General features: G+C 38.5%; 2 protein-coding genes across 4 annotated transcripts; one reads left to right on the top strand and one right to left on the bottom strand.

Moving 5' to 3' along the window:
- The first annotated feature begins 33,749 nt into the window (after positions 1-33,749).
- On the top strand, positions 33,750-36,005 carry LOC131679264 (protein transport protein Sec61 subunit alpha). Its single transcript, XM_058959971.1, has 2 exons — positions 33,750-33,943; positions 34,200-36,005. Exons 1-2 carry the CDS (start codon positions 33,937-33,939, stop codon positions 35,621-35,623), a joined length of 1,431 nt encoding a protein of 476 aa, XP_058815954.1. The 5' UTR covers positions 33,750-33,936; the 3' UTR covers positions 35,624-36,005.
- Positions 36,006-44,294: 8,289 nt separating this feature from the next.
- Positions 44,295-68,339, bottom strand: LOC131679263 (uncharacterized). 3 transcript variants are annotated; one of them, XM_058959967.1, is made up of 9 exons: positions 68,133-68,339; positions 67,910-68,068; positions 55,719-55,910; positions 55,451-55,638; positions 55,267-55,362; positions 54,116-54,343; positions 46,549-46,715; positions 46,059-46,487; positions 44,295-45,987 (listed from the first exon to the last, which is right to left on the bottom strand). In XM_058959967.1, exons 3-9 carry the CDS (start codon positions 55,891-55,893, stop codon positions 45,666-45,668), a joined length of 1,605 nt encoding a protein of 534 aa, XP_058815950.1. In that variant the 5' UTR covers positions 55,894-55,910; positions 67,910-68,068; positions 68,133-68,339; the 3' UTR covers positions 44,295-45,665. The 3 variants fall into 3 exon arrangements, with proteins under 3 accessions (XP_058815950.1, XP_058815952.1, XP_058815953.1); XM_058959969.1 differs by having other exon boundaries at positions 67,910-68,008; XM_058959970.1 differs by lacking the exon at positions 67,910-68,068.
- Between the last annotated feature and the right edge of the window lie 3,750 nt (positions 68,340-72,089).

The following is a 72,089-nucleotide window of genomic DNA, read 5'->3' as shown; positions in this document are numbered from 1 at the left end:
TTCGGTTTTTATGAAGCCATTTTCCGAAACTCGAACTTTTTTCCATTTTTTGTGGTTCATCGACTAACTACAAGTCTAAGCTTTACAAAACTTATTGAACTTCCCATATCGGACAATTTTATCGAGAGTTATCGTGTTCGCCACGGCGCTCCTCGACTTGGAAATGGTTGGACGACTACTCTTGGAACGCTCCTATGTGTGACTGAAAATATTTTTTTTGTGCACAATGAATGCACAGAGCGATCCTAACATTACACAAAAGATCCATTGTTGCCTTGCCTTCAAAATCGTAAAACAAAATAACTTTCGTTTTGAGCACTTTACACCAGACCCTCCTCTTAAATGTGGTTGTTACGTATTACGCATTGTATTTTTTTTTTTTTTGAATTTTCTGGATCCGCTCCTGATTTTCAAATTTCAAGTGAATTGGGTCATTAAAAATAAAACAAGACCATGTGGAAAACACGGAACCGGTGGCAGAGAGCACTTTAATTTGTGAATCATAGAGCACGTTTCAAATAAATTAAAAATGTTTCGATTTTCAACAGTGGCGGATCCAGGAAGGGGGTCCGGACCCCCTCCCCCAATAAATTTTTAACTTGGTGAGGAATTTTAAATAAGTTCCAATGTTAAATTCATCCTAAACTCAAAATCGTTCCAAACCAAAGTAGACCAACAAAACTACCGTCGTGCGGGGTATCTTTGCGCACTTTTTTTTAAAAAAAAAATTTAATTTTGACGAATTATAACTCCTTTAATTGATGGATTTGTATCATATCAGCACAGATTTATCGTCATCGTGTATGTATTATTTATGCTAAATATGAGAAGAATTGGTTCACCCATAAAAAAGTTGTTCATATAGCGTTCAAAAATATTTTTTGTAGACTATCTGGGGGCTACTTTGCACACTTATTAAATTCGATATAAAATAAAAATTAACCAGTTTTATTTACTTTCATTGAAATATCATTAATTTATACTGATATCAGAGGCTTTTTCAACAATAAAGCATCACGCATTTATCGCATTTTTTAAAATAAGGGATACATTTTAATTTAACATTTACAACGTTACTTGTCAGAAAAACTTGAGTGGGTTGATACTGCATATTGTTTTTCGTATAGAAAAAAAGGAAAATGATGAAAAATGGCAATATCAGTTTATTTCTAGTATGTCAGAATAGGTCTTTAAGAGCATTTAAAGATTTTTCGAATCATCAATTTTAAAAATAGCCACACGGTGGGATTGAAAATTTCGCAAAATAAAAAAAGGGAAATAAGTGGCTATTTATGGCATATATTTGAGTGCTAAATTGATGGCGTAATTAGTACACAAGACTACGTTCTCAAGGTTCGAAACCAGTTTTTTCACGACCAAGATCACATTATTTCACAACCACAGACTTTGGAAGTTCAATGTCTTCAAAGAAATTATAAACAATAATACAGAGCATCTCTTGAAAAAAAAACAATTTTGGTAATTAATTCTCTTGGACACAATTACGGAGAATAAACTCAAAACATTATTTAGAGGCTTGGTGTATTCGGTAAAGTTGTTGATAATTATATTAAAAACAACTTTTTAAAGACACAAAAATCTTCAAATGCTCATAAAAACCGATCCTGACTCATAAAAATTGGAAAACGCCATTTTTCATCTTTTTTCTTCTTTCCGAAAAACAGCATGTGATCTCGGTACACTTAAAATTTTCTGTTTTGTTGAGCAGTCTTATTTTACGAGCCTCCAATCACTTTTATCGAGCCTTGAAGTGTTTTGTTTGTTTTGGTAAACAGTGTTAAGAAAAATGACAAAAGGCATATGCAACATGTTTAAAAGACATGGCTCTACAAATGTCAAAGGTACAATAAAACTAATAAAAGCGCGCCTATTAGTAAATATGGAAAAAGTAAAGTGTACAAAATAGGCCCACATATCCAAAGGGTAATTTTCTCAATCTACTTTCTACTTCTGCCCAAGTCAAACGTACAATCGATCCAAGTGAACAACAACTAGCAACCTCTTGATCTAGTGTGCATTGTCTCGAGAACAAAGGAAACTTATAATTTTTTCTTACCATCATGAGTAAAGTTGACGAAAAATCTCTGCTCCGACCCAACACAGCGGTTGTTGACTTTAAATTCTGTTCAATACGATTGAGTGTTTGTGAAGTGAGTTCAATACGATTGAGTTTACCTGCTGAAGGTGAAGATGCAGCTTACGCTTAAGGAGGTTATGTATCTTCAGTATCATCATCTTCGCAACTCGTATCATTCAACGCGTTAGCATAAGCCGAACGTTTCGTTTTGCAGAACAACTTGAAACACGTGGCTGAAAGTGATAAAGTTAAAACTAAAAACCCACGAAGCCATCATTAATCAAACTACGTTATGCACCCATGAGGGGCAAACTCCTACGAGCATGTATTGTAATCAGACTGCGCACCACGGACAACCTTGCGCGAAAGATACAGAGGAGAATGCATCTCTACCGATTATCGACGCATCCACGGCAATCCAGCCCAAAAAAGAGTTTTCAGTACCAATACCTGAAGCACAAACGGTTGCTAAATTTGTGGCAGCTTTTCAATCCATATTGACATCTGCAAAAGCAGCATCAGCACTCCAAAAACCAATGTAAGCAACATCAGTGAAAAAAATAATAACAACGACGACGGATTTACATTGATCACCCGTAAGTGCAAGAAGCAGGAAAGAACATCTGATCGCGAGCACCAAGACACTTTTAACGGTGATAACCTTGATGTGAAGGACAGGAGAGAATTAAATGGGGATCACAGATAACACAGTAGGCGAGCCGCGAAAGAAAATCTCCGCTCACAATAAAAAGTTGCGCGCACGAGATCCAACGGATAATTAATAATATTTGTTTTTTTATATATTTATATAGTTTTTTTATACATATTGTAAACACATGAAACACATGGCTCCGTTAAGCTACCGCTATGAGCCGTGTCAAATAAACGAAATAAAAAAAAAACTAATTTTGTTTAAATAAGGTTGTTACGTATTACGTATTGTACAATGAACATTTTAAAATCAAAATTTCAGACCCTTTTTTTCTGGATTCGCCCATGATTTCACCTGCTGATTTCATGAGCTATTTAGCTCCTATTTTCGTGAGTCATTCGACCTTATCACCTTATCTACTCGGATAGTCCTCGGCGATGATCTCACCCTACTCCGACTGAGAGCTCACTTCGCCAAGCGCTCTGTTCACCCCCAACGACAGGTATGGAATTAATCAATCTACCATTTACAGTGTTATCCCAATGACCGTACCACTTGCATAAGGTGTCAGCTAGGACTCGTTTATTTATTTATTTTATTTATGCATTCATTTGGCGTAAAATACCACACAGACATTTTCTTATTTTAATTCTTAGTGGTATTCCTCCTGATGAAGCTAATGACGGGGAATGCTTTCGCAATAGTCAATGCTATGTGGTCGTTGAGCCTCAATTTACTATCGATCGTCACTCCTAGATCGCGGATAATATCGACACGTTCCAAAGACTCGTTCATCATTGAATATTCGATGACGAGTGAATGAAATGGTTTTGCATTTTGATACGTTGATTTCCATGCCGTTTTCTTCGCACCAACGGATCAATGCACTTATGTCTTCCTGGAGTACAAAACAATAAGCCACAGTTGAGATCACCTTGAAGATTTTTAAATCATCTGCAAACATCAGCTTTTCGCATTTCAACGATAAACAAACGTCATTCATGAAGAGCATAAATATGAGCGGTCCAAGTGTACTACCTTGCGGTACTCCGGAAGTTATGTCGAACAACCTTGAGTGGGAACCATTGAGCTTGACAAAAGCTTTTCGGTTTGCAAGATACGATTGGAACCATTTCGGGATCCATGTCGGAAATGACGGAAAACATCATGCAGTAATCTATTTACATACCACATAAGGATTGTTGTCATTGAGCGGTTTTTAACAAAACCATGTTGGAACATAGAAATGATCGGTTGGGATGCATAATGAACGACTTTGTGCACAATCTTTACGAACACTTTTCCGAAACAGTTCAAATGGATATGCCGCGATAGTTTTCCACACAATTTGTAATGCCAGACTTGTGTATCGGCACATTAAAAGCTGTTTTTCTAACTTTTGGGAAGGTTTCCTCCTTTATAGATAGATTAAAGATTAATGCAAGCGGACGAGCCAGCGAGCGAGCGCAGTATTTGGCAAAAGTAGGTGATAGATTGTAGATCGGTGAAAAAATGTTTGCAAGGTTTTCGTACACGATTCCGTAGGTGTCGAAGTTCAGTTGTCCACCAAGGTTGATTCCGAGTCAAATTACTATGCACGCTCATTCAAAACTACTCAAAATTTTAGTTTAGAGCACTCAATTTCAAAAATAGAAGCAATATGTCAAAAATAAGTTGTTATTTGTGTAGAATGAACTCAACTGGTGAGTAACCATTCATTTTTTCAAAATTTTAAGTGAAAAAATAGTTAACCAGAAAATGATGAAAGAACAAGCCGCGGACTTTTTGCGGACATTTAGCATATGTATAATCGACTCGGATCATTCACAAAATAAAAGGAATGTTTCACTGAATTTTTCTTTTATTCAAAGCAAACATTATTTCGTGTTTTTGTAGTTTCTGCCATTACGACGAGGCGCCGATGGACATCCAATAGGTGTAGAGAAACGTGTCCACTAGAAAACAGACAAAGAAAGAATGACTGGAACGGTGAGAATGAAGAAACGGTGAAAATTCACCTTTTTTATTGGAAACACCGAGAAAAGATATGCCCTCAAGCAGGAATCGAACCTGCGATCTCCCTGTCTCTAGTTGGGTGCGTTAACCACTCCGCCATCGAAGAACTGTGATGATTTCATCACACATTCCCAATAGTATCGTGATCACCGCTGCAGCCTCCAATTCCTCCTAATTGACCTATCGACCACCAATGTCTCCTATAAGTAGATCGTCACCTCTCCCTCTCATCGATCGGGCCAAATCTCTCTCGTTATCTATTTTTAGGTCCAGTCGACTGCGCTCAAGGCTTGAGATATTTATTACCAGTCGATAGGCTGGTAGACATCAACATGCCCTCTCCATAGCTTCTGCCCAGCTTGTCTGCCTCAAAGCCTATCGACTGATAATAAATATCTCAAGCCTTGAGCGCAGTCCACTGGACCTAAAAATAGATAACGAGAGAGATTTGGCCCGATCGATAAGAGAGAGAGGTGACGATCTGCTTCTAGGAGACATTGAGGGCCGATAGGTCAATTGGGAGGAATTGGAGGCTACAGCGGTGATCACGAGACTATTGGGAATATGTGATGAAATCATCACAGTTCTTCGATAGCGGAGTGGTTAACGCACCCAACTAGAGACAGGGAGATCGCAGGTTCGATTCCTGCTTGAGGGCATATCTTTTCTCGGTGTTTCCAATAAAAAGGTGAATTTTCACCGTTTCTTCATTCTCACCGTTCCAGTCATCCTTTCTCTGTCTGTTTTCCAGTGGACACGTTCATAAAAATCCTCAAGAAAGGAAAAAACAAAGACTCACGTCAAAACAAGGAATATGTAGAGAAACGTTCTAGGATTATATTTCCAGGCAGCGCTAGCGCCTGGAGGTTCAGGTAAATGATATTTGAAGTGCCGTTGAGTTTCTCTGTCGTTATTTAAAAATATAGGGTGATGTGCCTATTATGGCAGTAGAGCCTATTGTGACCCTATTTCGTACCCCTTGGTTTCGAATCAAGCATATGAGATAATGACACTATCGATTTGGCTAAAGCAGGTGAGAAAAAATAAGCTCAAGTTATATTCTTTATTTGTTGTGCACATATGTATTTAGAACTATCCTCTAAATCCAACTTTTAATTAAAACAAAATCACCTTATTGAAATATCTACTATTCCGCCTCACTCACGTAGTGGACCGAAACTGGATGCAACGGCGCTTAGCAAAATAAACACTTACGAGCCAGCATTTACCGACTCATATCTCGTTATTCCGGCACAAATATACTAAACATTGCATTGATACATACCTTTATTTTAGCTGGAGAAGCTTTTTATGATAATTTCACTTTAAAATCACTCGTCAAACACTAGAATAGGCCTAGTGTTATAATAGGATAAAACTAAATACGGGGGTTCCTATTATTGGCATGTTTTGCTGATACAATACCACAATCAAAACCAACTTTTTGTATCCATCATACAGAAAAGAATCACCAGTGCGGCCAAACCAAAACATGAACTTGTAAATATAATGTAATGCAATTTCAGGTATAAGTAATCAATTACTTCAAGTTATTCAACTAATTGTTGATTGCAGATATTTTATTTTCATCTGCACATACAATTCGGATCGGGAGAAAGCAATGTGATGTGAAACTTGTCATTGCAGTTGCTAACCTTCGAATGGTTTTTTTCTGCGTGCGCAATTCTGGGCGCTCTTCTACTAACAGCTGATGAGTTTCATTGATGTGCGTGATGTTTACGTTTGTTTTGATCGGCTGAAAAAAGCAGAATGATTCGTTTTACAAATCACACGTTGGCGTCCATGATCTGGATACCTAGTTAGAATCGACGCAAATGGCATATGAGGCATTGCGTTTCAACTAGATTGTTTTTCGATGAGGTGGAAATTGGCACACCCATGAGGCGATAATTGGATCGTTGAGGTGGGAATAGATGCACAGAATGGAACATTTATTTTCATTTATGCTGAAAATTGAGGCAATTCTGCTAAATAAGCATTATATAGATGTTTAAGAAACAGTACACTGATACTTTATGCTGAGAAAGGTTATAGATAATATGGCTTCTTTTAAAATTGTTCAAAAAATAGTGCGACCCTCTCCCTAATGGTGCCAAAATAGGCTCATCACCCTATATAAAAGATTATTTTCCGCTTCCGTTTGCTTTTTAAGCAAAATCTATTCAAATTTGACATTTTCGCCCCAACTCAAAACTGAGTAAACGAGGCAAACTCATTTTTGGCTACGTACACCTTTCATGTAATTAAGTGGCTGGCCACTCAAATTTGAGTTTTTATGTTTGAGCGTGTGGCAACTACGGCGGGGAGCGCTCAGATTTAAAATGTCAAACCACTTATCGTAGAAAATGGTCGCTGCTGCGTCTGTTATAGATTCGTGAAATAGTACACCCCAGTCGACGGAGAGCAGATCAGTATTCAGCATGTCAAAGTCGCAGCAATCAAAATTGAATTCCGTTCGGTTATCGTTAAGTGGGTGAATCGTTTCAAAGCGTTTTTAAATCAAATAGTTTGTGGTGATTGTCAATTTTTAGAATAGATTATGGCGGGTCAATCAACTCGATGCTAGGTCGAGGAGGCGCGTGTTAACATTTTGCAAAATATTTACAAAATATACATGGTCTCCATAACACCGTTTGTTACACTAACATTCCTTTCCTTCCCCGAAGACTATAAGGACGTGGCCGATGCTGTTATTGACTTTCAAAGCATAGAACTCTTGAAAGGTGCACATTGAGAATGGATAGCTACTTCCTGGCCGCATTCGTTGATTCTGTATGCAATTTCGCTGGTTCTGGTCAATCACGGAGCAGCAACTACAATTGTCCGGTCATCATGCTCATGCTCATGCTCCAATTAGCAGCACGAAAACATGGAAAAGTAATAATTTCGGGAGGTCCACTTCTGTCTGTTGCCCACTTCTATCAACAGCACTCTATCTCATCGTCTTCTTCAGTGGCTGTTCACGTCTGATTTCAGAATTGAAAATGCGCTGAAAAAATCAGCAAGAAGTCGACGAAATACCTCAGATATCTGATTTCATGCAGTGAATAAATGAAATCAACAATAAATACCACGTGGTGGAGTTTAAAGAAAATCTACTATTTTTATTTTTTATCTCTTTCAGCATTCTAAAAAAACACTTACTAAGAAGAAACGCCAAAATATTTGACAATTAAAGGTGATACTATGAGTCCAAGTCCACGTGGTTAAAGATAAAGTTTTACCTAAATTTAAATTAGATAGCCTCTTGGAACATTCTTGTTTGGAGTTAATTTTATTCCATTCTGTCAGCGGAAGTCGGTGATGAAAAATAGTTTTTACTTAGCATAATTGTTGGTACAGAAATTTATCATCAGTGCACAGTGGCATTGTTCACCGGTAAACCCAGCGCGAAATGAAGAATTTTGAAACAAAGGAGATCCGGGTGTTAATTGAAAAACATAAAAAAGATGACGCTACCTTTAGCCACATCTCCGGCGCCGAAAAGAGACTGGTGCTGAGATGATTTTTGATGCCGGAAAGGTTTCTTGTCATTCGTGAGCAGTGACAAAAGTAGGTCACGGGGAAATGAAAAAAAAGAAGGGATTCGTGAATTGTACCTGTCACCAGTTTTCACTCACTGGTGTCAGCTGTTAGCACCCGGTTCCTGTCAACCCGTTAACCTAGTTCGAAAGAAAATCTACTCCAACTTCACAGTGACGTGTTAGGCAATACTCTGTTGTTTAAAAAATGTTTAAAAATTATATAACAAGTTTTCGTGCTCGCTTTAAAACCTCTTAATCTGGTCACGGTATGCCATTTGAACCAGTAGAATATGCTATTTGGATTAACGACCTATTCCTAGAAATACGATACTATTTACCATGGCGATGAATACATTGAATGGAACTATTGGTAGGAAAAGGATGATCGCCTTAAAAAGCACTGCATAAAAAGGAACGATGGGACGTAGTATTATTCAGCAAATAAGATGGTCAATTTTCGTAGAGGCTTACAAATAAAAGAATTTAACAATATATTTTGAATGTTACCTACTAACGATGCCAAACTGTCCGACTCAGATTATTCAGATTACAAAAATAGCCCGGGCTTGTTTCCATCGTTTCGCATTTATGAAGGTAAATACATATGTAATGATTTCGTCTTTCATGGAAAGACCGTCAACTAGAGTTGGATAAACAGAAACTGCCATGACGAGGCTTATCCCCTTGGCAGTATCCTGTCCGTCCATGGCTCGGAAAGTTGCCATGCTACATCGTAGACTCGTCTGATGGTGTGAAGGTGTTTTGCATAGGTACCTCTCACTGCTACGAGGTGGAAACGAGGGAAGACTTGTGGTTAACGTTTGAGTGCAAAACTGGGCTGAAGGATATCACAAGAGATTTTCATTTTCTGGCTTCTTGTCAAATACCCAGTTTAGCACCGCTGGAATAAGCTTGTGTCTGATGCGGACTGAAGAGGTTGCCCACACCGCTATGACCAGAGATAGCTAGAAAATGGGTTGAGGCAGCAGAAATAAGTTGGGGAAAGACTGACGATAATGCGACAATAATTTGTTGATGCTCGTATTTTTTCTGTGGAAAGAAATGTGGGACAGGAAAGTGCAAACGAGTTGGACGTGATTTCGTTAAGGTTAAATTACTGTTGACGTTTTCTGTTCCTCCTATCCATTTTTTTTTGTTGTACGGATTTGGATTGTTTTGAAAGATATTTAAAGCAGTGACCAGGTCAGAAATTTGGAAGAGGTGTTGGTTAGACGATTTCTAAAATAATCTCACAATTAATGTATGTTTATTTATTTATGCATTAACTGATCATTTTTACGTCTGCCTACGGTGATCTCGATGGGGTGTTCGATGAGGAAAAATCCATTCAAGATTGTTGATTGTAAAAAGCCTCAAATGCGAGAAAAATTTTTTTTTGCCTTTCTCATATAGGATAGACGCGCCCTTATTCATCCCATTAGTCAGGATTAGGCTTAAGAGTTGAATGGAGATAGTAGACACTGCTCTAACTAATGTGTTTGAATGAAGATGATAAGATGAATTAGGGCCCTAGAAAGGTTATGCCAACACTCTTAAAATCTTCAGCCTAATCCTGACCCGAAGAGCCGAGTGTCGTATAACATTCGACTCAGTTCGTTGAGTTCGAAAAATGCCTGTGTTTGAAATGTATTCACAAAGTTAGTCTCAAATGAAAGGTACCTTCCTAAAGGCTGCTATTGAATTTTTTGTCGATCGGAGTTCCCCCAGTCTGATGAACAAATCGTTTCAAATAAAACTGCTATCTTAGGTTTGCAGCATAATCAAATGGCAAAAGATGGATGGCGCACACTTGGTTCAAAAAGAATGTGGACTTCTGACTGGACAGATTATGACTTACGTAAACAGTGTCGTATTCGACAACAAAAGGAGAAAGATAAAGCTACAAAGAGCATGAGCATGATAACCGTACAATTCGTAGTTGCTACTACGTGATTGACCTGAACAAGCAAAATTGCACAGAGAATCAACGAATGGAGCCCGGGAGTTGCTATCCATGCTCAATGTGCAAGTTTCGCGAGTTCCATACTTTAAAATGCCAATAACGACACCGGCCACGCCCTTACAGTCATCGGGAAGGGAAGGAATGTTAGTGTAACAAAAACCATTGTTATGGAGGCCGTGTATATCTCTGCATCTCCATGTTTGCCACAGGAAGGAGTTTTTATTAGTAGGATGGGTAAAGAGTTACACAAAATCTGAATTTACCTTGATGAGTGATACGATCTATGCAACTCTCAGTAGTGGTATCATGTATTTATTGCTCTGGGCAGCCGACTTGTGAATTTATGATAGAATTATCATTTATTGAATTAATTTTTAAATGCTCGGTTTGTGAACAAAGCTACTTCTGCTCCGGAAAGCTGACAGTCGGGAGTGTTGCATATGTTTAATTGAATCAAACGGCATGTGAATGATTGTATTATTCCTTGCTCCTTCATTCTAGTGAAACAAATCATTTCAAAAACAATACACTGAGAAGCGATTACCTTTAGTATCTCGAGACATTTATCGATATATCTATGTAATTAAAGATTTCTTAATACATGCGTTATTTATGCGTATATAAATTTTGGTATTATTATTAATGACAATTAATTGGCTTCTTTCTCCGCAGACGATTGATTCTTATGTTATAACTAGCTGTAACCCGGTGCACTTCGCTACACCCATCAGGACTAAACGAAATATTTTAAAAATACTAAAAATAACAAATATTTTTGTTACAAAGAAGAAACTTATTGTAATTCTCGCGGATAGACAATGTTCTTAGTTTGACCACCTGGAGCACAATTAAATTAATTGCTTTGTTTTCCTACACACAATTGTTTGAAATCCCTTGGTATCATTCGAATTCGAGGTAACAGTACATCTGCTTCTTTATATTTTTTAGTTACAATGGTCGCTTAAATGAAATATTTTTCAACCAAAGCACAGTTGTGGTGGGTCAATGTTGCGCAGTAACTAATATAATAGGCACACAAAGTTTCAATTGCAACACATGCGGTGCGCAGTGTTGCAAAACGACGTTTTCACGATCAAAATTCAATAACTCCTGAACCATTGGTTTTGGAGAATGGATTTTTTCAAAGAAGTTTATGGATATAAATATATGCATCTTTTGATATAATGAATTGAGTTATTAATCCCCTAAAAGTGAGATAGAAACTTTATTTCCCCGAATAATTCAGCTAGAAACTCGCTGTCTTCAGTAAAGTTCTAGAAAATATTATTGTGAAAATCTTTACTGAAGTTACTAAAGCTCAATATAGTAACAGTAGCGAGATATGTAGGTTTGCTTGGGATAGACCCATTCAAAACAGTTTTTCGAATATAACTTTTTACGATTACTTTTTATTATGAAAAGTGTCCTCTACAAAATTGTTAAAAGCGATAAAATACACATTTTTTAAACAACGAAGAATCTGTAGCTCTCGAAACAACAAAGTTATTGTCAATTTTCGAATATTTTTTGATCAATTTACACCTTAAGCAACTTCCTTAATAGCAAAAATTCGTACTATGCTATAAAAAAAATTCGTAGAAAGAAACTTTATTCTTTCGATTAAATATAAAAACCTTCGTCTGACGGAGACTGCTGGGTAGGTTACGTATAAAACCAATACTTCTGAAAGCATGGTGGATCGACTGAATTAAATAATTCAACACGTAAATCCATAGATTTATGTGCGTAACAGAATTACCATCGATTTTATTTTGGATGGAGTAGTGTATGAAATTGAAGTCAATATACGCAATCGATTGATTCTTTAACAGAGTGTATTATTTTACAAAATCATGTGGAAATGTGGTGCAATTTATTGTTGCATCGATTAACATTTTCCCAATCCATATATCTCACTTTTTTGGCGAATTGACCTACGAAGGTGACTATAAGAATCATTCAATAAAAGTATGCACGTATAGTGAAAAGTTCTGTTTTCGAAACATATTTACAATGATACGAAGACATAACGGAGTGTTGATGGACGTGGGTAAAGTTAATTCATAAAAAATGGCACATTTAAAAAAAATATTTTGGCGATACAGAGAATGTTAGTATATTCATTCACTTTCCATATAATCACTGCACAATTGAACAATATTTCTTCGAATATCATAGCAGAATACTGAAAAATGAGCCAGTGACAGAAAATCTCTGGAGGTATCTCGTTGAAAACTTGCTTTGTGGTGTACATCATAAATCAAAATATATTGGACCAATCGTTTTCAACGTTTGTACAGTTCTTCTACATATCCCCAGGTATTGATCGAAGCCTTTATTTTTTTTTTCTTAATATTTGAATTTTTCGTAGCATTCTGCAGCTAAAAATGCAATTTTCGTTTAAAAAATCATGAAACTTATTTTTGTGAACAAAGTTATGATCTTTAATGATGTTATGATATGAAGGAGAACTGTGCAAAATCAAACAATTTGGTTCAGTAGATTTTGAGTTATGCTGTACATCGGATTTATGCGAGGTGTCTCCTAAAGATTCACTGTAACTCACCCAATTTTCAATATTTTACGGTGAACATTTAGGAAAATATTGCTTAAATGTTGCATTATTGACTGAATAGACTAACACTCTCGGTATCGCCATTGTTTTTTTGAGTACGATATTTTTTCAACAATAATCCTACCCCCTTAAGCAAGAACTGATTTCATCAGTAGGTGTCGACTAACGGGTCAAATTTGACGAAGATCGCCGACCACGCCACCAACTATTCGATTGGTTGCTTTTATAGGTCATCGTGAATTCGTCCTATATAACAATGTTGCATTCTTCCAGAATTTTGCTTATACCCGAATTTTGATTGATATTGTAAGTAACGTTTTCCGCAAGCGCAAGATTTAGTAGCTATTTTAGGGCAGAGCTGTTCGTCCATCATCCAGCAATGTTGATTTAACTTCAGATGAAGCGATCGCAAGTGCAATTTTCAATTTAATTTTCGACAAATTCATGCAATTCATCTGTATTATATTGTCATTCGCGTAATAGATCTCTATCAAATAAATTTTTTCCATTCCATTTACGTTCTGGTAAACATACATGCAACAAAATTTTAAATTTTTGAAGTAATTTATAGATATTGCATCAGAAACCCTCCCTCTACTTCAGATTCCGAAACCAACAATCATGTCCACTGTCTTGGTGGAAGAAATACTTATGCCAAATCATATATAATATATATATAGCTAAAAAGGGTTCTTCAGTACACCCCCCCCCCCCCCTCTTCCTTTCCTCGGCTTAGGTACTTCTCACCCTCCCCATCGAGCACAAAAACCACCCCATGACCATCTCCTTAGTGGAAGGAATACTTATGTTAAAATTGAATCCATCGCTAATAATCACATTGAATGAATATATAAGGATTATTACATTCTTCGCCCCCCCCCCATTTCGTGGCCTCATGCGTACTTCCCACGCGCTTTAAATACCGAGGAATAGTTTCCTAGTTGATCAAATAAACACTAAACAAACAAAGAAATTAGTTTGCTCAATATAAACAAATGTCAGCTCCATTGGTATCAACCGTATTCCATTACAATGCCATCAAATCAAAGAACATTTAAACTTACATAGGCTTACTGTGCCCTAATTAATCATTATTAAATAATTAATTAATTAATCCTCTATTCATCCCACCGATTTGAACATATTATTCAACACATTCTCTATTCAACGCTTTAACTCTAATGATTGGACGAATAAGGGCACATTGAACTCGACTTTTCGCTTCGCTCAAACGCGAGCATTTTGCATTTTCCAAGCAAAAATGTTAACTGTGCTACTTCTTAGGAACGAAGCAAAGGTGTTTATACATATTTAAGCGCAATCCACTCAGTCTAAGTCGAGTTATCAACGAAATAGTGTGACCTACTGACTAATGAGATAAATAAGGGCTCTTGTACACTACGACAAAATATGTGCAATTCTGAATACATATAACGAATGGAAGACTGCTTCATTATATGCATTAAAATAAGATCGGAAAAATAGTTGCACAATCGAGGCGGTTGATTCCCAAAGATAGCACTGCTAATGGATCACTTTATAAAAATATGTGATAAGGGACGTGGACGAAAATAGCTGACCACCGCCTTTCTTGGACATGGTTTGAGCTATTTGCACAAACTTAGTCTCAAATGAAAGATACAACCTTCCCATTGCACAGTGTTTTAAAACGTCGTTATAGAACATTTTATATAGATGACCCCTTAAAATTAGTTTTTTTCGTGATAACTTATGTAATCATTTCCCTACGTCCTTGGAATCTTCCACAAAGTTTGTTTTTAGTATAGAGGTTTTAAACTTAGGGTCATTCGTCTCTTTGCACAAAGTTGTTTATGGTAACAAAACGAATATTTTTGCGGAACAATGAAACTTGATATCTGTTGTATTCAAAAAGATATTCCAGATTTTGCAATATTATAAGGAGGAAGTTCCTTAAATAACACGTTAAGGAGCAAACAACGTCATAAGACACAGAAAGTATTAGATTTTTGCTTTCATATAGTGACTGAATTCTTTGTCGAACCGAAACCGAATCTTTCCAAGTGTTATGTTATGTTCATTAGACCGGCAACAATTTTGACTTTTTTCGGAACACTGTTAAATCAAACGGTAATTTGCATCACATACCACTTGTCAAATATGAGCATTTTTCGAAAACTCCAATTCACTCACAAAAATTTTCAAGTTTGTATGTAAAAATATATGAAAAATAGGCAATTCGAACAATAAATTCATTACAAAGTGCCAGTATCATCTTGTGCATCCCAGAATCTGCAGATATATAGCTCAAGGATCAACATTTCCGAAGACTGCAAATTGATCCGATTTTGCAGTAAAAAGATATTCTCATATAAAGTAATGTATTGCCTCCCTTTCTCACACATGCTTAGAATAGGAAATTTCAAAAAAATTGGTTGGTCTTCAAAGTTAAATAACTTTTTAGGGGAACCTCCAATCAATATGCCGTCTTCAACAAAGCTATTCGTTATAAAATAAAATACGCGACAGTAAGTGTTAAGGGTACACAGAGTTACTGTGAATTTTTTTATTTGAATTTAAGTTTTTATTTCCGAGTTTTCATATATAGAAATTTGAAACCTCTTGTGGGTAAACTAGAGCTATCGGAAAAAGCTCATATTTTGCATATGATTATCATTATCAATTACCATTCGAATTAGCAGTGTTCCGAAAAAAGTCAAAATTATTGCCGGTGTAATGTTCATACAAGCAATTGAAAAACTTTGGTTCAGCAACCGCGAACCGGTGAACTCAATAATAGTATGCTTTTGTTATCCCCTCGTTAACAGGCGGCGATCGTGCCGACAAAATTCCATGGATACACAACAAACAAAATCATGATGTAACCATGTAAATTTGCTCGGTTGCATATGGATAATTCGTTTTTCCAGCTTGGAGGACGACTAAAACTAGAGCAGGTGGTGAGTTCTTTTTCGTATATAAATTGGCTCGGCTAGATTCCTTAGAAAAAATTGGACGGAACCGAGTGTTTACAACTGGAAAGACGAGAATTGTTTCCCTAAATTGTACAAGCGCTGTTTTTCAAGCACGTCCACCGGGATTAAAACCATTGTTACAGGATTTTTACATACATCACCTGCAAATCATGAAACCTCGGTAATTGTTTTCACTTTTCAGATGGAAAAAATCAATTGGGTATCACTGTTTACAATAATCATTGTGATTCAAAACGACGCGTATATCGACGCAGTTTGATATTTGCGCATCTAGGGTTACCTACCGTCCTTATTTTAAAGGACATGTCCTTAATTTTGATGATTTGGGAAAGCGTCCTTAATTTTACTTCAAATGTCCTTAGTTTTAATCTCAATCCATGTTATATTTGAAATCAATTAGATTAAATTCACTCAAGCGAATGAAACATTGTAGTCGCCATTTTAGTTGTTCACTTCTTTGTAGTCTTTTGATTTGTAATGTTCAGATTAATGATTCAATAACATAGATTAATTTTATTGCTTGAAGAAAAGTTACAAATTAATAATTTTCATGTTTCTCATCTTGTTGAGCGCTGACAGAAAAAAAAACGATTTGTCCTCTAATTCGAACCATCGAATTTTGAACAGCTATCACTTTCTAGCACAGCCGGCAAATATCTAAGTTACTCCATGGACTTTAATCAATAAGTTCTATACACAAGGAAAAACTTTGATTTTTGGAAATTAAAATGAAAAAAATAGTATTTATCGTACTAATATCCATACAAATTTCAAATGTAACACGGAATGCAACGACTTAATATTCTGCATAGTTTCTTAAGACCCCAGAAAAACAAAAAAGCACTGTTCTAAAAAAACTATTGGAAATCTTTTCGTAACACCACTCAACCAAACACATTTTAGTCAAAGATGAATAAAATTTGTTAGTCTCGGTCAAAATTCAAGATGTCCTTATTTCGCCTTCAGCCCATTTGGTAACCCTAGGCGCATCCCATATATTAATTTCTATATCTGTAAAAAATGAACAATTTAAGCATTTCTATCACCAAATTTATTTCGCTGTTCAAATTAGAAACTGTCCATACCTTAACAGAAACATAGATTCCATTTTGGATCTAAATAATCCAAGGAAAATAAATCGATTTTCAGAAATACAAGAAGATGGGTTTCAAAATCGAGCCACTTCCACTTATATTGAAATTTCCGAAAATCTTCAGAATCGAACCAACATGTAATCCTCCTGTAGTTTTCTGTCGGGCTGGAGCCGAGTAAATTCTGAAGGGATCCGTACCAAAACCATCGCAAAATCTTTTGGACAGAATTATTGCAAAAGTCGAACAAAACTCTGGCAAGAGTCGCACCTAATTGTATATTCCTGGCATCATTCTTGCTAAAACTGGGCACTACCGGTTTGCTGCCAGAATTCTGGTAAAAGCGCACAAATTTTGCTAACTGTGTAGAAAATCCTACATAATTCGTTTATATTCCCAAACAACATTCTAGAATTCTTGACGTTCTTAATTAATTTGAAACAAGATGTCATATGTTCACGAATTGTTAGGCTTGGTGATTTACTTTCATTGGCCAGAATGATTTTCGTTCATATTTCTCGGGCAAAAAGCACAAATGATTTACCGATTACACACTTCACACAACAATAAAACCAAAAAAACAACGACTTCCAGTTAAATTTATAATAAGATTTATATACCTTGCTGACAGTTTCTAGTTAGGGATAAATTTATTCTCTAATAATTGTTTTCTTTATCCATATTTTGGAATACGCTTTTTCTAAATGTTGTTCTTGTTGCATTGACGGCGTTCATAACACACGTAACGAAACACGCTTTTCTCTTGAAACTATTTCGTTTCGTTGTTCGTGGTACTCGTACCGAGAAGGCATACTAGCGCCACCATCAAATTAGTGGTACATATATGAAACAAGCACTATCTGTCAAGTTGTCCCCGGGCTGGATATTTGCTAAGAGGATATTTGCAAAACCGCCAATTGTCACTATGACGGTCAACCGTTTTCATCGAGGGGTCGCATTGTATCCAGCTTTTTACGTGCCATAATGGCGGTCTAAATTGCTCGGTTCGTAATACGTTTAATGGCCCTTTTTTGACAATAATCGTTTACGCCAGCTTGACAGCAACGCCCAGTTGAAGATGTCGGGCGTTTATTGAATAAACCCATTAAACGTATTACGAACTGAACAAATTAAACCGCCATTATGGCACGTAAAAAGCTGGATTGGTACATGGAAAATCCCTGACGTTACGTATTACGTTGTTAATACGTCAATTTCGTTATTCATTTCATGTTTATAATTTGTAATAAATATTAGTCTCTTATTCGATAGTTTGTCAGTATCAAGTTTGTTTAGAAATTCAGTACCAATTTTATCTTCTTTGTCAGTTAACTTCGGTCGTCAACCATTTTCCAGTCTGATAGACCAGTTAAAATAAACCGCAAAAGCGTAAATAATCATTTCTCGAAGTTTCATTACACAGAAACGAAATATCACCGACAAATCATACATGCGCTTTTATGCGCGAAAACAGAATCAAAACATGGAAAAATATACATACGGGGATTAACAACAATTATCGAGAAACAAGGTGATATTTCATTTAAATAATTTACAATCCTCGTGTTATAACAGAAAATAAACCATAGCACATTAATTGCAAATATGAATAACTGGTGTATTTTTTATTAATATGCCATTTAGTCCAAAATATCATGAAGACTACAGTCAAAACAAAACAATAAGTCTCCTATGGTGTATTGTTATCAAAGATGAAAATGGATATCTTATTCAAACTTACTCAGAACTACCCGAGCGATTGACCAGTAATATTTCTAAGTTTTATTTACTACAAGTATTGATAATTCCTGGTTCACAAACTTTCAATTTGTCAGCAAAACGAAAATCGATTTCGTCTGTTGAACAGTATTACTTTTAACATCTATTCCTATACCGTAAGATTTCACCAACCGATTCCTCAGTTGATTCAAATGGGTGACAGATTTAAACAGATTAAATCGTTTAGATAATATATTAACGAAAATGTTAACCCGACGCAATTCAATTCAATTTGAAGGCACCCAATCACTTAATCAATGTACGAGCTTTTATTCGTGCAGAGCTCAGAAACTGTGTTCATCCTTTCTCTAGTTAGGTTCTAACTACGCACGAATTTTACAAACTAATGATTCAGCAAACATTATATGTATAAGAAATGTCTCATCTGCGAGGTGGATCAAATATCCATTCTCTTTGTTGGGCCCTTAAAATCTCGTGACACTTGACCCTAGCCCCATGTAGCCATGCGTAAAAGCGGATCTGCCGCATTTTGATCGAATTTATTACCCGGAGAAAGACAATTAGGATGCGGTGCGTTACTGCGAACTCTTTAAAAGCTCAAGAGGAAAACGGAGACGAATGTCTACGAAAAAATGCCTTTTTTATTAACGACTAAGAGTGAGTCAATCTTTTTCCAATTTATATTGTAACGACATTTAATTAGCAAGGGACAGGAAGGTGTGAAATATTTTTCAGTCTTAATAGCCATCAATGCCACCAAGGTGCTTTTGGACTGATTCGGTATATATTTCATAAATTAACACATTTCGAAACACAAAAATCTGCTGAGCTCGAAAAGAAACTTAACCACCGATTACAGATGTAATACTGACGTAGTTATAACCAGAAATGTTTGCACAAACTAGCTCAAAATATGTTAGTGATTGTGTCAGTTCAAAAAGAGATCATCACTATTGTATCACAAATTTCAATGGAGTCGCACTGTACTTAAGTCTCTAGTAGAATAGATGTGCCACCATGCGCATTTTTGAATTCTCGATATTGTGACAAATGCCAAAGTAAGCTTAGATGCCAAATTTCACATCATTTGGACAATTCTAGACTCCCGCCCACTTCGCTTGAAATTTTTTGAAATTGGTGGTATGAGAAAATATGGAGGAAAAATATATTAAATGCTATAACTTTTGAAGTAGCAATAAGAAAATTACAATTTATACCTCTTTTGAAAGGAAATTACCTTAGTATTTGAATGGAGATATTTTTGATTCTAGAAATATATGGGAAAGTAGGGTACTGGGTCATTCTGGCCCAAAAATCCCCTATTTTTAATGATTTTTATACTCCGTGATGCAAATCATACATATTTTGTAATCTTTGCAATGTGAACAAATCTCAGAAATCGAACGGAACCTTTTTGACCTTTTTCCAAATACGAAAAGTTGGGGTTATAGGGCCTTTTGTCTTTCATATTAAATTTTATCATTTTCTCGTGCATATATCTCTATTATTCTTCACTCAATTTTAATAAACTGTACCTTGTTGAACGTGAAAAATCCTTAGGATCATAACAAAAGTAGATTCGTTACCGGTAAAATTCAGAAACATCAAATTATCTGCCATATAGTGTCGATTTCACCTTTTTATCATAAAATCGCACATATTAACTCCATTTAACAATAAAATTCTTATTTAATTTACTACTCTTAGTGTAAAATGCGCTCAGGGATCACATGAGAAAAGTTCCATTCGTGAAAAAAGGGGAAGTTGAGGTATTTGGACAATTAATAGAAAAAATGAGATTTGTAGAGTTAATAACAAAAAGTTTGATGTTCCTGAATTTTACCGGTAACGTTTCTATTTTTATTTTATTCCTCAGAATTTTCCACGTTCAACAAGTTACATTTTATGAATTGATTGAGGAATAATAGAGATATATGCACGAGAAAATTAAATATGAATGACAAAATAACCCCAACTTCTCGTATTCGGACAAAGGTCAAAAGGGTTCCGTTCGATTTCTGAATTTTTTTCACGTTAGGAAAACTGAAAAATATGTATAATTTGCATCACTGAGCAGAAAAATTCTTAAAAATAAGGGATTTTGGGGCAAAAATGACCCAGTATCCCACTTTCCCGTATTTTTCTAGAAACAAAAATATCTCAATTCAAATACTAAGATTATTTTCTTTAAAATGAGGTATAAATTGTAATTTTCTGAGTGCCACTTCAACAGTTATAGCTGTTAATATATTTTTTCTCCATATTTTCCCAGAGCACCAATTTCAAAAATTTCAAGCGAAGTGGGCGGGAGTCTAGAATTGTCCAAATGATGTGAAATTTGGCATCTGAGCTTACTTTGACATTTGTCACAATGAGGAGGTGCCTTCGAGAAATCAAAAAAAAAATTGCAATGCCCTAATGCGCATTCACAATATAATCAGTCAAAATAAAATTATTCCCTGTGAACAACGCAACTATAAATTTATTTTCATTTCGTAGCTAACTAAGTGATCAAACACATCATAAACTAAACATTCACGTTAGACCGACAGCTATCTAGCTTCTCAGAAAGCATACAGCAACGAAATAAATTTGAAACTGCGGTTCAGCAAAACCCACCGATACCGTGTCCAAAATATAGTGCACTTTGGCCCCGATATCTATATTGCTATCGATTTTGCTGCGAACATACTCGTATTAATTATACGATCCAAACGTGTGGGATATGTGCCAAAACAAAATGGAACACCCCACCCAATGCAACACGTTCACGTGCTCTTGTGATGCCGTTCACAACGATACCGGCTCTAATCCATATGTTTGACAAGCAATCGTTGATTAAAATCGAGAGCCAGTCACGAAGCCAAACATCCCGGAAAGTTGGCTTGTGGGGTGGAATGTCAACTTTGAAATAGACAGTGTTGTGCCTAAGACAGCCCGGCGTGTTGGCAGTGGCACTGGTTTTATCTCTACATCTGATTGGTTCTTTTGGATTGAGCTAGGCGTAAGCTGCTAATGAAATTCATATATTAATATTGATTATTTTCGGCCCACTGTATGGCAATGCTAATGGAATTGTGACGCGATCTTGGTGCTAGTGGTAAATTAAAGTGCGAATATCAGGGTCGCGATCTTTGAAATATGTTGTGTGTGAAATATGTTTACATTTTACTGAACAATTTAAATTCTAATTTGATATGATAAATAATTATACATTGTATCGAGTTTGGTGTTACTTTCAATATCCAATTTGCCATTTCTTATTGGTAAGTATGTGTACTAACGGGGACCCATCAGGAATTAGTCCAAATTGACTCAAAATAAAAATCTAAAATCTTTCATGTTCTAGAGCTTTAATAAGTGGAAGTGGAAGCTTCTCTTTAATGATTCTAAATAAATGTTTCGACTTCACAAGATTTTCTTGTTTTATATTAACTATTGGATGACAGTTGGGAAATACACAGAATGTTTATTGGAAGATTAAGCTTCAGGATTTCAATTTATTCCTTTCATAACTGAAAATATGTAATATTTAAACAACTGCAGCAAGTATGTGGTATAATATTTTTCATTAATCTCGTTTTCGGGGATTAAAAATAGTTTGTATTTACAAATACTAGTTCATAGTCTTCTCATCATAGACTAAATATGGATTAACCATTCACCAGATCTTTTATTCTGTGAATTACTTGTTGGTTTGTGAAATCATCGCTAGAGTAGTGAAATTCGGGTGCGCGACGTTTGGCATAATATACGTTAGGCATAATGGACGATTGGCATAATGTACGTTAGGCATAATTCACAAAAATATAAAAATAATCCCAAGGCTTTCGTTATTATAGATATTTTAACCTTGCGCTTGTTTTCTCGAGTTAGAAAAAAATTACGCTTTGCTATACCATACTTTCGCATAGCTTCAACGAGAGACTCCAAAATAAGTTTTGGAAGCTTTCAGTGTTATGTACAGCATCAACATTATGCTACACAGAAAAAAACGTTGGTAAAAATAAGAGTTTTTCACTCTTAGCAAAAAACAACCAACGCATACTCTTAGTTTGAAAATAAAATCTTTATTTTGATTACTATTCTTCATTAACTTAAGGAAAACTTTTGTTTTGATTATTATTCTTGATTAATTTAAAACTTATACTTTCAATCTAATAGTAGGCGTTGGTTGTTTTTTGCTAAGAGCGGAACACTCTTACTTTTACCAACATTTTTTTTCTGTGTGTACGGATATTACGTTCGTGACGTTACCTTTTTCGTTTCGGTAACTCGTCACAGTACACGAATAAAATCTCTCTCATATTAGAGAGTTTCCGTAGTTCCATTTTCGATGGCCTCGAAAATATAATCATTGAACTTAATAATATGGGAAATAATCAATATAGAAGCAGCAATATTCGTATATTCGTTGAATGAATAGTAAAAGATGCATCATTCTTTCTTTCATGAGACGTTCTTCAAGGCAACTTTCAATAATAATGAGAAATAATGAAGATATATTATAATTTCTTCTATCAACGCTAACTGGAAATATCTCTGGAGCACTGCTCCAGTAGAGTTCAATCAGACTAATAGCAATAACTTCCGGTTCGATAGACAATACTTAACGCTTAAATGAAAGGTAATAGTCCCATTTACTAGTCTTACTTGTTTTTGTGAATAAATTCTGCCTAAATCAAAAGAAATAGCTGCTTAAAAACGTTGTTGTATATAAACATCATGAAGGGGTCGATGTTCGTTATTCACACCTCAATACAAATGAGACTGATTTTAAACAAGAGTGTTTACCTTTTTTTAGTCATGTGCAATTTATCGGTTGTTCGCTGAGAAATTAACACATACTATTTTTCCGCATGTCAAGCACTCGATCTGCCTCTTTTATTTGAGCAAAGATTTCTTTATGTATATTCATTTTTATCGAATGGGGAATAGAAATGGGGCCTATCAATTCAGTAGTGCCCAGGAGCACCGAGTGGTCTTAGGATGTCTCTGAATAGAGGAATTAAGATGAATGAGGGTGGGGGAGGCAGAGTAGTCTATTTCAAATAACGTATTTAAATTAAGATGGAAAAGGATCGTATATTTATATAATTGGTAATTTTAACTCGATTGTATATTCTGAAATAATTCTAAATCCACTATTGTAGAATAACTGTGAACATCATCATGCAATCCATTTCATGGTCATTTTAATACTCCCAAAACAGCTAAATTAGCTTAACTCGTAAAGCGCATTAAATCATCCAAAACTGTAAGCCACATTATTATTTATACACCTTTTCACGCTATAGCTCCGATGTTACCAAATTTTCCAGAAATTCCCTAACAGAGCATTATCCTTACCACCAACCGAATGAACGCATGCACCATATTCATATTAATGACCAGCGATTTGGATATTCTATGTGCAATGAAAAACAGACAATTCAGATAATTTCAAGAGACAGTTTCAAAATTAATAGAATTATCTATAATATATCGCCAATGTCGAAACGTTCGACATGGTTCCCCGCCGAGCTAAATTGCAGGTGCAAGTGCAATCGGCCAATAAAATATACGCATCTAGAAAGGTGGGAACTGGTGCTTCGCCGGTGTACTACCGACATAAACAGTGGAATTATGTACTCTATTCCACCACCATCCGGTGTCCGACCGATGAATTGGATATGCTACCGAACACAACCCCGCCCGACATTGCATTGACAGCAGCTGAAGTAACCAGAGAATTCATCGTTTGAGGTAGATTTTACTGCGTAAAATACGAACCAGAAGCAAACATCCTAATGCAATTCCATTCCATGTTAGCGTGATCACAGCCAGGGATGTTCAGACGGAGTAGCTTATGTCGTCGACATTTTCAATTCGTCTTTGAATTGTGCCTGTTCAATCTGCTACTTCAAACGCCATCCAACCAATTACTTCCCAGTTAAGCTCAGCCGGAAATGAACTGGAATTCCGGCTGGTTCCAGTTCGCATTCCGGCTCCAGTGACACAACCGATTCTAGTTAGAATCGGTTGTGTCACTGGAGCCGGAATACGAACTGGAACCAGCCGGAATTCCAGTTCAGTTCCGGCTGAACTTTACTGGGTTAATAAGTTATTTAATTGTCAACTATCTTTGGCGTATAGCTCGACAGTGAAAAAGAAATCGCAATAGTACAACATCCACTAGAAATAATCTGTCGAATCGGACATACCCAAAGTATCTCAACCTTATATCAACAAATGCTTAATCGGAAACTCATGGCGGTGAGATTCACCAACAAAACAGCTACTATTGCATAATCTCACAATTACTCTTGCTTTAGCAACCAACATATAGCAGGCCGCACTACCGCAGTCCCGAAGCGACGCTGTCGCAGATTCAGTCAACAACTTGGCATCCAAAATTAGGCCGAAACGAGCCGCTTGTACGCTTACACAATTTGTGCCATCAACTGCCAACGATATTAGTGTGCTAGTGTAGTATTGTCGTCTGCATGCAATATAAATTATTTAAGTTTTTAGTTGCCTTCATATTTCCATACGAATTGTTTTGATACGGTCTTGCAACAGGTTTCGGGTTTGCTCATCACCGTGCTCACCTGAAAGCTCGTCGAATGGCAAATATCAATTCGCTAAACGGGTATCGAAGCAGGGTTCCTTTATACAATATTCTTTGTTTCCCAATTTTTCGGAGATATTTTATATAATTCGACAAATTATCATTATCAGATATACCCTTCGTAGAAAGTGGTACGTCGAATATGTGACATTGGAGATAAATTTGAAAATTATACCACCCTAATGAGTATCCAACTTACCTCGCACTTGTCAACACAGAACTAGCAGTTGGAATTCAGGCTCACTCAGGCCATGCTTTATGATAATTCCGAATCGTACCAAAGCCTGCTAAGTTCAATATGCAATTTGGAAATGCAATAAACAACTGCAACTACATGGTGATCACTTACGATGGCGCCCGGTCGTGTTATATTCAGTAATTTTGCATTTATTTGTATTATCTTGTATTGTCAAAAGCTCAACTCGACCATCTCCGATACGGATTTTGAACTTTAGTTTGACGTGAGTAATGGCTAAAAATATTTTGTCTGTTTTAATATCGCAAAAAGCTTGTTTAACTTGCTAATAATGTACGACACTCATAAAGGGCGTATCCAAGGGCGTTTAAAAACCCTGACAGGTCAACATATGATGGGCCTAGCCGCTTCTACCATGCCAGCCAAAAGTTGTTCAGTAATTTCTTTCGATGACTTGCACAGTAAAGTGATATTTTGACGGAGCTGTCAGCAAATTGTTTAAAAAATGGCGCTAAAGTTTTATTTTTTTTAGCGCTTTTCAGTAATTTTTCGAATAATTTACTATAGTTTTTACTGAATTTATCAGAACTTTTAGGTACATACACATTATACAGCAAAATACTGGCTGACTGTTCGGAAAAATTGTACCAACATTACCGAGCCTCGTCAAAAACTTACAAAACAGGTACAGTCGTGATTCGTTGGTTGGGCCACAGCCTATGTTCAACTAACGAATTTAATTCGCTAGTTGGACCGACTGACAAATGTCAAAAACTCTCCAAAGAAGACATTAGTAGCTTAAAAGATTATTAGATAGATTGTCAAATTCAATTTGACATGAGATTTTGACGTTCAGATGCTTTCTAGTTGGACAATGGTCCAACTAAAATGCATCTAGGTGTGTCCATGTCCATTGATAGCAATTTGTGAAGACATATTGTGGACACCGTTTATTTAAGACTTTATAGCTAAATCATTACGAAGAAACCTTTTCAAACACGTACATGCATAATGCCAAATCAGACAAATTAATTGAATCAATAAAAAATATTACAATTGTATATTTAAATACAATTTGAAAATGTATCACTTCTTGCGGTTTCTCCCAGCTATCTTTGAAATATGAAACGTTTTCGCTGATATCTTTTAAAACTGTTGATTCTTTTTAATTTTAAATAATTGGAGATGAACTAATGATATTGTGACTTAATAGAGAACCCGAATAGAAATGTACAATAACAAAACCATGATTTTCACTGTGACACTATAGTAAATTTACAAGAATTTACAGCAAATTCTAGTGTTATGCTACAATACAAAAATCAAAAACTTTAACGTTTCTACGGTAAATTTCAATGTGAAATCGTCTTTTACAGTAAAAACCGATTTAATCCACCTCTCAGTGAGATGAGACATTTCTTACATATATCACTGTTGTATTATGTATTAGTTTGCCAATTACACGCGAAGTTGGCAAGCAACTAGTCGTGAGATAAGCACAGTTTCGAGTCCTGCACGAATAGCACTTCGAACAAACTGAATAAATTAAAGAAAAATAATAAATCAAGTAAAAAAAAGTTATTCATAAAATGGATAGAATGATTAACATAAATCAAATTAATAAAATAAATAAATCAAATTCGCTCAAAAGAACATTAGAAAGTTATGAAATTAAGAGAGTAACAAACTGTCATAAAATAACAAAGAGAACTGACTAAACCGAATTGATAAAATTAAGAAACTGAATAAAATATTTGAACTGGAAAAAACTAGCAACTTATTAAAATGATGAAAAAAATTAAATAATATGAATGAAACCAAAAAAAATTAAATTATTAAGATAAATAATATGAGTAATATGAATAAAATTAATCCTTTCATACCTAATATTTTTCTAGCAAATATAGGGCTCCAAAACAAGTGAGGAATGGTAAATGATAATTAGTGCTGTGACATAATTTTTGAATATAGGGCGAAATTTTGATAATTTACATCTTTATTATCACTAATGCAACTGGTAATTTTTACACCATAATTAGTATAACGTACATCCTGCAAAGGAAGATAAATTTTCACTAGAATGTTGTTATTCAAAAACTCAGATACTCTCGGTGATGCTACGAGTATAATATGAATATGAATTATATTAGAAATCTATTTTCTCACTACTAGGTGGATTACTTGGTGATCTATGTATTCATATACCATCCAACGTGTATCTCACGACTGAACGCATGGCTCAATCCAACGGATAAATACATCAACTCTGGATAAATTTTCATTTTGAAGTGAACTTACACACTGTTTTGTATTTGAAATGAACTTGAGTATTAATTTTTGAGAAATAGTTTATTAATTATTAACCCTAGAACGTTGCACTGGGGTAAAGTATACCCCACGCCATCTTTGGAACCGGGTTAAGACGAGAATTCGGCATTTACTGACGTGGGACCCTAACCATAATTCAATTTAGAGTTCCTAGTAAGAGTAGGAAACGGTGGTATAGCCAGTTTTCTTATAGCCTTCGTGGAAGCAGGTATCAAAGTTGGCGTGGGGTATATTTGTACCCCAGTGTACGATTGCCGTTAGTGTTTCGTCAGGTTTCGTGCTGTCAGTGGAAATGTGATTCGTGACAATACCAGTTTGAATACTGGATGTTTTAATACGTAAGTAACAATTAGTATTAAATATTCGTTTTTAATCATTTATTCAATTACTTTTTTTTAATTTTTAAGTAGAAAAAAAAATCATTCTCATTTTTGCTGATTTTTATTGTTTTATTGTTTATTTTTATTAGTTTTTCAAAATAATGACTCGCAGGTATTATTTGCGCACAGTACCTGCTGTAACAGTAACGTTGCGTGTTACAAATATATTACTGATCAGAAATATTTTTTCATTTCAATTTCTACCCCATTTAGTGGCATTTTCCAAAACCTGATTTTTAAACTTTCACCACAGACAAACAGACGTAACACGAGATGAATTTTCATCGCCCACAGAAAAAACGGTCGATTTAAATTATGAAAAATGCGCCATCTCACCGAGCGTGGCGCTAGTGAGGCGATTTTGACACATAGCCATAATGCGTCACTTCGCACCACCCGAAAATCAAGATGAAGGGAAAGAAAGGTGGGAACATTCGTCACTTTTAAGTGTATTACTTTCATACATGTAAAATTAAACATGACGTCCGCGACCCTGGAAATAAGCATAATGAGCCGAATGGGAAAAGGTCGAGCTTCACCTCGGATATTCTGATTCGAACACTTAGGGACAGATAAAAATCTCTAATCTTCCGATAAAAATAATTGTATCGTTATTTGTTTTTTCTTCATATCCTTTTGTTTAATCGGTTTTTTCGAAGAAAAATGACAACTGTACTTATACATAGAAAAATTGGGTACCGCTATTTTCATTTTATGCAAACTATCGACACTGAATCCCTCTAAATAACAACTTGCCATCTCTATCGATTCCAATCGAACACGAGACCTGTCAATGGCCCTCGTTCAAGAAGGATTCGAAGTGATTTTTAGGATTTGGTGCTTCTGACAGGTCTCTTGCTCGATTGGAATGGCACTGACAGATAAACAAACGATAGAGATGGCGAGTCTTTCTCTAAAGGCGTTTAGCATCTTTAATGCAAACCAAAACTAACAAAATAATCCGCAAACGTAAAATGTATTCCTGTCCATGTGTCCACGGCATGAATTGTTAAAAATCATTGCATACCGGTCGGTGACGGTAAAAAAGCGACGAAAAAGAGTAAACAGAGACAAGAATCAGCCAAAGAAGGACTAGAATTGATTACTTCGCACGAAAAGAAAAATAATGTTGGTGTTGCTTAATTTTCCGTAACAATAAATGGTTATGTTGAGTTTTAAAAATGCAGTCGTTACTCTACATTCTTTAAATCTGCCAATTACAATCATTATCCCATGGCGAATTGAAGTACATAACATAGCCGATTTTTCTATTTCGCTCTTCAAATTTAACAACTGCCACAATGCTTACCTTTCATTTATCATCTTGCATTTGACAAGTGGTGTGGGCATTGTTGCCAGGATTTCGGATGAAAAAAATTTATTTGCTATGGTTGCCAGAAACCCATTTTGTGCAATGTGTTCAACAGATGTCGCTAGTATACCGTGGGCGATGATTTTTTTAGAATTTTCTTCAAGCTGTTACGTCTGTTTGTCTGTGCTTTCACGCTTCCAAATAATAGCACTTTTTCGAAAATTTCGAAATTCCCTTTTATAATGTTTCTAGACCATTCTTTCAATTTTTAGAATCATTTGATTTTTTCAAATCGGTTGAAAATTCGCAAAGTTATAGTAATTTTTGTAAAAAAAAGTCAAATCCACGATTTTTTCAATTTTTTTTTTGTTGAAACCAATTTATGTATTATGATTCAATAAATTCCGTATTTTTTCTTACACAGCTGTTTTCGTAATTAAAAAACGAAGAAAATGATGTATTATACATCCTTTTTGTTTGCATTTTTACTGCGAAAATTGCGATCAACCGCGTGGGGTACATTTGTACCCCAGTGCAACGTTCTAGGGTGGAAAACGCAAGTGCAACGTACTAGGGTTAAGTAAATTTACAAAATGTTTACGGAATCGAGTTCCTTGAATCACGCATATGTGTTTTCACACCCGGATATTCAAAATCGGGTTAGTTTTGCTCATAAAACACCAGTAAAGCAATACTCTGTATGAAACGGTCTCATTTTTAGTTAGTGAAAATTGGTAAGCGAGGTATAAAAATACAAAATGTTTAATATCTCCGCCGCTCGTGAACGGACTTTGACAATCTATAGCTTTTTGAAAGGTATTTTTACAAGCTTCCCAATTATGTACACCTAATAAGACTGCATTGCTTTGTTCGAAAGTTATTTGCTTTAAACCCTATGTGTTTTGACAAAATCATCCATATCTCAGAAAGTAAACAGCATATCGAAAAACAAAAATAATAGTGTCAAATGGCAACGTAAGGCCTTTTGAAACTTATTTCTTTAAGATCGGTTCAGCGATTGCTGTGATAATTACATGACATTAGTGCAGTGATTGTTACATGGAATTTTATTGTAAATCTACTGCGAGAACTCTGCGTCGAACAGTGTTGAAACAGTAATAACTATAATATTTATTGTTTTATGATTGCTTGTAGGGTAAATGCTATTGTAAAATTCTATTCGGGAACCCACGGATTGTAAATGTTGCATCAAACCAAACAAATGCAGAGAAGCCTGGCATTGCAGGAGGCAAGAACATTAACAAGGTCCAAATTAGGTTGGTTACCCTATATTTGCATAGAAGTGAGTTTCAACGTCGCAAAAAGCTTAGTGTATAAGTTTACCGTGACTTAAATTTTTGTTGGTTCTGACAGCATAAAGAACCAAGTTACTTTACGCTCGTCCAGGACATTCCACAGACTCAGGTGAATCGCATTTCAAATGTCAAAATATCCTGACTAAATACTGCGGTAGCAGACAAAAGGTTAAGTCCACGCTTTTCTAAACTTTCTTCCTTCAACTCCTTGCTCTCCCTTGAGTACTATGGATCTTAATATTGGAAAATATTTCACACCTTCCAGTCCCATGCTAATGAAATGTCGTTAAAACATAAAAAAAAATCACGAAACCCGGAATATTATTCATAAATCCTTTCAACCATCAATAACTAGTTCATAATTCCCAATATATTAGTCGCGATTCAATATCCGTATTCGTGAAATAGTTCACAAAATCATAAAATGTTATTTATGTATACTTGAACTGATTCATGATTTCTAGCGAATTAGTCACGACTCGTATACTCGACTAGTATACTAGAGTTCATGAACTAGTTCATGAATGGTGACATGAACTAGTTCATGAACTCTAGTATGCTAGTCACGACTTACCATTCTCATGATCTCATGAAATAGTTCACCCAATCGAAAATTTTTATGAATGTATACGTGAACTGATTCATGATTTCCACTAACTGACCATTCGTGCTCGTGAAATAGTTCACAAAATCATGAAATCTTAATCATGGAAATGTGAATTGATTCATGAGTTCCAGTAAAATAGTCACACCTGACCAAGCTCTAAAATTATTCGTCTTTGATTTCACTTGGTTCAACGATTGAAACAGTTGCGTCGCTGCTGTCGAAATCGGTAGCAATTTTTTTCACCTTCTGCCAGAGCTACAAGCAAGAAATCCTGGAGTGAATTGTCTCGAAAACAAAAGAACTATTATCTTTATTCTTGCCGTTATGGGTGAAGTTGACGAAAGTGCACTGGCCAAACCCAAAGGTCGTTGACTAAAAATGTTTTGCTATTCAACCGATTCTTCGTGAAGTGTAATATTTTCTGAAGGTGAAAATTCAGTTTAAGCTAACGAAAACTGCCTTTATTTAGTTTCATCATCTATTCAGCACTCATATCATTCAATACACTAGCCCAAGTAGCAAGTTTCGTTTTTTTACAACTTGAAACACGTGGTTGAAAATGAATTGTAATAATGTTTTCCGTGTTTATACAGGGTACGTCACTCAGAGTTTAACCAACTTCACGCCGTTCGCGCAGCCGTCGCACTGACATCAACTGTCTATTAATGAGCTGAATGGCAGTTCGGAGTATTGTTTACAAGTTTTTTTTTCGTTTTTATTTCGACTAATATGGAACTTTTTCTTTTTTTACTTTTCAACGACATTCAATTAGATAGAGGTTATTAGGTAGGGAAAGTTATAAAAATTTAGAACCATAGTACTCAAGTGAGAGCAAGGATGTGAAGTATACAGATCGGAAAACTAGAATGGCAGGGTAATTAGAAACAGGCTTAATATCCTACAGGCTAGTCTTTTGTCTTCTGTTGGTGGGGGTCGAGCTTAGGCAGCATAACTACGAATTACTCAAGTCCACCAATATGCCTTATGGTAAGGATATACTTTACCATGAGAACCGACAAAAGAAAAGCCACGCAAGATCTACTAAGCAATTTCATGACGACAACTGCAAAAACGAGACGAATAAAAAATTTTAAAGTCGCGTAAATAAAAAAAACAATAGCAAAAGTGTGTTTACACTCGAGACAAGGAAAAACGAAAAATTTAACGATGATGATATTGAGTAGGCTAGCAAACAAATGGTTATGCACATGCAATGAGAAGAACTTCGAATAAAGTCCTCATTCCACCTAATTGATATTTTACACTTTGGTTATTCTGATTTGATAAATAAACTGCTATTAAGAAATAAAACTAGCGGTGTCCAAAAAATTGGCGCTCATTATTTTATGACATATTTTGGACACTATTTCATACTTCTAAGAAAAGGAACCTTTTCAAACACGTCAAATGGATAATCTAAAGGCAGACAAAATTATTAGATCATTTGAAAACTATTAAAATGTACACGTAAATCTAATTTGGAAATGCATCCTTACTACCAATTCCTTTTAGCACTTTCCATCTGTTCATTTTAATTAATTTAAAGTAATTAGAGATGAACTGACGATGCTAAGACTTAAAAAACAACACAAATAAAATAATTGCCTTCATCAAACCAAACTAATTTGGAACATTTGGCACTAAAAGAGAAAGTTATATGTAAAGGTTCCAAAATATGTAGTGGTCCAAATTAGGTTGGCTTCATTATATGTTCGCGTATCAACTAGATAAACATTCCAATATACGCTTTTCTCATTCGTGGCAAGAACGGAAAATAGCCAGAGATGATCAGTTTAGATTAGTAGTCAGTTAAAGATAAATGCTTCTGTAATCCTTTGTTATGAAGTGAACAGCCGTCTTCAATTAGGCATCCTTCCGTGAAAGGTACGAATTCGAAGTGTGCAAGATATGGATTCTATGCTATAAAGTGACTTTTTCCATACAAATTTCCATATAAACTTTGAACGTGATGCACAAAGCCTGGTACTGCAAAACCGCCCTCAAATTTTAGTGATGTTCATGCCAAAAAGAAATTGTAAACATTTTCCATGCAGCAACGAGTCAGCCTAATACCCATGCCGACGCTCCTCTTTATCGACAAAATAAATTTAAATTTCATCTGTGTTCGCTCCCTCGTTCAAAACCATCATTACAAACATCACATATAAAGTGACACTGAAATGTGGGGCATTCTTTTATTACGTCAAGATTTGAAGTTGATGAAGTATAGGTAATGTAGCTTTTTATGCGAAATATTTATTTTTAATGGTTGTTTTCTTTCAAATGTAGCGTAAAATATGAAACCTCCCTAACAGTCCATCTGTCATTTCCGTCCTATTGTTAAGTCAAGTGACAGTTTTGTCGTGTCGTGTCACACTTTTCAGTGAAAGCGGTTTGTTGTTACGATAGTTGTACCTGTAGATGGTGGTAAACCCGTGAAAAGTTAATCAGCAGGATATTTAAAGGAAAAATATCCTTTTGAACCGCGTTTTTTGCGAGGAATTAAAATCGATTAATCGGCAAGCGATCACGATGGGAAGTAAGTGACCTGCTGGTTTTATACAATGTGCTATCTGTTACCATACCTATATCCACGTAGACAGTCAAAAAGCTCCGCGTTGGAACCTTTTCCTACCACGGTTCCAAGGCCAGTAACATTTCTGTAATTGGCATACCTAATAAAATTAATCTAATTTTGTGACGAATTTTGTCAGGTTAAATTTGTCAGACATGCACATAAAGTAATGCAAACATTGGTAGGTGTCAACACACTAATCGGTACAATGTCTTTCCAGTAAAATTTCTCGAGGTGATAAAACCTTTCTGCAGTATTCTACCGGAGATAGCGAAACCAGAACGAAAGATCCAATTTAGAGAGAAGGTACTATGGACGGCCATCACACTATTCATATTCCTGGTCTGCTGTCAAATCCCACTTTTTGGCATAATGAGCTCCGATTCAGCCGATCCCTTTTACTGGATTCGTGTCATTTTGGCGTCGAACCGAGGTACCCTTATGGAATTGGGTATTTCTCCGATTGTTACATCTGGATTGATTATGCAGCTACTAGCTGGCGCTAAAATCATTGAAGTGGGTGATACTCCGAAAGACCGAGCTTTGTTCAATGGAGCACAAAAATTGTTTGGAATGGTTATAACAGTGGGACAAGCGATTGTCTACGTCATGACCGGAATGTATGGGGATCCAGCGGAGATAGGAGCCGGCGTTTGTCTGCTGATCATTATCCAGTTATTTGTAGCTGGATTGATTGTGTTGTTATTGGATGAACTACTTCAGAAAGGATACGGATTGGGATCAGGAATTTCATTGTTCATTGCAACTAACATTTGCGAAACCATTGTTTGGAAGGCGTTCTCTCCCGCTACTGTTAATACGGGTCGTGGTACTGAATTCGAAGGAGCCGTCATTGCTCTGTTCCATCTGCTGGCCACACGGCAGGACAAAGTGCGCGGGCTGCGAGAAGCATTCTATCGTCAGAACCTACCAAATTTGATGAACCTTCTGGCAACCGTTCTTGTGTTTGCCGTAGTGATATACTTCCAGGGCTTCCGCGTGGATCTGCCAATCAAATCTGCTCGGTATCGTGGCCAGTACAGCAGTTATCCAATTAAATTATTCTACACATCCAATATCCCAATCATTCTACAATCAGCTCTTGTTTCCAACCTGTACGTGATATCGCAAATGCTCGCAGTTAAATTTCATGGTAACTTCTTGATCAACATGCTTGGTGTGTGGGCTGATGTTGGAGGTGGTGGCCCAGCTCGTTCCTATCCGATTGGTGGTCTGTGCTATTATCTCTCACCACCTGAATCGCTAGGACACATCGTTTCCGATCCGATTCATGCTGTGCTTTATATCGTATTTATGTTGGGTTCGTGCGCATTCTTCTCCAAGACGTGGATCGACGTTTCCGGCAGTTCAGCTAAAGATGTTGCCAAACAACTTAAGGAGCAGCAGATGGTGATGCGTGGTCATCGTGAGAATTCAATGATTCATGAACTGAACAGATATATTCCGACGGCGGCCGCATTTGGTGGCCTTTGCATCGGTGCTCTATCCGTGATAGCGGATTTCATGGGTGCCATCGGTTCTGGAACCGGTATTCTGCTAGCCGTTACAATCATCTACCAGTACTTCGAGATCTTCGTCAAGGAGCAGAGCGAGATGGGTGGAATGGGAACGCTGCTATTCTAAGTCGGGCGCGGTGCAGCATCTCTCGAGAGATGATCTTTTACTATTTGCTTAAGTTAAGCGCATTTGGTGAAATGTGATTGAAAAACGATATCGCCGGGGCAAATCACTACAATTTACGGAAGTAAAGAAGTAAATTGTAATTTGATTTGAGGGAAGAAGACACTAGAACAAGTTACGTGCATTAATGCTATCTGCTGAACCGGGCAAGCATAAGCAGGCTTTGTTTTGCAAGGAATGTGAGACAACTTTTCAACTGAAAACCAGAAATAATTGTTTACTTATAATTTTAATTCATTCCTTATAAAAAATTATACAAATATGTACTAGAACGCGATAGCGCAAATGATGTCAATAAAAATGTGTAGAAAAATATAAACAAAGATTATGTTCTTTCATAAATTGACACTAGAAACGGGTATACCATTTTGATGACGTACACAAGTTTTCTAGGTCCAGCTGTCGAAAATCGTCAGCAAATTGTTGCAATATATTTTGGTTTCGCTAAAGCCTTCGCCAAGTTACCTCACATTACTGTTATGAAACTGCAGCGACTAGGATTTCCTCAGTGGGTAGCCATATGGTTACATTCTTACCTTTCTGAACGATCCGCTTTTGTTAGAATGAGTACCACACGCTCACGCCTATTTGAAACACCAACCGTGTTCCACCAGACAGTCACCTAGGGCAACTTCTCTTTATCTCATTCATCAACGATCTCTGTACTGTACTCGCCGAATGGAATCGATATTAATGCGGTTTCGTCAACAGCTGAGTGTAGAGCTTCCGCGTACGTGATTCCCCCATTGTATTCTACCGTTCATCGCAATCCAGGGCAATTTGAGCTTTGGATGTTTTTTTCAATCTTGCACAAAAGCTTTGCTTAACCCTCCAGTTGCCAAATTTTTTTTGACTTGATAAAACTTTTGTAGGTGGGCTTCGTGATAAGAAAAACGAAAATAATGTTGATAATTCTTGTAATGAATTTTTCATTAAAGCCTTAAAATAAGTAGGCGGTCTTGGGCACCTGGGCGACTAGAAAAAAAAATTTCTAGTTACTTCAACATAAGTGAATACAGATGATTGCTTATATTTTGAACTCCATCAGAACGCTAACTATCTAAACTGGAAGGAGTATACAAACATGTTTTAGTAGTTTTATTTTTAGATTTTTACAGAGAACGGCTAGAGACGGCGGTGGGAACTAGAGGGTTAAATGCAGTTTTTCACCACCTCTCACAGAACTTTTGGGACTTCTCTTCAAAGCTTCAAGCACGTGATCCTGCACACTATACGGAGATAATTTTAAGTCACTTTTTTCTTCCCTACGCTAGTTCAACGCTAGTTGTACCATTTCAAAACACAACTTACCGTAGATTGCACCAATCCAAGCTTCATGCTAATGGCACGGTGACAGATATCAGGATTTCCTAGGAACGCACGTAAAATATAGGTTTGTTCCAGTACATGGAAGTTACTCCCTGTTGCTCCGGAGCAAAAAATTCTCGCTCCTTTTCACTCCGGTTTGCCACCAGATGAAGAAAAAAAAGAAGATGATAGTACAGGAATGATTTTCTCCCTGTTTGCTCCGGAGTACTTCCAGTTTCTCCTGGTACTGGAACAAACCTTATTTCTACGCCGCTGATATTCTTTTTTTTGTGTTGTCCTTAGACGTCTAAAACCGATCACGGTCCATCTCGCCACTGTTGCTGTGGTGTTGTCTCCGGTTTTTTTTTCGATGTGGAGTTGGATGTTTAAATGTGTTGTTTTCAAGAAATATTTTGGTTAGAGGTTTACAGTATTCGAAGGCTGTGAATTCCGATCTCTGGGTGTTGTATTTCGGGCAGTAGAAAAGGAGGTGACTGAGGTCTTCGGTTTCCTCGCACCAGTCACAGGTGTCGTCAGGTTCGAGTCCCCATCGATATCTCCTTTCCTTGGTGTTTGTGTGTCCGGTTCTGATTCAGCTAAGATTTATCTTTTCTTCCGTGTTGAGTTCTAATCCTTGGTACCAGATTTTTCGGTCGGCTCTTTCATTAAGCTGAAATGCCAGATACCCTTTTCTTCTGAGGACTTGAGGTAAGCTTTTTTCCAACCGTCTCCGGTGTCTGTCTTGGCGAGACCGGTGGCATCCAAGAGAGTTAGGGAATTGAACTATGTTTGTGGACCTTGAGTTTCTCGAGTTGCTTCTTGGTCCGCCCTTTCACTTCCCCGGATTCCTTGGTGGATTGGTATCCATTGAAGTGTAATGTGCGCTTTGTTTTGCTTAAGTGTTTTACGTATGTTCCATGCAATATAATTGTCTGTGGTTTTCGTGTTGTTCAAAATCGTTTGGCAGGCTCCTCGGGAGTCAGTGAATATGACCGATTTATTGTAGTTTTTTGTTTTGACAATTTCTATGGCTGTCATGATTGCAAAAAGCTCTGCATTGGTGATTGTGAAGTTAGGGTTGATTTTTTCTGTTATAGTTTCCTGGTCTGTGCTATCGTAAACAGCTATAGCGGTCCCTTTCAATGCTTTGGAGGCGTCAGTATACAGGTATTTGTGGTCCGGGTAACGATTTTTTCGCTTCTAGGAATTTTTGTTTCCAAAATTCTTGGCTGTGCTCTGCTTTGGGTTCCTGCCCTTCGAACAGTTTCGTTGATATAGGTGGTGATGTCGCGATCGGAGAATTGTCGTCTTCTGGTGAATGCCATTGTTGCATCTTTTGGCTGCATTTGGCAGATTATATAGTTGTATTTCGTTGCGGTTTCTGTAAGAAAGGTTCCATTCCTGGAGTTTGAATCGCTGTATCGATAAATTGTTTTAGTTGGTTGTTGTGGAAAGTGCATTTCAAAATTTTTTTTCAGCGTAAGCCATTCTCGTCTGGTGTCCAGCGGTGTTTGACCGGTTTCGGCTAACATGACATGGATTGGTGTCGACTTCAGTAGGCGCATCGCGCACCGGAGGTAGCTGTTATGGACGGTTTGGAGCTTTTGAAGATTTGTTTTGGCTGCGCTTCCGTAGATTTGCGCTCCGCATTCTAGTCTGCTGCGTATCAAGGCATTCCCTACCTTGATGAGGGTGCTCGGATTGGCGTTGCTGTTCTTTTCCCCAGCAGCTTAATACTATTTAGTTTTCCTGCTGCTTTGCTTCTCACGTCTTCTATATGTTTGCGGTGTGTGAGGGTTCTGTCGACAATATATCCTAGGTGTCGGTGGGTATTGGTCAATTCTACCTTCTCCGAACCAATTTTGATCCTTACCCCTGTGGTGTCTTTTCTTGTAAAGGCTATTGCAGCGGATTTCGCCACATTGATTTTAAGATCCAGGTCATCGAGGCCGGCACAGAGCATTGAGGGGTAGTAGTTGGCTTTTACGGCGGCATCTTCCGGGTCTGTACCACTGTATCACCACTGCAAAATCGTCGACAAATTGAACCAACTCACAGCCTTCCAGTTTGATCTCGTGTAGTTCGTTGGTGTAGAAGTTGAACAAGGTGGGAGAGAGGGGACAACCTTGGGGGAGTCCTTCACTGACTTCTTTGTGGGCGTCTCCTTCTGGTGTTTTGAGAACCAAATGTCGGCGACTGAGGTAGGTATGGAGCCATGAGATAATTTTGTTCGGGATGTGTAGTTTTTGAAGGTTTAGCAAGAGTTTTTGAAGGTTTACGGAGTCGAAGGCCTGCGACATATCCAAAAAGACAACAATCGGGTGGTCGCCGTCTTGTTGGATGTCCTTCACCCTGTTTACGACGAAGTTTACGCAACTTTGGGCGGAGCAGTTTTTCCGAAAGCCGAATGAGAGATGGGGATGTAGCTTCATTACCTCAGCTATCTCATTTAATATTCCGTTGATTACCGATTTGATTAGTTTGAGGCAGATGTTCATGAGAGCGATGGGCCGGCATGAACTGGGATTTAGTGGGTTGCCTTTGTTCTTTGGTATGGGTTTTATGAGTGAGATACGCCATCTCTCGGGGATACCTTCGGTGACGTAGACCACGTTCAGCATTTCACTTATTTTTATCTGCATGTCCAATCTAAGTTGTTTGAGGATCGTATCGTACGACATGCCGTCCTCACCAGGGGCGGAATGTTTCTTCCTTTTCTGGAGTGCTCCAAAAATTTCCTCCACTGAAAGGGACATCTCGTATCCTCTTAGGACTGGGAGGGTTTCTGTCGTCGTTTTCCATACCCACTTCTGTTTGTGGTCATAGTAGTGTGCCATGAAGTCTTCTGCATCCTGTTTCGTTGACTCTGGTTTCCTTAGAACAGGCTGGGTTAGTGCTGTGTCCAGATCTTTGATGATATTCCACAAGTGCTTAGTGGGCGTTGTCTCATCTATAGCTTCTGAGAGTTCTGCGCAGTATGTTCTTTTGGCTTTGCGGATGAGCCATTTTAGTACTGCTCGTGCTTTTTGAAAGTTGAGCTGATTCGTTTGGGTTTTGATCTGTTGTACTCCCGCAGCATTGTTCGTTTCGATTTATAAGCAGCGTTTATCTCGTTGGTCCACCATCGCTTTAAGAAGTTGGCCTTCTTGTCTTTTACAACGAAAGTTGCTACACGTATGCTCTCGTCGAATATACTCTGCATTTCTGCGGGGTTGTATATATACTGGGGCTTGAGTTTGTTGATCGCTTCTGCTGCTTTCGCTTTGTTGATCCGGGTCAATTTTCCTTTGGCCAACGGGATTTCGCTACCCACCTCTGTTATGATGGATGACTTCCGAATTCGTGGGGAACTACTTCCCACGTCGCTTTAACTGCTAAGTCAGCTGTGGTTAAAGTGAGGTCTATCGGTGTGTGTTATTGCTGACTATTGACATGCAGGTGGCAGTTCTATCATTTAGTAGGATGAATTTAGACGCTTCGAGCTCAGCGTTGATCATGTTTCCTTTGGGGCAGTTGGGTGATTGCGGATCCCAGGTTTGATGATGTCCATTGAAGTCTCCGCCGATTAGTATCTCACCTTCAATGTTTGCTGCTTGCTCGAATAAATTTTTAATTTTTGTGATTACCTCGCCGCAAATATCACGTCCTGGTGGGACGTAGACAGATATCATCGAGAATGGGTCAAATCCTTTAATAATTTTTATTCCCACGACTTCTATCGTTAGGATGTCGTTGAAAGTAAGTTTCTCGTAGTCTAGCGACTGGTGAACGAGTATACCGACGCCACCGTAGCCTTGGTTTCTTCTTGTTGATTCTAGTCTGTAGTGCGCCATTTTGAATGGTTCATCTTTTTTTAACCATATTTCTTGCAGCAAGGCCATTTTATGGAGCTCTCACCAAGAAAGTGGGCGAGCTCCTCACGAGTGTCAGTTGGCCTGAGGCTCTGGATATTATGCTGCAGGATTTTAAGCTTTTTACACTCCACTTTGCTGGTTGATGTTGGTTCTTGCGTCTTCTTGTGGGTGGTGGCTATATTCGTCCAGTATCTCTTTGATGTCCTGGCCGATCTCTATCAGCAGCTGATCTGTGTCTAGTTCTGTCTTTGCTATTTGGATCCTCGCCACAATTTTGTTGTGGAGGTCGTTTAGGGCTACCAGCCATCGCTTGACTCTCGCTTCCGCTAAGAATTCTCGTCTCAGCCAGGAGATGAGTCGTTCAAATTCGGTGGCTCTGAATGGGTTATCGATGCATCTAACACATTTCTGAATCTGAGAATTGGGTGAGGCAGCTTCAGTGTAATATCTGGGGGTTTCTAAGTCTCGTTCCTGGCTCTCAGTTTGTCGGTTGGTGGAGCTGCCAGCGTTAGTTTTGTGTGGGGCTCTGTTAGTTGCATGTCGCTGTTCTAGTGCTGGAAAGGGTTCTGTACCTCCAGCTTCTTCTTCTCTCAGCAGGTCAAATTGATTCTCCACCCTGGGATAATAGGATTCTGCTCGGCTGAAAGGGATTTGCCTTTCCCTCATCGTGGCGCAGATATTTTTTGTCTCTGCATTACGGGACATTCCGGATCATTCGCTTTGTGTCCTCGATTGCAATTTGTGCATTTTGTGTTCTTGGTGCAGATTGTTTCGCTGTGTTTTCCCCCACATGAAGCGCAGTGTGTTTGGGATGTGCAATATTTGGCGCCGTTACCGTAGCGCCAGCAGTTCTTGCACTGTCTGATGGGGAATATATACAATTCTGCCCTGAAACTGCATCCGTAGATTTTTACTCTGTCGGGTATTTGTTGTCCTTCAACCGTAACTTTTATGTTGTATGTGTCCACCAGTTCCTTGTTATTGTCTCGTCTCTTTACTCGTTGGACCTTGAGCACAGGGAAGTCCGCTTCGATGTTGTCCATCATCTCTTCCTCTTCAAAGCTTAGCGGTACTCCTTTGACGAATATGATAGTTTGGTTTTTGTTTTTGTACTCGTATATGCGGAGATTTTCGTGGTTCAGTTTCAGCGTTCTCAGCTGTTTTTCGTCATCAGTGTCGATCTTGAACCTGAACTTTCCCAGCTTCGTGATCTCTGTAAAATCAGTGAATCCTTTGTCTTTGAGGATCTTGCCTACGTGGGATGGATGGTTTGGGTGGTTCTTGTTGGTTTCGATCAGTTCCAGGACGATTGATGTGGACTTGGCCTTTGGTGAAATGGGGACCACTTCAAGAGAGGAAGCTGATTTCTTGTTCTGCCTAGTAGTTCTTCCGTATACAATTTTACGACTGCTTATGATCCGAATGATCCTATTCGTGGCGCTGGGTTCTTTCGAAGCCATGGTGAATTATTTGGCCGCTGAGCTAGCCTAGCTCGTTCGCGACGTTTAAGCTGTTTGAACGCACTCTGGTAGCAACCTGTAGAAAATTTTTCCGCCGTCTGGCGACTGACCCGGAGACAAATTCGCGCACGTTAGTTAAAAAGGAAACGGAATTTACTAATTTTATGGCCACTGAGCAAGTCTGACTCGTTCGCGACGTTCAGGCTGTTTATAACGCACACTCTGATAACAAGCCGTGTAATACTTTACCGCCTTCCGGCGGCCGTCCCGGAGACTCTTTCGCACGCGTGCGAATTTACAAAGAAAGGAAACACTTTTTTCTGCGCGTTTTTTCTATATATATCGTACTTATAATTGGCACTAATTTATCTTCATGGCGCATGTCGCCATCTTGTCTAACGCAAATTTGCCGTAGAAAATCCTCGAATTTACGACGCACGAGAGGATTTGTCCGCTCACTTTCACCGCCGTGTAATATTCTACCGCCGTCCGGCCCGGAGACAAAATCGCACGCACGTAAATTTGAAAGGAATCACTTTTTTCGCGTTATTTTCTCTAATTATCGCACGTATAATTGGCACTGGTTTTTCTTCGTAACGCATGTCGCCATCTTGTCTGACACGAGTTTGCCGTAGAGAATCTTCGAATTCACGACGCTCGAGAGAATTTGTCGGCTCACTTTCACCGCTATCTGGTGACCGGCCCGCAGATGGTTTCACACACGCGTGATATTACGGAAAGTCATGTTAGTAGGAGAAAGTGGGCAGAGAATAAATGAAAAACGTCTGCTATCTAGCTGAAGATACAAAAGAAGAAGGATTTTATTCTCATGTTAATACACACCGGAAGAAGCTAAACTGTCAAACAGAAAGTGTTGCCTGTTAGGCATTTGTTGTGAAGTGTTAACTGTCACTGGAACCAGGGGGTTCAACAAGTCAGTCCGAATTTCGCAGGAAAAATTTAAATCCACTTGAGCAACAAAAAACACGTTTCGATCGTTCGCGCCTAATCTCCGCTTCCCCCGCTGATATTATTCCGACACCATTCTCGCAAGAGTTGCACAATTATTGCTAGTTACACACTGTAAACAATACACATTGAACTAATTTCACCCAAAATTTCAATAAAAATATCTTTGGAAAAAAAAGTTACAGCAATTTGATTTCGTACAGACATTAGACGACTTCGATGACACCGTGGATACGATAAGCTCCTTCATAGTAGCATATACGAAGAAGCTTCTCCGTTTCGTACTATAAAATCTACCAGAGAAGCCGCTTGGTGGAAAGCTAAGTCTGAACCGACGTCGATGTGACACCTCTAGGATATATTCCGAACAGGCTAATACGAAAAGGCTATACGAAAAGTCTACGAACTTGTCTGTAATCTGAACGAAGCTAACAGGACGACAAGAATGTTTTCAAGTGTCTTTTCGATGTGCACTTTCCTGGTTGTAAGGATACGGAGCTGGACTATGCTCACAGGCCACATTCTGGTGATTCAGACTCATGGGTGTTAGTACGCACATTGATTACCACTGGATCGGTCGAGTAGACAGTTGAAAGCTTTGCTTCATATAAATAGCCTTTCCTTCTAAACGCTTTGGAACGGATAGTCCATCATCATCACATCTGGAACGTGAACTTATTGGCCAATAGCATGGAAGATCCACAATCACCCTGTTTCAAGAGATTTTTTTCAACATCAGAAAAGCCTTTCCGCACAAGCAATCTCGATTATGTGTATTTCTAGATATTAGAGATGCTTTCGACAATACTTCCTTTTAGTCTATTATGAAAGTAATACGCCGTCATGGAGTACCTGCATATATCTCAGGTTGGATAAAGGTAATGCTAAATAACCGAATTATTTGCTTTTCACTGAGACAAGCAGAGTTAAAGAAGTGGAATATTTAGATTTAGAAGAAAAATCGCATTCCATGTACAATACAATTGACATATTTCTTTTTTGATATCCCAAAAAGACTCACGGTTGCATGATTCAAGAATTTTTTTATTTTTAAATATGCAAATTCGAATCAAAACTATTTTAAGATATAATTTTTGCAGTAATCTCTTTTGTATGTTTTTGTCTATTTAAAACTTACAGGGGCGCAAAATGTTTGTTGAAGGTTCAAATTGATGTCGACTATTTTCGCATTCCTACATTTTGGGTATGATTTCTTAGATAAAGATCTCATTATACTAAGTCGCTTCTAACAAAGGTTGCTAATGTTCATCATGTTATTACATTTACACGCCGAATAAACATATCCAAATTATATTAAAAACACCTTTTCTTAGAATAACTAGTTCAATCAACTGAACCATACAGATTAAATCAATACAATTCATCCAAAACAAACCACACACACGGGACATGTTGTTTCTGTGAAAGCAAAATTTGAAAATACGGAAATCATGTTCGTTTTTTTGTGCTAGTTCTCGATGGTTGCGAACAATCCAATGGTAGGAGACAGCTCGCGCAGGACTCTGAATCGATTTCCTTCCTTCTAGCTCTTCTACAGTGCATCAATTTTACCACTAAGCTCAATGAGATCACATTAGCTTGAGGTTCTTATGCCATGTCACTCGTTTTACTTTTGAGTATATTTCCGTGTTCCACAATATTTTGAGGGCGGTAAAACCATCGTAGTCCTACTGACCGTTGCAGAAGAAAATCAATTACTTAAGCTCTAGTCGTTAAATCCTTTTAGTTTTTTTTCTTTCTGTCACTAGCGTATGTTAACTTACTCTCCCACTCTATCGGTATAATTTTTATCAAACAGCACTCATGAAACCAAAACAAAAAATAAACTGTTACGCTACGACGCAAATAAACCAACGAGACTGTGAATATAGCTACACGAAGTCGGAAAATTTCACGGAAACTATGGTGGTATGTTGTAGGATTCTGATAGCCAACGTTTAAATGCATCATTAGAAAACAGTAGAAACAGAAACGTTTGTCTGAGAGGTTGAGACGTGAGCTACATAACAGCTTTACCCTATAAGTATTGCCTATCAAACCAAATGTAAAAGTATACCTATATAAAAATATATTCGCTTACGTTCGGGACTTGCATTGCAAAAGATCGGTACCTATTGTAAAAAGTCTCAGGTAAGGTAGGTAGGGCCTTTCATTAAATATATGTATGCTGTATATATATAGTTAAATCCGCTTCCCACTGTCTCCTAAAACAACTTATAGGATAACATCGTATGGACTAAAACACATTCTTGCTTACGCTAGGGAACCATATATCATCGGTTTTAGACAGATCTTCCTTCTATTATGGGATGACAATGGTTCAGTCACAGATTTTTTGTTTGTTTGCTTTCCAAGCCTACTCGTCCGTCTTGCTTACTTGCATTCCACATCCTGACAGATGGTGTTGAGCTTCTCATGAACATCGTTGCTGCCATTGTTCAGATCGCTCGCCGACGTGACGATGTTGATCGAGCTAACCTTAGCGCGCTCAATTGCCGTCACCGTGTTCTCGCCGAGCATTTTGAATAGAATGTAGCCAATGATGATGCCGAACCCGGCCACCAATACCCGTACGAACGAGTCCTCGTTCAGCTGAATGATGACCCATGCGCCAGCGCCGGTGATGCACATCAGCGTTACAATGATAATCGTCTTGGCCCAGTGCTGAATGGTGAATCCCTTCTCCCAGTCGAGACTGTTATAAAATAAATAACAATCGATTAATATAAATTATCATTTCTTGAAAGTAGTACTCTAGTAACTCACCGATTAGACCGCTCTATTTCGTACGGTGACTCGCACACCTTGCACATGAGCACGGTGTCTGAATTGGCACAACTTTCGACCAGCCAGCGACGGAGACACTCGTGGTGAACCGAGCTGACGTCACCGGTGCACTTGCACGGTTGAATCAATGGTTCCGGTTTCTCGTTGTCGTAGCAAATCCAGCAATCTTTCTTCCCGAGAAACGATTGTCCTTCTTCGGCGGTTGAGGTGGAAGCTTCCGGTTCCGGTGAGCTGTCGGAGCCAACCGTTACCGGATCGATTTGGCGGGTCAGTAATTTGCGTGGATTCAAAATCCACAGCTGTTCGGGAGCCATCGAGTTCCATAGACAGCAGGGGAACCAGAGTGCGACACCTACTTCAGCCAGCCGGAACACGATATCATGCCAGTTGCGGGAGTATACCGGAACTCTACAATAAGTAATTCAATTATGAGTTTTGGGTCATGCAAAATTGTTATTAAGAAGTTTACTTTTTCTTCCAGAAGTCACCCAATGTTTCTGATGTTAAGAAACCGATGATGACGATTAGCATTATTGCCTGACTTAGCAATCCGAAGCGAGACTGGTGCAACTGGGAAGCGTTCACATTCTCGCTGCTGGGAGCTGTTCCAAAGTCGTACACGAAACCGCCGCGTACCTGGTGAAGATGAAAAATCGAATTAACCGAGAGGTGTCCTGGAATATTAAGGGGGGCTTTGTCAAGTGCTAGACATCTTGTGAAGCCGGTCACTTTTTCATCTTATGCGCGGAATAAAAAATCATGACCCTCACGGAGGACCTCATACAAGAAACGAAGATACCCGATATGTTCTGTTCAAACAACATGATGGTAAACCCATTAATTCTTTACCGAACGCCAATTTTCCATCTGTTTCATTTATCATTCAATACAGGAAGTACAATGGCCGAAAACCGGAGAACGCGAATGCAGAGCAATGGCCCCCATTGCGAACACTTCATTCAGGAACCACATCTACCACAGCCGCGGTGAAAGAGCAGAACATGGTGTTGGTTTCATAGTGACCGGGAAGCAGTTGAAGCGAGTTATTCGATGGAAGCCAACAAACGACCGAATATGTGTGTTAATAGTTAAGGGCAAGTTCTTCAACTACAGCCTGATCAGTATTTATGCGCCAGCTAACGACAATCCCGATGATAGGATGATATGAAGGACCCGTTCTATGAGAGCTTAGATAAAACCTACGGAGATTGCCCAAGATGTTAAAATAGTCATCTGAGATGTTAACGCACAGATTGGGAGGGAGCAGTTATTTCACCTAATTATTGGTATGCAGAGCCTTCATTCTGCTTCCAATGATAATGACCTGCGGCTTGTAACTTTCGCTGTTGCTAGGGGGATGGCAATCAATAGTACCTATTTTGTATGTAAGGATATCCAAAAGCACACCTGGAGATACCCAAGTGGCAGTTCTTTTTCCTAAATAGGCCACGTATTGGTGGATGAACGGTATTTCTCCGACGTCATTGGCGTGAGGACCTTCAGAGGCCCAAACATCGCCAGAAGCTGGATGAGCGGATAGATGAGACCAACGTATCTGGCAATGTCAACATCATGTGGGAGGCTGTACACGAGGCTGATTACAACGGCGCACAGTAGTCCAAATTTGAAAAAAAAAAAAAAGAAGGGCATACGTGTTTCCTGGCTTCCATTTACGTTTTTGTGCTTTGGTGTCTTCCGAAAAGTTTTGTAGGATTTGCTTACGAATATTTTGGGATAAACACCTTAATTCTCATTAAGGTGTTATAACCAGTTGTACTATAACTATTTTGATTAAACAATCTTTTTTGTCCAGTTTTATAACCATTAACTTGGTGTAACTTTGCTGAAGACATCAATTAGGGTTACTGCGCCCTAATTCATCTTAGCTCCTCTATTCATCCCACCCATTTGAACACATTAGTTAGAGCAGTGTCTGCCATCTCTATTCAACGCATTAGCTCAAACGGTAGGATGAATAAGGGTATGTTGTACTTAACCTTTCGGTTCGTTCAAACGCGAGCATTTTTTTATTTTCCAGGCAAAACTTTAACTGTACTGCTTCTTAGGAACGAAGAAAAGATGATGATACCTATTTAAGCGCAATCCAGTCACTTCTAAGTCATATGGAAAAATAGCAAGCCGAGCAAAAACGCTGTTCAAAATTTACATTTTCATTGAGCCTTATGGATGGGACAACCATATTTTGTTTTGATATTTTCTTATCACACCTGGTAATCTTATTTCTGCGTTGTGATTCAGTGGTCATCTGGGGACGGGTATAGTGTGATTGGTAAATCGATTGCCTTGTACGCAGCTCACCCGGGTTCGATTCCCGACCCTACACATAGGGTTAGAAATTTTTCTAAAGAGATTTTTCTAACCCGAAAAAAGGCGAATGACCATAAGGTTAGATTAAAACCTCTATACTGCTGTGATACGCATAACAGTCCCCCCTGCATAGGAAACCCATAGCAAATGGGACTGTTATGCGGATCACGGCAGCATAATCAAAATAAAAAATACAATCCAACAGATAACTTATTTTTGCCAAAAATCCATATGGTAGTATTATGCTTTAATGCAGCCATTTTCGTACCACGGATCATCTTAGTTATCTTCTAGAAAGTTTTAAATAATAGAAAAACGCACAACATTCCTGAATACATCAATACTGTTTGAGATGTAATTTTAGATATAAAGGAATATTTTAGTGAAAAAGAAATGATAGGTACAGCTCAGCGGTTGGTTCGATGAAGAGTGCCAGAGAGTGACGAATGAGAAGAATGCGGCCAGAAGCCGGATGCTAGTGGTTGGTACACGCCTCAACAGAGAGCGGTAGGAAGAAGCGAGAAGTGCCCAGAAACGAATCCACCGCGAAAAGAAAAGGCAGCATGAAGGAAGTGTGATTGCTGAAGCACAAGAAACCATGGACCGGAATTTTATGCGGTGATTTTATGCAACTGTCGACGATGCGCGGCATAAATCAGCGCCTGTGCCCGTTATGTGCAATGACCGAGAGAGACTAGGCTGGTTTTCGTGAGAGCCGATCAACGACGGATCAGATGTTCAGCCTGCATATGATCAAAAACGAATTCCGGGAGCACAACTTGCAGACCCACCATCTGTTTATTGATTAAAACCAATTGAAACAAATCAGAATAAAATTCTCTTCTAGATGAATAATATTACTAAAAACTCTCTTGAATATTTTTATAGCTCATTCAAAGCAAAATTTTATCTTAAAAAAAATAGGTAATTTTCAAAAATACTCAGACAAATTTTCTTGAGATTTTCATGGGTTCACATAGAAGATATTCTTATATAAAGTAGAAATCTTGGTTCCATTGTGTTGAACAAGAATTACGTGCTGCACATTTTCAGCCTCTTAGGTACTACAGTAACTATAGTTGCTTCTCTGAAGCACATACATTTTCGAAAGGCTAGGTCTTGTCTTTTCATTAAAAAATGGCGAAAAATAGCTTTCTTTTCCCTCCAAAAGCAGGCCACCCCCTTAATGAAGAGCTTACTGGATAATAAACTTAACATTACAATCACATACTGATAGAATTGCTTCAACAAATTCGTGAACATGATTTCCAAATGCGCATGGTTAAGTGTTGTTTATCTCGTCCGCGAATAAAATTTCTGCACCATTTCTGTGACAAAAATGGCATTCGAAAAGACACACACAAAACAGACACTATCTCCGAGATGATGCGTCATTAAACTATTTACTGAAATAAGGGAGCGTTAAGTAGGGGACAGTCAACTGCCAAAAGTCATTCGATCGGTCTGCTCTCTAATATCTCGCAAACACTTAAATGTCTAGAAGGATCGATATTTACAACACTGGAGTTTCCCAGTCAAAGTTTCCCAAGAATTTTAGTTTCGCACAGACAGTTCATAAGCTTAAAATCCTGTTTGGAGCGAAAGAGTCGGTTGTCAGTCGTCGATACCGATGTCTGCAAATCGCGAAGAATCCCACTGAGGATCATGTGGCGTTCGCGTGTAGGGTAAACAAGGCTTGCGTGGAATTTGAACTGGGAAAGCTCACGGAAGAGCAGTTCAAGTGCTTGGTATACGTGTGTGGTCTGAAATCGGAGAATGACGTCGAGACTCGTACCCGTCTCCTCACAAAAAATGAGGACAATAACGACGTTACATTGGAGCAGCTCTTCGAGGAGTGTCACCGTGTGTACAACCTCAAACACGACAGTGCGATGATTGAGTCTGCGGCACCATACAACCAAGTGCAAGCGATACAGAAGTTTGGTGGGAAGCGCTTAGGCGAGCGTGACCGAGAGTCACCACAACTGTCTCCGAGTGCTACCGGCAGGAAGCCAAATTATCCTTGTTGGCTTTGTTGGCAGAAACTCGGCAGTCCTGCGCTTTTGCCAGCAACAGTCAAAGCGAAGACAGCATATGGTAACATTTTGTCACTCGATGGAGAATTCGAGTGTTACGTCACAATCAGCGAAAGTACACGACGTGATCTGATACGTGTTACCGAGAAACAACTTCATGTGCTCGGTTCTGATTTGGTCGATAGCTTCAACCTTTGGTCCGTGCCCATGGACACCTTCTGTTGCCACGTGTCAAGCTCTCCTGCGGCACCCGCTGCACTACAATCGATTTTCCCAAACGTGTTCACCGATCAGCTCGGTTTGTGCAGCAAAACTAAAGTGAAATTGGAGCTGAAAAAAAGTGTTCTACCCGTCTTCTGCCCGAAGCGCCCGGTTGCGTACGCGATGTATGATGCCGTTGACCAGGAGCTCGGCCGACTGGAAAAGTTGAATATCATCTCCCCGGTCGAATACTCGTAGTGGGCTGCTTCGATCGTTGTCGTCCGTGAAGCCAATGGTTCCGAGTTTGTGGAGACTATTCCACGGGGATTAACGCTGCGCTCCAACCAAATCAGTATCCACTTCCCATACTGGACGATATTTTCACCAAGCTGGCTAACTGTAAGGTATTCAGCCAGATCGATTTGTCCGACACTTTCTTGCAGGTGGAAGTCGACGAACAGTACCGTAAGTTTCTAACCATCAATACGCATCGTGGTCTCTACTCCTACAACCGCCTCCCGCCGGGTATGAAGATCGCACCTGGGGCGTTCCAGCAGCTCATCGATACAATGCTAGCCGGTCTGCAGTGCACGTGTGGCTACCTCGATGACGTCATCGTCGGCGGATAAACTGAAGAAGACCACGATCGCAATTTAAGGGCTGTTCTAAAACGAATTCAGGAGTCGATAAGTGCAACTTCCGCAAGCAGCAAGTGCAGTACGTCATATTGTCAACAGTCGCGGATTACGTCCAGGTGCGGCCAAAATCGAAGTGATATCCAAGCTGCCGCCTCCAACCGATGTATCCGGTGTGCGATCATTTTTGGGGGCTATCAACTATTACGGCATGTTTGTTCCCAATATGCGCAAGTTACGATATCCGCTGGACAATCTTCTCAAGGACGATTCGAAGTTCCAGTGGATTGATGAGTGCCAGAGAGCGTTCGAGCACTTCAAACAAATACTCTCCTCTGATCTGCTTCTCATACATTATGACCCGAAGTGGGATATCATTGTCTCTGCCAACGCTTCTTCCGTTGGGCTCGAGGCCAACATGCTTCCAGAGCACTCACAAAAGCTGAACAAGGCTACAGCCAACCGGATCGTGAAGGTTTAGCTATCGTTTTCGCCGTCACTAAGTTTCACAAAATGCTCTTCGGACGGCACTTTCGTTTGAAAGCCGACCACCAGCCTTTGCTCCGTATCTTTGGTTCTAAAAGGGAATACCGGTCTACAAAGCCAACCGCCTCCAACGATTTGCGTTCAATCTACTGCTCTACGATTTTGTCATCGAGTACGTGCCCACCCACAAGTTCGGCGACGCAGACTTGCTCTCGAGGTTGATCAGCACGTCAAACCCGATGAGGACTATGTCATCGCCAGCATCAACCTGGAAGAGGACCTCAGGTCGGTAGTATCTCATACTGTTAAAGTTTTGCCTCTCAATTTCAGAGCCGTCGCGCAAAGCCCCCAAGCAGACCCGCTGCTCCGAAAAGTCTACCATCACGTTCAGCACGGTTGGCAGCAATCTGAACATTCGGAATCCGACATCCAGCGATTCCAAGCCAGACAGGAATCACTCTCCGTGGTAGATGGGTGCATCATGTTTGCCGAACAGCTCGTCATCCCGTCGCTCCACCGCAAGCGATGCATCGAACAGCTAGATTATGGCCATCCTGGTATGCAGTGTATGAAGGCCCTGGCTCGAAGCTACGTGTATTGGCCCAGTTTGGATGCTGACATCGTCAACTTTGTCAAGGCATGCCAACACTACGCGGCCGTAGCCAGGTCACCTCCTCACTCTTCACCGGTGGCGTGGCCCAAGCAGACCGCTCGGTGGCAGCGCGTCCACGTGGATTATGCCGGTCCAATCGTGGGCGAATATTACCTGAACGCCCTCGACTCCTTATCCAAGTGGCCAGAAATCATCCAAACGTCCCGTATAACCTCGGCGGCAACCATCAGCAATCTCGGTGGGTTGTTTGCTCGGTTGGGTATGCCTAAGCTGACCAACTCTGACGAAAAAATCCGTACACCATACCGCAACGAAGCGAAATCGTTCATCACGCTCAGGCAAACGGTTTTCATAGTGTACGGATTTTTTCGTCAGAGTTGGTCAGCTTAGGTATGCCTATTACACTAGTCAGCGATAACGGAACCCAATTCACGAGCGCTGAATTCGCAGACTTCTGCGCCGCAAACAGCATCGAACACCTCACAACTGCTCCGTTTCATCCACAATCGAATGGCCAAGCAGAACGATTTGTTTACACGTTCAAAAGGGCTGTAACAAAAATTCGAGGGGAGAGGATCGATACAGTAAGCGTTGGACATATTCCTGTTAACGTACCGAAGTACACCCAACCAGGCGCTGCCAGACCAAAAGTCGCCGTCCGAGGTCATGTTTGGTCGCAAAATACCTGTCTAGAGCTTCTACGTCACCCAACGGTACGAACTCTAGTGGCACCGTCAGACGACCACACAAAACCGAGGTTCTGGCACACCAGCACCGTCTGTTGTTGCGAGCGGATCTGAATTATCACCTGTCTCCAGTCCCGAGCATACCATGCTAGGTTCAGCGCCGGCATTTGCGTCGTCTACACCACAGCAGGAAGTCTCGGCTTTCCTCGGGTCAAAAAGCTGATAAAATCGGGGCTGATAAAATCGGGTGCTGATAAAATCGGGTCTTCACCTTATATCAAAACTTAATTTTTCACCTATAACTGAAACTATCCTTGGCAGCACTGCTTCAACGCAATGCAATAACATCAGTTCTACTGTTTATACTAACAATTGTGAGTGCTCAAATGAAAGGTGATAGCCACAGTTATTAAGCTTACTCATTTTTGTAAACAAATCTACAGACTCTACAGACACCATAAGCGGAAAAGAGTTAAGCAGCACATCAAATACTTTATGCCAAAGACATCTCCCTGCTTGAGGTAGCTTATCACTTAACAGATATTTACTGATAGAAGTCTTTCTACACTACACTCGAATAATACTCTTCGACGCATTCGTCGAATTTAGTAGGACTTCAGCTCAAGACAGCTTATTTTCCCTCCGTCGGCTGCTGTGGAATAACCCATCCTAGTTGGGTTTTAAATCACGGAATTCAAAATTCCACCCTCTCACTGAGTACTGTTTTTTGAGATTTCTACATTAATCTTTCTGCTATAACATTCGCACTGCAAAAGCAACAGAACTAAGGATGTTATCATTTGTTAGCAGCGATTATTTATCACAGCATACCCTGGTTTTAATATCTATACTTCACATTGTAGATTAATTTTTAAACATTCTTTTAAACTACAACTCAATTTTTCCTGTAAATATTTGAGATGTGTGATACTGAACTACTGTTTTAAATTTAAAGTTGATAATCTGACTGATACTAAGTACTTTTCCTCGATCAAAACTGCACCATTTAACATCACACAGTGAGAATTAATTTCACTCGAATTTCACTTACCTTGAAAAACACTTCCACTCCGTATATCAGGAAGAATATTACTACGACTAGTAACAATGCCGCGTAGCAGCCGTTGAAAAAATGCGTACTTTGACCAGAGAAAAGGTGTGAGTAAGCTATCTCCGCCAGGAACAAACTGTACGGAAGCAGATTGAAGGCCAGAAAACCGAGAAAACTCTTGGACAAAAATTGGGATCGCTCCCAACGGATGTCGCGCAGATGAAAAATCTGAAAGAAACGAATAAGTTAAATCACTATCCGAAACTGCCAGTTACAACTGGGTGGGGTTAATCAAAACTACAATAAGCATACTCAAGAAATAGGTACAGTTCTAAATCAAACGTCCTTTCACAGTTTGTGGCGCAGAATGAATGCTGGTAGTCCACTGTCAAGAATTCGATTGTGGCAATAATGAGCGGTGAGATAAGTAACGACCGCCGTGAATTATCTTCCCTAACCATGATTGGAGTGCAATAACAATAATAAAAAAATCACAAATGTGAAGTACGCGCTCGCTAGGGACAATCGATTTGCCTGACATATGTAGCTTATGAATTAGCGATGGTTTAAGTGCACTCGGCGCGTTGACCATCTACTATTGAACTGTGAGTGATAATTGTTTACGCTGCGTTTGATTGAATGGAACTCTTTATTCAAACGCTAGCTTTCTCTATATACGGAGGCGGCGCGTGGTGCGCTATCAAGCTATAGGTTGACGTTATCGCAAGGTGGCGGGACTGTTTTCAGCTACATACTGATTTATCACAGCAGCACAGCAAGTTCAGAAGTACTTTCGTATTTACACGAGTACGGCCTTTTGCACTAGGTAAGTGGCGCGTGAGTAAATGTGCAAGAACGGTAAACACCACTCAGCTGTTAGGGTGGTACATTATATGACTAATCGTGTCATGTATTTTCTACCAGTACTGGCTAGCAATCATGATAAAACCAAAAATATTATTAGTCATTGCTTCATTTCGTGTAAAAAAAGCTCGTTGATAACTGTATCGATGTCGTACAATGCACTCGTTTTGTACTTTCGACGTTAATGTTTTGTATTTCAGTACGTTTTGAATCTCAAAAAAAAAAACCCACGTATGCGTTTCGTGCAGGAAAAACAACAATATAATATAAATATACAAGCAACAAACCTCAGCCCACAGGCATACGACCAGTGAAGAACAAGTCATAACCAGTGGATAGTATGCTGACATTAGATAGGTGACCCATGCTGGCTGCAATGTTTCCTGCAATAAACATATAAAATAAAATCAGCAATTTGAACTAGCACGAAGCAGCTTATCGGAAGACAGATTAAGCAAAACCAGCTCATACCGGTGTAGTGAAGTACGCTCCGCGCAGCACCGATGCGATAAAAACGAAAAAATAAAGCAGCTTTTGCGTTGTCAACCGGCAGGCGCGCAAAAAACTCGGCTGCTTCAACCGTTGATATTCGGCGATAATGCAGATCATTAACTGTACCATAGAGATGAAAGCGACGAAGTAGAATACGGAAGATATGCCTAGAAGATGGGAAAACATTACACGATCGTATTTTTGATAGAGCAAATGCAACTGCGCGAGGTGGTAGAACGTCACTTACCCGCATGGTAGGGCAAATTGAAACCGGAGCATTCATCTCCGCTGTAGCGTATTTCACATAGACATGTTCCATTGAGACAGTCACCCCGGCCTGAGCATTGCGTCTCGTCCTCAGGCGGGGTCTCTCCTATCGGGATAGAGGAGCACCCCATCAGGCGTTGGAAGCGTGTTACCATAATCTTACATTAGAAGTCTGAAATGACACCGGAAGAAGTAAGCATTAACTGACATGTAGATAAACCAAAAATAATGAATGGGTCTCAGTGAAACAATGAAAAGTGCCTTTTTGACATGTTTTTTTTATCCCTTTATGGGCAGCTAGGGCCGAGGGTGGTGGCTAGCGGGTTTCATACATCCTTGACCTGACGGACAAAGCTATGGTGCCTTGAACACAGGCAACGCAGATCCAAGGCCATCATTGAAATGATAAGTTCTGCGTTTGAGATGTACTTCCCCCGGTTGCCAGACGAATACCTGTAATTATTACTTGTTGCTTTGTATGTATGAATCTAATGTTCAGTCCTGGGTAGTGTATGCGTGGAAGGTGTGGTTTTTGGCGTTCGAGTCCAGGAGTGCATATCTGTCTGGGTTAGCGTGGGCGTTTACTAATTGTGTAATAGTGTGATCGCTAAAGGCTCGAGCATATGAATGCCAGCGTGTCTCTTTGCGTGCATAAATCCGGTTTTAGATCCGTGTTGCCATTCGCACATTCACGTATATTCTCGAACGATCGCGCGCGGACCGTGAATCTAATAATTAATTTTCAGTGTATGCACACAGAAAAAAAATATTGGTAAAAGCAAGAGTGTTCCGCTCCCAGCAAAAAAAAACAACCAACGCCAACTATTAGGTTGAAAGTAAAACTCTTAAATTAATCAAGAATAATAATCAAAGTAAAAGTCTCCCTTCCAAGCAAATGAAGAATAGTACTCAAAATAAAAGTTTAATTTTTAATCTAAGACTATACGTTGGTTGTTTTTTGCCAAGAGCGAAAAACTCCCACCCCCACCAACATTTCCTTTCTGTGTGTGGTAGAGAAACGTGTTGTCTAGTGAATATGAGCATCATTCCCGATCGGTCCAACTGAAGGCATGAGTCTAGGCTGACCGAGAGTAGAGAATTCCGAACGTAGCCGGTCTATGATCGCGCGAGTGGTGGGTTAATGCTTGAGACCGCGGTTGTAAAGTTATAGGTGCTGAAAAGTTCACTTAAGTAAAGGGGTGTTGGCGAAATCGCGAGCGTAGGTGTGTGTGGATGATTGAAATTGTAATGTAAGTTCGCGTTTTTGACCAGGTTTGTGTTATCGCGAAAGTTAGGGGCGTTTGCACGTTTTGGATGTGAATGTATATGGGAGAATATGCAATTGACTGTGCTAGTGAATATCAGTATGAACCCAACTCAAGATACAGTAATAAAAGGAAAAATAACATGCCGAATGTTTCTTTTTTTAGGTCAATAACCGTGCATTGAAGAATGCTCAAAAACTCTGAACTAGGCCCCGTCGAGTCCAGTCTGTCCGTCTCGTCCTGTCGTGTCTGGGGTTTCCAGGTTACATGCATTCACCAGATGAGACTAGCTTATGTCAGCTTACTTGTGCACTGGTTTCGTAGAATCGAGGCGATCATCGAAATGATAGATCCTACGAGTGAATGCACTTGGCCCAGTCACCTGTCAAGCATTTGTGTATTTGTGTGTGTTGAGATATGTGTGGAGCCTGTAAATAATATTTTAATACGAATATTTTATACTTTAAAACAAGAAATCTGTAATATACTACTTGCAGTTTGTTGATCGTTCCTACTTATCTGATACCATCGAGTATGAGAATACATATCCATTGTTCTAAAACCTGGCGACGTCCGATGGCAGAGAAGAATCATTGTTGGCAGCAATGTTGCTCTTCTTGGATGTATGAGCTCAAAAAGGTCATCACAAGAAAATAACGCATGAGACCGAAAATAAATTAAAAAAATAAAATAAAGAGAAGAGTTAGTATTGTTATTGAGTATTAATAATATGCCGATTTTTTTTCGAGAGTTGTCCTACTGGAACTGTAGAGCTAATTGATTTAATTAAGGCATGGACCTAGACTTCTGGAATCGGGGATAGAGACTTCCGGACGCGAACGATTCATGAATGCGTGAGTGCGGGGGACTGTAGGTTCACGCTTGAGACTGCGTTTGAGTGATTACAAGTGCCGAGACGTTCATATTATCACCGGGATGTTATAATGTCTGGAAGAGCGCGAGTATAGGTTGCGTGGATGGTCGCGAAGGGCTCAAGCATTTTGATTTTTTTTTTGTCGCGTGTATGTGACTTTGCATTCGATTTTTATGTAGTTTCGCGCGAACACGGGCATTTGGAGGTTCACTCTCGAGACCGGGATTGTTAATTTATAAGTGCTAAACCATTCACTTAGTCACCAGGGTGTTATACTTTTTACGAGATCGTGGATGTAGTCGTGCGTGGATGATCGAGAAGGACTCGAGCGTTTGTATGTGGACGTTTTTCTCGCGTGTGCTAGTATGTAACTTCGCGTGGACACATTATTTTTATAAGCGTGTGGCCATTCGCATGTTCGCGTATTCTTCAACGATCGCACATGGACGTCTTGTCTAGTTTTTATTTCTATTGGTCCAACTAAAGGCATGAATTTGGGCTGCTATGATCAAGGGCGGAGACTTCCGGACGTGACCGATTCATGATTGCGCGAGCTTAGATTCTTAGGTTCCAACGTTCACCTAATCAATCGGGGTGTTTGAATATTGGCGAGATCGCGGGCGTTCGTATTTGTGACCAGGTTTGTGTTATCGCGTAGACCACGTTTGTACGTTTGGAATGAGGTGCCTGCAGAGAGAATTGGGCCCTAAACCCACATTGTATATTATTTGACCATGGCAGTGGATTATAAAGGTCGCCAAGTTAAGTACTAAAATTGATCACAATGTAGCTTAACTAAAAAGAAAATGATCGTATCCCAAGTTTATGTGATATAATCACTGTAATACTGCTTTGGTGGAAAAGCCCCCGGACCACATCAAGGTACAGTATCATGCCGAGGGGAAAAGTGCCTTTTTGACATGTTAAAACAATAATATTCATTCTTTGTTCGATATAAAAAAACTCCTGGAAAGATTTTACCAAGCGTGAATTTTAACAGTTAACTACAATTTGTGACGGATAACCCCCCCCCCCAAATTTTTTAACTTCTCGAAAAATTTTAAAATAGAATTTAATTTTAAACCAGATTCGACCACCAAAACTGATTTTAATTGAATGAGGGTGTTACATTTCACGTATTGTACAATGAACATTTAAAAAAATGTGGAAAATATATTTTTTAGTGTTTTGATCCCTTTGAGTTATATTAAAAATTTGGAATGATTAAAAAAAGTTGAAAGTTGGATTTGAATGTTTCGTGTTCCGCTCGACAGTAACTAACGCTGACACTAATTCGGTGTTAGTTTGGATATATCGTCTAACTGACAGCAAGTTGGTGTCAGTTACTGAAGAGTGGAACACGAAACATTTAAATTCAACTTCTTTAAATTAGGTTGTGTGTCCTTAAATGAAAATTGGCATTTCATTTTTTTTTTTTTTGAAAAAATAAAGGTTGAATACATTAAATTATGCTTTATTATCAAACTATGTAACTATCTATCGATTCGAGTATTTTTATAGTGTTCGTGTAGCATGTTATTTCTTGAGAAGTAGTGAAATCATTCCATATAAACCGAAAAAAATTGAATAGCTTCCTTATCCCGCTAGCCACCACTCTAGGCAACTAGGCCCGAGGGTGATGCCTAGCGGGTTTTGTACGTCCTTGACCTGATGGATGAAGCTATGGTGCCTTGAACACAGGTAACGCATATCCAAGGCCACCATTGAAATGATAAGTTCTGCGTTTGAGATGTACTTCTCCCAGTTGCCAGACGAAAACATGTAATTATTGTGTGTGACTTTATATGTAAAGACTAATTGTAAGTCCTGTGGTATTGTGTGTGTGCGGAAGATGTGAGTTTTAGCGTTCGAGTCCAGGGGTGCATATCTGTCTCTGTTGGCGTGGGTGTTCACTAATTACGTAATAGTGTGATCTCAAAAAGCTCGAGAATTTGTATGTTAACGTGTTTGTCCCGTCTGCTGGAGTGTGTGTAACTTCACGTGGACAAACACGATTTCAAAACCGCATGGCGCTTTGTTCGCATATTCACATATGGCCTTGAATAATATGCAATTAGTTGTGTTAGTCAATGTTAGTATGAATCTAATTTAGGATATAGTAATAAAAGGGTTCATAACATGCCGAATAAATAAATAAGATGCAAAGAGATTAACTAGAAGTGTATAAATTGACCGGCGATCCACCAGCCTGCCCCGCCAATGTGCACAGGCTGTTAGCTGACTGTTAGTTTGAGCTGAATGCGGGGTATGAAAAAAACACAAAGCATAAAAAAGGCCCATAAGCCCTGTCGGTCTCCTCGATGCACCACTATCGAGGCGTAATGCAATAACCATCTTAAAGCAGTTGTCTGTCAGGTGCTGCTTGATGATGTTTGCAATACCGTCAAACCCGTCAACCTAGGGGAGGAACATTCCGAGAAATCGAGGGGGTCCAAATTACTCCCATTGTCTTAATAACCCCGGGTCTCCCTATACTATTCAGTGCATATTAATAAATAAATATTATATGGAAAGCATAGTGATTCACCCTTCTTTCAAGTAACGCAATTATACTTCTGCATTCTACTGTAGTAGGAGAGCCCGGGCTAGATGGCGGTTGTAGTAAGTTAGCGGAACCCCTTCTTATCCGTTTCTATTAGACATATAGCGTACCTCGAGCTATGTAAAATTCATTATCATTGCATATTCATTACTTTCACTTCGGCGAATCGCCTGAAGAATTTCGAAAATTTGCTTTTGCATGTGGAGTACGCGTCGAAGTCAAAATGCCTAGGTACTGAGACCAGGGATGCCATTATGCCAGATTTATCTGGCACAGCCAGAGTTTTTTGCAGCTTTCAGATAAAAAGACAAACCTCTCATTCTGCCAGATTTTTGAATTATAGAAGTGTTTGCACTCACATTATGGAAATTTGGAAATATTTTCCCAAATTTATTAAAAATCCATTGATAAATTTTGATGACTTTGAGGTCGCTGGTAATTGACAGATTTTGCCAGACATTTTCAGTTGTTCTGCCAGATATTATTTGAAAAATAGTGGCAACCCTGACTGAGACTGAATTAATTTATAATGTTCTTGAAAAAACACGCAGCGCGTTCCGAAAGGACCCCTGAAGTAATTGAATCTTCATTTGATTGCTTCTTTTCTAGCGTAGCCAAACATACCGTCAACTTACACCCGGGTCGGGGTAAGTTGGCACGCATGTCGCGTCACATATTTTTGTCTATAAAAACAAAGACAATGGAACAAACACTTTATAAAATTCAGAGATGTTGCCAACAGGCTACCCTTTCATGCAACGTATTAAATTTTGCAAGATCTTCCTAAATCAAAGCGGTAAAATTTAAAAACTGAAAACAACGCCAACTAGCCCCAGTCTCCCCTACTGTACATGTTGCGCGTAAGGAATCCGTTCATAAATTCATGAAAACAAGATCACGATTTCGTGAACTGAAAGATTTACGAAAACAGTGATCAAGTTCCTGAAATTATGAATAATAAACCTCGTATTCATTAAACTATTTTCCAAAAACTAGTTCGCGTCGAATATACAGTGAAGACCCAATTTTATCAGCCACCGATTTTATCAGCTTTTCGACCCAATTTTATAAGCTTCATATGAAAATTGATAATTGGAAGTTTGATGGGCTCCAGCAGACGAACCAAGTTGAATTCGAGTAAATTCTTTCTTGAGCATATTTTTCTTATCCTACACTCAAAAAAAAGTAAACGTTATGCCTATTGATTTTACACATAGATTTTTGCAATTAACGGAGGCATATAGACACTATTTGCTGGCACATAAACCTAATGTGTGTATTTACAAGAAATATTAATCTTACATTCACATTTCATAACTATTGGGCACATAAAACCCCATTCTATAACAATATGCACATATAACTTATGTGTGTTCATACATAGTTTATACAGTTGACACATAGAAGATATGTGTGCACGAGATAACAATAGCATTTCTTCTTCATATGAATTTTAAGCGGTTTGAAGCAAATAGAATTAACGTTTGGATTTTTTTCAGTGTAGAGATCCGAAAAATGCAAAAAAAAATTATTTTTTTTATTCTGCACTGTTAGACCCCCTTAAGGGAAGTTTAAGCTAAGTAATCAGGAAAGGTTATGAGGTTCTATCTAGGTACTAAAGACGAATATTTTAAGAGCTTCGGTTTCTTAAAAAGAATGAAAAATTTATGTCCTGGTTTTATAACCCCGAGTAAATAATATGAGAAATGTCCATTATGCCAAACGTCCTTTATGCCAAATGTTCCTACCTCTCAATAAACATTATGCCAAATGTTCATTATGCCAAACCCGTTATCTTTATCTTTATTGAGAGGGAAAAGCCCGCGTCCATTAATGGCATCACTGTCCACCACCAGGGTCTGGGTCAATTGGCATAGTCATTTGGCATAAGGTCATTTGGCATAATGGACATTTGGCATAACGGTTCATTTGGCATAATTTTGAGAATTGATCACACTTAAAGTCATTTGGCATAACGGACATTTGGCATAGCGGTCTTTTGGTATAATTTTGAGAATTGATCACACTGAAGGTCATTTGGTATAACGGACATTTGGCATATCGAACATTTGGCATAATTTTGAGAAGTGATCACACTGGAGGTCATATGCCAGACTTAAACTAATTTATAGCCCCTATATTTGAGTAATCCGGGCAAACGAGTGAATCACAGGTTTGCTTGCGAGGGGCCGCCACTTCCGACGGTGGGTCGGCAGCCACCTCGTCCAGCGGATCCTTGGTATCGCATTGCACTGGCTTCGCCCCAAGTGCTAGGGCAGTGTAACAACCGACGGGTGAATACATTTAACTTCATTCAATAAATCATGGTTTGAAAAACATAACCAAATCCACTTATGATAAAGTAAATAATTCGAAAGAACAGCTCATGATATAAAGAAAGATAATAGGTATAATTTTAATTATTGAAACATTGTATGGAAAACCAAAACTCACTTGCGATCATAATAATAATGGCCAAAACAAAATATACGTCGGGTGAATCGCAGTTCTACACTATACTATACTAAAACGTATGTCACAGCAAAGAATCCATAATTGCGAGAATGAACAAACACACAAATTTCAAAAATGAAACTCGAAAGAACTGCTCATATTTAAAAGTAGGCAAAATCAGTTAAAAAAAATTTAAAATTCGCTCGAAATATAATCTATTATCATTATTGCTTAGTGCTTAATCTTATTGCTCATTCCCCTGGTAAACTACACATTCGTTTGTTATGCCAAATAACTTTCAGTGAGATCACTTAGCAAAATTATGCCAAATGTCCGTTATGCCAAATGACCTTCAGTGTAATCAATTCTCCAAATTATGCCAAATGACCATTATGCCAAATGACCATTATGCCAAATAACCGTTATACCAAATGTCCATTATGCAAATTGACCTTATGCCAAATGACTTTATGCCAAATGGCCTGCTCCCCACCACGGTTAGTAAGCGGAACTGCTTGACAGATTCCAAGGACTTTTTATGCTGGCTAACATCCGACAACCGGTGATAAAGCCCATTCGTTACTTTTCGCGTCAATAGAAGTTAGCAAATGGCTTTCGATCCCGACGAAGCAGAACGTCGCCGATGAAGTGGACACGTGTAGCAAATTTATCGCCGGACAGTCGCTGGTTTCGTGGACCAGACGGTTTCGGACAAAACGAACATATCTGGCCCGTGCTTCCTACATTCGGTAAACCGACGACAACGCGCACATTTACTTATTCATTCCGGAATTATGAATCCTGTTAGAGGGCTGCAAAAATACTCTAGGTGGGCCACCCGCACGACTTTCGTTCTCCGGTACGTCGACTCCACGAGACAGGAACAACGTGTCTTTGGATCTTTTTTTATCGGGCTGATAGGATTGTAGCTTATAGCTTAGGGGATCTCGGTCCGTCCCGCGAGACAATATTTGCAAAATCGAACGAAGTGGCGACTGTATGCCAAGTGAACATCGTCCCTCGGGAGGACCACTGAATTTTGTGCCTGTTTGTCTCGAAGTGTGTAACTTCAAATCCTCTATTTTGTCTAGACCAATGCATCATAATATGATCCTAACAACGCGTGGTAAGTCGTCAGTGACGCAATTAAAAGTTCGCATTGATTCGGCTTCTGTCCTTTTCCTGATCTCCTCTTGGGTCTCCTAGGACTGAAGCGGATCAATTGACTATTAAGTGAATCAGAGAACGCTGGTGACCGTAATATACCACGATACTAATTTCGCTATAACTATTCTGATAATTATTATTCCTGTTCTAGTGTGTATTAAGGATTGTTTTAATATAACAATAACTAAGTCACAGAGAACAGACATCCAGGATCGAAAAAAACAAATTTGAAATGCTCTTTTTGCAGTTCAAACAAATATCTGCTGGAACACTAGAACATTATACTGGTATATCCCAATATAATTATAACGGTCACTTAGACATCCATTGTGTGGTCCAGTGTCAATACAGTAAAACTCACGAACTATGCATAATAACAACAGAACACCCTCTGATGGTAACATCACAGTTACCTTTCGGTAGGCCGTTAATTTTTTACTCAACTTTTACGCTTGAGATGGACGTCTGTTGTCTGTGCCTGTGCCTCTCAGTTCTGCACGACCCAGGGGAAACTTGGCCTTAATCCCACTGCAATGTCATCGATGTTACGTAATATTAATTATGGAATATTGTTTGATTAAGGAGCAGGTATAAACACTGCCTCGCGGAAAAATATAAAATGCACTACCCCTCCAATCATATTGAAAATTGTGTTGTGGGTTTTATTATCCCCGCTCCATTAATACGTCTCAAATTTATTTTTTGTTTTTATCTCGCTAATTTATATTACGTCACGCTCCTCGCCCAGATTTACATTTAAAATTTCTTAAAACTAGACAATTACATTTTGCTGCATTTAATACTAGGGAACCACAAAAGAACTAAAACACAAATGTTAAAAAATTCAAACAAATGTTTGCATCTCTACTATTGCATGGTAGTCACAGTTGTCAATTCCAAATTTTCCCAATTATTACCCTAGCAACATTCAAAATCGGCCGTTTTAATGATTAAATATAAAGATCATCTTTTATAGTTAAATATCATACGAGAAAAAATAACTAGGTATTTGTCAAATTCTGATGAAAAGCTTAAAAATCGTAAAATTGTTTACAGCCTAAGCCGTAAGACGCAGTGAAAAGAATTGTTAAAATTCCGTTAATTTTCGTCAATTGGTAGCACTTACATCTAATTAAAGCAGTTCCTACCAGAATTCGGAGGAAGATAGCCAAACATTAGATACTCGATTCGGTCTAGCTGTCTATGGAATATAATTTATGACGAACCCACGACGCCTGACAAATACAAATTCATTCGTTGTGTGTCGCGCGACAATTACTACTGACTACTAATACTGAGAATCCTTCCTGATTGGACTCGAATATGCGGTCGGTTTAAAAAACAGCGTGTTACTATCAGTACCGCGACACACACATCGAAAAATGACGTACAGTACAGTAATGTTTCGATTATATCACGGTCGGTCTGTATTTTAGCGTGATATATTTGAAGCGTGATATATTCAAATCAAACCAAAAAAAATCATTCAAGCATTAATCCATGTATTTCTGTAATCAAAAAGTAATGAAAAGATCAAGTTAGTCAAAAGAATAAATCATGGTAGGGTAATGGGCCTATTTTTGCCATGCTTCTATAATCACACTACCCATTTGAAGCCGTTGGCAGCGTCTGCCATCTTTGTTCAACGCATTGGCTAAAACGGTATGGCATCAGTGGATAATTTTTCCCCACACAGCTTCGCCTTACGTAGCACATACCGTTTCTTAAAATAGTTGAACCACCCAAAACTAAACTTAAAGGAATCTGCCACATTAAGGTTTTAGACAAATATCTTGACTATTAAAATCAGTGTATTCGAAGAGATAACGATTCAGTTCTCGTTGTTTCAACATCCATAGAAATAGTCCCATCACCAATTGTTGATGTTGTCTTTTCAAAAGAAAAGTATTCACATCGATTCAAGAGAAAATGCATATCTAGGCATACCTACCATATCTGGCGTATTTTGTTTTTCTCATAATTTTGTTAGATTTTCTGGCGGATAACTAACAATTTAAAAAAGAAGTCGATTTGTTTACCTGCTACACCAAACGGTCCCTCCAGATAGTCCCTTGAGGACACGGCAAATAAGTTACGAAGAATTTAAAACTAAAATTGAAATCGGTCGAAGAATATTTCGGCAATCCTAGTCATTGCAACAACGTCTTGGTAAAACATGATTTCGAGATTATTCACGCTTAAAGTTTCGCCCCACGCCCTGTCTTCACTTAAAGGAATAAGATGAACAGCGCCATAACTTAGCTTCTACTACTTATACCTCTATAAAAATTTCAGATACTTTCTTAAGAATCTATAGTTTAAGATAAAAGAATAAAAAAGTTCGACTTTTTGACCGACCTCATCATATATAAACCCTTAACGAAATAGTCCGAAACCTAATAATAGGCTCATTACCCTATATGTAAATAAGCAAATCAATTGTCAAAAACCCTAAAAGTGTCAGGACACAACATGTGGCTTAATTGGATCAAAACGTAGTGTGCCTTATCTGTTTTTCAAAAAGCGTGATATAATCGAGATAAAACCGTGATATATTCGAGGGTGATATAAACGAGTATTGATATAAACGCATAGTGATATAATCGAAACATTACTGTATATAGTGTATAACAGCAATTTTCAAACCAAAAAATTATTTTGCCAACTTCAAAACCTTGGGCGCCTTAAAGCAGATCATACAATAATCTAATAAACATAATGCGTTGATGCCAAACGTGTTTAATTCTGCCATAAATTACGATTTAAGAAAAATTTCGACATTCACTGAAATCGAGAACTCTACAAAATCTGCTGTGTTCTCAAAAACGAACCACCGTATTATGTGTTTCTCAAATCAGCGTGTTGAAAAGATTATAATTAAAAGCGTATAGTTGTTGTCACACATACTCAATTCAATCTTCTCCTTTCAACAAGCACTCGAAAGCTATCCTGGTCAGAATGGGACGAGCAAATTACAAAACACTTCAATCGGACATGTTCACTACGGTGAACTTGCAGGCGACCCATTATGGCGACTTAAATGGCTGATGAATTGCATTGTGCAACCATTCTGTACCAGTGCACCTGTACCCATCCGCTCTCTTCGCTTGGGTTCAGCTTATTTACTTCAACATCAGGTGCGAGTGTACTGGAGCACGAAGCAGTTGAGTTGAGGTCGACTTTCGTCGTACCTGAATCATGATACGCGACCGCTGGGATTCCAATAAAGTAGCGGAAGCGGTTCTCTGATGAGGAGCCCTTTTATGCGTTTATGATCAGATAGTGCGCTGAGAAACGCTGGTGCGTAATCTAAGACCGACTCATGCACTGGGTATAATATCTTCTAATTATTTTGCACTCGCAGACCTACATTAGCTACTCTTTAGTTCATCGTCACTGAATGGATGTGTGACCACGTATGTTTGGGAGACGCAACCACACCGGCAGCACTCAAATATCATTATGTATTCATTGTATTTGTCTATACATGGCTCGTGCAGACGGAATCCCGTTATAAATGCGACAATATCAACGATACTATTTGAGGAATTGAAATTCTATAAAATTGACAACAAACTATAAATTACTATTCGGTTTTGAAAAGGATTGTTGGATTAAGAAAATCAGATTCTATCGAAATAACCATATCAATAGAGAAGCTATTATTATTATTGCATATTAAATTGAAATTCTCTTTTGATTTGTTTTTGCTGGGTAAACATCTACTTAGTTGGTGCAAAAAATTCTCACGTTCGGTTTTGAGATAACAAAGTGCAGATAATTCTGATGTTAGGCATAGGACTAGTGACTGATTATAAGACATCAATTTTTTGTATGATAAAACTTACCTCCAATAGCGTCTCTTTGTGAATACGCTTAGTAATAACTGCTAGATAGATCCACTAAGGGTGTTTTAAACGTCGGTTCAGACCAAAAACACACAAAAGCTACGACGAGAAATTATTGTAATTCACTTTCCCGATAACTTCGTTTTTTGTTTCGCTTCACTGGCAAGTTGAGGTGAAGATCACATAAAAATACTGAGCCCATGCAATTTTTTCTGCCACTTACCAAATTGGCTATTTTTCTTTGGGTAGTAAAACTTTTCTCACTCACCGCACTTGTCACTTGGCTATAATTTTAAACTATATTCGCACTCGCGTGAAGCTGTTTTCAGGTCACGAAATTTAAAATACAAGCAAATTTTGAGCTATCGTCACCATTTTTTCCAATCGCGAATAAAGAGAAAAAACAATCGCTTTCGAAGGAAGAAAAATATTGACAGTTGATGAAGTGCTGCCATCAATGTGGGAAAGCATTTTAGAACATGATGTTTAGACCATTTACCCAGGGGGTGATGTGCACCGCGCGAGAAATTGCTTAAAGTGCACACTGGAACAGAACGATACAGCCTGAAACTTACTTCAGGTTGGAAAAATACTCATGGTTAATCTTACCATTTTCAGTACCGTCTTTACGCATGGGCACACTGGGCCAGGGCCAGGGGCCCCGGGCTTTTAGGGGCCCCCAACTTAGGGTGAATTAGAATCATTCTGAAGGCTTTGTTCCAAAAAAATAGTAGCATTCAATTGTTTGCAACTCTATAGCGTGTGGGTAATAATGGATCAATTGCTCGTATTCGCATGTGCCATGTCAGTTTTAAGAGCATCAGACAATCAAACGAAGTTATGTTAGCGGCAGGAAACGAGGTACTGCATGACTAGGATGGTATTGGACCAATTCAAGCGTCAGCCCAACATTTCGATTCAAGTTTCAATTCATTTTGAGCAAAAACAAGGAAATGTTTTCTACAACATATAGAAAGTTCGAAAGACACCAACCAGGAGCGGCAACCAACAAGATGGCAAAATTTTTACAAGAAAGCAGTACAGAAAGTGGAATAGAAAGATGTCGAAATTCGGTACACAATCCTTGTTTGGCAAGCGATCCGCGCATGTGGCAAATTTTCATTTCTTCATTACATCAGGGATTGTACACTTAATTTTTTCTGCCGTATCTCAGTTTTTTCGCATCTTTTGCCGAAATCACAACAGCTGAGTACTCAGTAAACAATTTTTTGAGATCTCAGTAAACGTGACGTTTGATAGCTGCTACTCGCAAAATATTTCACCGAAAATTAGCAAACAAATCTCACTTTGCTTAGATTTCAGTTTCTAAATTTGCTGACTACACCGCTGTTGGAAAATTACCGATGCGAATTCAGTGTGTGTGAATGGACAAATCTACATGAAAACCTCTAAAAATGAATCCTGGACTTCTTTAGGTCTCAATATACTTTCGCGGCCGGATTAGGCATTCTCCACTATGCCATCATAATCTGGTACAGTACCAATTATGTTATTTTTGTACGACAATCCGCCCTATCAAAAATATTTTAGGCCGTCAGAATCAGGAATCAGAATATACTGGCTCAAATGGAACGTATTCCGTAGGTAGTCGAGGATTTGTGCAGCATGCATTAGATGTGTTTCCTATTTCGACTGGTATTGAAATGATGTTTTTAAATTCAATTTTTTATTCATTTATGCTTGAGTTTACATTTTATATAATATTGCAGTCTATGTGATATAGCATATGATTGTCGTCTTTGATGAGCTTCGTTGGTAGATGGTTGCATCTCTGATTATGAATGATCTCCTAAAAGTTGTGGTAATGAATTATTGAAATGAATTGTGTTGCTCATATCAATTGGTTCGCGTAATTTCGATGTTTTGCTATGTTTATTTGTTTAAGTAACAATGAAGGTATTGAATATTTGTACTTTCGAAAGGTGAAAGAGCTAATTATTGTTATTATTTTTTTTCCTTTGGTCTCTTTCTGTACTGAGTGCCTATCACCGATACCAGAGACTTGCCACTTAACTACTAGCGCCGTCTTTGAGATACTAATTCGTTAAATATGAAAATACTAATATTGCTTATAATGTACTTGTTTGCTATCTTCGCCTCAGAACCGTTTACTACAAAAGAAAGCACAGATCTTCTGTCAGAATATGTAACAAAAATCTACTTCACCATCAATTTTTGCAGGAAGAGACACTATTTCAAAGAATCGCTCTATTTCTGCTGTGCTCTAATCGCACAATTTGATTTGACATAAAATCGATTGGTTTCAATGGCTGCAATATTCAATATTGTCATCTGTAAATGTAGTTGAATCATGATTGAAAAAATGTGGCTTTTTTATAAAGCTGGCAATTGACTTTATCCAGCTGCATCATATCAGGAACAGTAAGAAATTGAGAACAACATTGTACGAATCAATGTAACTTTTGTAAATCACGTAGTCGTCATCTATTAACAAATAGGTTTTTATTGGCTAAATATTGCTAAACATTTTTCCTAGATTGTCATAGTGTAAGGACAATTATTGAATGAATCGTCGACATTGTAGTGTTGACGTTTAACCCGCCTTACTCCATCATCCCTCATTATTAACGGAGGCACTCTTCAGTTTCAAACATCGTCTTAGACTTAGGTCAATGAAGGTCAGATTATATCATATGGGGAACAAATAACGCAACTCTATACGCAGCTCACCTGAGTTCGCACTCCCACAACCGCATATAGTGTGTTAGGACATTTGCCAATTTCGGTCAGATTGGTCAGTAATGCTAATATCTTTTTAAGATCTATCAAAATTATCTTCCGTTTTTCGACCGTACCTGGAAAATTACAATGATGGAAACATTAAATTTTTTCTCCATATATTTTGATTTCTATAGTATTTTTAATACTTTCACATAGTTAAATATATCTCAAAGTGGTGTTGATGGTTCCCTGATGCTGGGGATCATTTTTAGATCATACTACTCTACAGCAATTTATACCTGTTGAATTATAGGGGCCCCTCAGTTCAGTTGTGCCCAGGGGCTCCGAGTGGGCTTAAGACGGCTCTGACCATTTTGCGTGTTTGACTTTATCTTTATTCTTTATTTAAAATACCTAATAAATTTGCCAACTTATCCGTTCTTGTGCTCGGCTTGCTACACGTAAAAGAACGGCGTGGTACTTCTAACTACATAGTCGTAGTAAAAAAAACCATTTTCAATAAATAGAGAAATTAACTTTGAGTAATTTTTGAACTACCTTAAAATTCTTTAGGACATGTTCAGGAGCGTTTTGTTTTATATTTTATATTTTATACATGGAACTAAAACATTCACATCCCCAGCAGAGCGTTTTGTTTTATAATTTCGAACAGTTTTGTTTCAAAATTGAAAACTGTTATACGACACCGTTCTATTTGTTGCTGATTTTAAAACACGATAGGGTAAGTTCAGGAGTGTTTCAGTTCTAGATTCATAATTTTGACAATTCTATAATATAAAACTGAAATTTTTAAAACTAGAACTTGCTGTCCCTAGCGGCAGTTTTAGCAAGTGTACTATTCAGTTTAAAATTCATGTCTCGCCATGCCTTCAGCGTTACTGCATTCAAATTTATCATATAGGTCTGAGCTTGAGCTTGTGCGACCACCCCTGGCTGCTACTCCGTTATCGATCGGGACTAGCTGAAGTTGCACAGGGAATCAGTCTAGGGGCAGATCCTAGGGGCAGATCACTTGTGATATATTTTTAAAAATCAGCGAAATTAAATGCATTTATATCCATCAAAATAGAAATTCATAATGTATTTTGCGTTGCGTGCAATGTTGTTTGCGTTGCGTGCAATGTTGTTTGCGTTGCGTGCAATGTTGTTTGCGTTGCGTGTAAGACGTCAAAACCCTACAGAAAAACTTGCCCTACATTTAACAAAACGTCGAACAAAGTGGATCAGCGTAGGACGTTTGTTAAACAAACTTTTCTGCGAGGGAGTGCAAAGCTGATGCAAAAATGGAAATTAAATGCATTTTTTCTAATTTGATGCAAATTTGTTATACATTCTTAGAGTGATCTGCCCCTAGGATCTGCCCCTAGGAATCAGTAGATAATTATGCTTGGGAGTAGCGAAACATCTTTCAATGTGCAACTCCTGGTAATCCTAAAGTGTTTTTGATCAATACCGG

The sequence above is a fragment of the Topomyia yanbarensis genome, chromosome 2, assembly GCF_030247195.1.
Source record: "Topomyia yanbarensis strain Yona2022 chromosome 2, ASM3024719v1, whole genome shotgun sequence".
In the NCBI taxonomy this organism is placed as follows: Eukaryota; Metazoa; Arthropoda; class Insecta; order Diptera; family Culicidae; genus Topomyia; species Topomyia yanbarensis.
This window is presented reverse-complemented; position numbering and strand designations above follow the sequence as displayed.

What these genes read in the sequence shown, in the direction of transcription:
- LOC131679263 (XM_058959967.1), bottom strand. Translation starts at nt 55,893, where the DNA reads ATGGTAACACGCTTCCAACGCCTGATGGGGTGCTCCTCTATCCCGATA. An exon ending in CAATTTGCCCTACCATGCGG is followed by an intron (nt 55,639 to 55,718) that starts GTAAGTGACGTT and finishes CCCATCTTCTAG; the next exon opens with GCATATCTTCCGTATTCTAC. An exon ending in GAGTGGAAGTGTTTTTCAAG is followed by an intron (nt 46,716 to 54,115) that starts GTAAGTGAAATT and finishes CATCTTCACCAG; the next exon opens with GTACGCGGCGGTTTCGTGTA.